At 34.4% G+C, this 72,089-nt stretch overlaps 4 protein-coding genes across 7 annotated transcripts in view; 1 reads left to right on the top strand and 3 right to left on the bottom strand.

Moving 5' to 3' along the window:
* LOC125658771 (buccalin-like) overlaps nt 1-5,910 on the bottom strand; it is a 30,988-nt gene extending 25,078 nt beyond the window's left edge. The window contains exon 1 of the mRNA XM_048890167.1: nt 5,826-5,910. The gene's annotated coding sequence lies outside the window, so the exon portion shown is untranslated. The remainder of the gene's footprint in view (nt 1-5,825) is intronic.
* A 14,663-nt stretch (nt 5,911-20,573) lies between these two features.
* LOC130050556 (high mobility group nucleosome-binding domain-containing protein 5-like) lies at nt 20,574-24,235 on the bottom strand. Its single transcript, XM_056150773.1, has 2 exons — nt 24,210-24,235; nt 20,574-21,309 (listed from the first exon to the last, which is right to left on the bottom strand). The coding sequence occupies exons 1-2, from the start codon at nt 24,233-24,235 to the stop codon at nt 20,574-20,576; spliced, it is 762 nt and encodes a 253-aa protein (XP_056006748.1).
* A 2,467-nt stretch (nt 24,236-26,702) lies between these two features.
* On the bottom strand, nt 26,703-53,635 carry LOC125657862 (major facilitator superfamily domain-containing protein 1-like). 4 transcript variants are annotated; one of them, XM_048888716.2, is made up of 14 exons: nt 53,282-53,635; nt 48,469-48,677; nt 47,769-47,836; nt 47,551-47,659; nt 47,052-47,154; nt 46,711-46,809; nt 46,228-46,339; nt 45,383-45,439; nt 42,357-42,513; nt 36,040-36,137; nt 34,461-34,573; nt 34,246-34,293; nt 32,006-32,075; nt 26,703-27,571 (listed from the first exon to the last, which is right to left on the bottom strand). In XM_048888716.2, exons 1-14 carry the CDS (start codon nt 53,445-53,447, stop codon nt 27,553-27,555), a joined length of 1,428 nt encoding a protein of 475 aa, XP_048744673.1. In that variant the 5' UTR covers nt 53,448-53,635; the 3' UTR covers nt 26,703-27,552. The 4 variants fall into 4 exon arrangements, 3 of the variants coding, with proteins under 3 accessions (XP_048744673.1, XP_056005449.1, XP_056005450.1); XR_008798626.1 differs by lacking the exon at nt 34,461-34,573 and having other exon boundaries at nt 27,540-27,571; XM_056149474.1 differs by lacking the exons at nt 26,703-27,571; nt 34,461-34,573 and having other exon boundaries at nt 32,005-32,075.
* A 153-nt stretch (nt 53,636-53,788) lies between these two features.
* LOC125657863 (chromatin complexes subunit BAP18-like) lies at nt 53,789-63,973 on the top strand. The gene is made up of 6 exons (XM_048888718.2): nt 53,789-53,910; nt 54,131-54,225; nt 57,782-57,883; nt 58,064-58,242; nt 59,258-59,347; nt 63,525-63,973. Exons 1-6 carry the CDS (start codon nt 53,893-53,895, stop codon nt 63,545-63,547), a joined length of 507 nt encoding a protein of 168 aa, XP_048744675.1. The 5' UTR covers nt 53,789-53,892; the 3' UTR covers nt 63,548-63,973.
* The last annotated feature ends 8,116 nt before the right edge of the window (nt 63,974-72,089 follow it).

Genomic DNA, 72,089 nt, shown 5'->3' with positions numbered 1-72,089 from the left:
ACCATTAGTTACAAATATCTACATATACTGTCGCCGACACCATTAGTTACAAATATCTACATATATTGTTGCCGACACCATTAGTAACAAATATCTACATATACTGTCGTCGACACCATTAGTTACAAATATCTACATATATTGTCGCCAACACCATTAGTAACAAATATCTACATATATTGTCGCCGACACCATTAGTTACAAATATCGACATATATTGTCCCCGACACCATTAGTTACAAATATCTACATATACTGTCCCCGACACCATTAGTTACAAATATCGACATATATTGTCGCCGACACAATTAGTTACAAATATCTACATATACTGTCGTCGACACCATTAGTTTCAAATATCTACATATACTGTCGCCGACACCATTAGTAACAAATATCTACATATATTGTCGCCGACACCATTAGTTTCAAATATCTACATATACTGTCCCCGACACCATTAATAACAAATATCTACATATACTGTCCCCGACACCATTACTAACAAATATCAACATATACTGTCCCCGACACCATTACTAACAAATATCTACATATACTGTCCCCGACACCATTAGTAACAAATGTCTACATATATTGTCCCCGACACCATTAGTTACAAATATCTACATATACTGTCCCCGACACCATTAGTTACAAATATCGACATATATTGTCGCCGACACCATTAGTAACACATATCTACATATAGTATCCCCGACACCATTAGTTACAAATATCGACATATACTGTCCCCGACACCATTAGTTACAAATATCTACATATACTGTCCCCGACACCATTAGTTACAAATATCTACATATATTGTCGCCGACACCATTACTAACAAATATCTACATATACTGTCCCCGACACCATTAGTTACAAATATCGACATATACTGTCCCCGACACATTTACTAACAAATATCTACATATACTGTCCCCGACACCATTAGTTACAAATATCTACATATATTGTCCCCGACACCATTAGTTACAAATATCTACATATACTGACGTCGACACCATTAGTTACAAATATCTACATATATTGTCCCCGACACCATTAGTTACAAATATCTACATATACTGTCGTCGACATGCGTAAAACGAATGTCGACGACGACAAGTACAACTGTTGTCTCTCTATATTGTAGTCAACGACAAAATGTGTAACAAATGTCGATAACCTTGCTGCCAACGACAATTGTTTCAAGGGCAAGTGCACTAAGCGGAAAAAGATATCACTTTGCTAGAAAGCGTGTTGGTTTTTTTTTATTTTTTTTTTTTTTTTTTGGTCATCAATGAAAGGCGAGGTATAATGTAAGAAAATGATACATACTTAAATATATGGATTATGATGTAATGAAGGCGAAAAATATATAAAATATTTATCAAAGTAATATTCTCAAAGACACAATGTAATCTTAAAGCCATGAGTTGATAACACTTTTAGAACGACTGTTGTAACATCTAGCAATAAAACTGCTGGAAACAGAAAAAAATCAAAAATAACGGAGACTGCACTGAAACAATAAGTCTCATTATCGCCGTTAGCACCCGTCAATAATTCATCAAATATTAACCAGTTTCCTACACTTATAGAGAATATTTGATATATCATATCTCTGTTTTACTTAAAGACATTTCTATCAACAGTAAAAAGCATGCATATTACAGAAAAGTTCATTCATAAAGATTTTAAAAAAAAATTTTCATAGGCATCAGGTTTTGATTGAAATATCAACTTGAGGAACGTGTTATATTATAATGTTTGAGTTTGAGAAATAACGGAACAAATCAAATGAAATCTCTTAAAAACTACCATGAAATTCAGATATATTTTGGAAATATACATTATTACATAATGTTATATAATAATGAATATTTTCAAAAATGAAAGGTAGCAAGTTGTTTGTAGACTTGTATCAATTTTTGACCATGAATTGATCAAAACTATCTTATCATTTCTCATTAAACCTGAAATACCAAGGAACTTAGACATGTAATAGTTTTCAAATGATACTAAATTAACATAGAAATCATTTAAAATAATCTAAGAATTGTCATAGTTGTATCTTTCGACACTGATATATACTGGAAATCATTTTCGACTTTTTTTAAAGTCAGTAAAACACTTTCACTTTCACTGGTCCTCGCCTATAGACCTCACAATGTATGAATGTTTCCCAGTTCCATTGATATTGTCACAAAGCCTAGTCTTCAATTTATCGTAAGAAATGGTGGTGCAAAGTGTTCAAAATTCGTTCATTTCGTTGCCGTTGATGTTGGAAAAGTCTTGTGGTTTCAAATCTTCCAAATGTTCTTTGGAATGTTTGAGAATCCACATTTGATTTACACTACTTCTCGCAAAGGCTGTCGCGAAATGCCTCTGAAGTTTTCCATTCACAGCAGTATATATATATATAAGGGCCTTCAAGCATAAAAGAGTCTCTGAATGTATGTAGAGACACCTTATTCATATATACAATATCAATATTATACCAGGATACCACTGACTGCAAACACATGCTGTGTTTTTGGTAGAGTGAATACCCCCACCCCATTTAATTTGTGTACTGTATTTATTCGAATAAGAAATAAAATCGTCTGTCGATTAACATCAAACAAAACTTGTCAAGTAACAAAAGATCAGCGAATAGTTTGTAAAATTTTATATTAAAGACTGGGGCTTTATCGTGCTCCGTCCTGACCCTAAATGTTTCGGGAGAGGTTTTCTAAAAGTTGTTAGAACCCATCCCCTTGTATATTTATACAACGAAATATGTTCAAATCAAATGTCGCAATTTGAACAACTTTGTTTCTACATGCAGTTGGTTTAACACATTTTTTGTCAGTTCTACGTACTGTACCTGGTGCATCCGGACTTATAAATGATAAACTGTCGGTTTTCATAAATATCTACATTGGGCCCATTATGTTTTTCAATCTATAGAAGGCAATCATATGAAGAAGAAAAAAATGAATGCATGCCGAGTGACATCACCATGCCAAATTAGCTAATCATTTCCATACAAAGGGCTAGTAGCCATGATCGCAGGTTGTCAGTTGGACTTATTCGACAAAATAATACAATCAATATTATTATACGGATGCGAGATATGGAGTTTCACAAAAAACATATTTATTGAAAAATTGCATTTAAAATTCTGTAAATGTATACTGAGTTTGAGTACTAAGACAACAAATGGAATGATATATGGGGAACTTGGGAGATACCCGCTTCTAGTAATAGTCGGATTTCAAACATTTCGGTTGAGCATCACTGAAGAGACATTATTTGTCGAAATGCGCATCTGGTGCATCAAAATTGGTACCTTAAAAGTTTTACATTATGACCCCTGGGTCGAGGCCTCTGCTGGTAGACTGTTAGTCCCCGAGGGTCTCTACAGCCCAGTAGCTAAGTACTTCGTTACTAGCTTGAAAATACGGATGTATATTTAATTGCTGTTATAAAATTTAGAAATTCATTTCCAAATTAAGGATTATCTCCCTCATGCATAGCTCTTATCCTTGGACGAATTTGGCTCCACTTGTTTGGCACGCTGTTTTTGGCTATATTTAGCTCTAAAACTTCATAGTTATTTCGGATTTCAAACATTTCGGTTGAGCATCACTGAAGAGACATTATTTGTCGAAATGCGCATTTGGTGCATCAAAATTGGTACCGTATAAGTTTTACATCTCACTATTCTGCCTCGAAAATACGCACTAATTTTATGTAAAAGATGTAATAATTTTAAACTACCCATTGAGTATGGAAGATGGAATAATACTCCTAGAAGTCAAAGTTACTGTTATTTATGTAATTAAAAAAAAAGTAGGAGATGAATATCATTACATTTTTGAGTGTACACAGCATAATTAAATAAATGCCAGAAAAGCTTTGTCTGAAAATCTAACAACGAATCCAAATATTATAAAATTCCACAAACTATTTAATCAACAAATCTGGCACTGCTGAAAAGTTTATGTAAATTTCTATTTATTGTAAACGAAAATGTGGACCTTACGTAGCTTTAATAATTTCATTAGAATATAACTTGGTCTCGTGGTAATGTTCATTTGTTGAATCAATGTTTCTCCACTTTATACATAGTAATATAAAAAATATATTTATTCCTGTACATATTGCATATGCAGTATTCTGTATTTTCCAACCTCCTCTCTGTAATATATGACTGTACATTTATGAGAATAAAGCATTGATTGATTGATTGTTGACTGACGAATAGATCAGAATGTGAATACTGTAAATTCCTAGATATATACGAGGAATTTATTCTCGCGGAATTTCGCGAGAGGCATCACTCGTGAAATGAAATGCAATTGTTCATGTTTAAACAATGTAAAATCAAATCATACATTAATAAATTTATTAGCATTTCAAATTACAATTTTAGCCACCTTTCCTGGATCCCTCTCCGGTGATTTTTTGCCAATTAGCTGAAATTTGGCGGGAAAACTACCCAATGTCACCCTAAATTTGAATTTCCAGTTGAATTCCACATGACCCACTCTGAGAACCACTGGGCCACTGAATCGACGAGGAATGATTATATCAACAAAAGCATTGTCCCTTATGTAAACAACGTGCGTGATGAGGTTTTTTTCCCCCGATAACCCAACAAGCATTGGTTATGTTTGACTGTTTTCGTGGTCAAATAACTGACGAATTTTTGAAGAAATATCGAGTGCAGTATGTGACCATTCCACATAAATGTACCGATAAACTATAGCCTATGAATCTTAGTGTGAATAAGTGCGCGAAAATGTTTTTGAAACGCGAGTTTACGAAGTGGTACATATGTATGCTCTCCGGGCAGCGGACGGGTGGCGTGAAGACTCCACCACGTGTGTTTGTTGATCTGTCTCAGGTCGTATGAAGCCACTGGGAGCCAAATGCCTGGTGAAGTTATATGACTATTTGAAAAGCAAACCGGATATTATTGTAAATGGGTTTAGAGAAAGTGGCATTTCTGATGCATGCAGTAACTGAGTGACAGTGAGATAATTACGCAGCTCGAGTTTGGGAAGTTTATATTATATTTTACATGCAATCTTAAATAACGTTCTGTTTTGTTTCTTCTAAATTTATATATATTCTATTTATTTTATGTCATCACATGGAATCGTTAAAAGAAATATCACGCTAATATTACATCACCAGATTTAGAGTAAAATCGCTTTTGATTTTCTGTTGCTAAAATACATGTCAGAACTCTCGATTAACAGACGACACTCACAGTCATATTCACGCGATGTGACGTATACGAATCTGCACCATCCGATATTTTAAAAATGTATATGGTATGAATGCCGTGTCTTGAGTAGACAAATTGCATACAGATCTGTGTGCACTTTTTCTTTGTCATCGCGACATTCATACCAACATGAATTAATGATAATCTTTAATGCACTATTCCAAAAAGGAAGCGGCCCTTCGTTTGAACTTCTTGAAACACTTTACTCAAAGGTACATTTTGAAAAGTTTTATTAAACATGATCCTAATGGTTCTGAAGAAATTGAAACTGTGACAAAGGATGGATAAACCTTGATCACTAATGTGTGTATCAGCGAAAACTAAAATCTTAATTTGTTAGTTATCCATCACAATTGACAGTGTATCCCTTCTCTCATCTTTAATTAAACAGACAACTTGAGGTAATTTTAAGTGAATGACCGTCAATTCCAAATGCATGTACTTTTAGAAACAAAATTTAAAGGAAAAACTTTAAAGTCATTCTGACTTTTAACCAGACAAAAGCTCTTCTAAAACAGTCAAATATACTACGACAAACCTTTTGATGCTGTTCTGTTTCTGAGTCCCTCTAGTGTTGTTCCTGTTAATCAAATGGTAGCAATTACCAACTCCTCGTCTTTATTTAAACTCCTTCGTATCGGCTACTAGTAGATTAATTTTAATCAATGTTGGAGAGGCGCTTAAAATGTTATTATGGATATCGGAAAGATTCAATCGTTATCGATCCAAAGATCTGAGTGTACCATAACACCATAACGTCTTTATCAGAAAATAAAAGAATAAGCTAACGGATACAATGATGATAAATAATGAAGAAATAGCCAGTAGTGTTTATTTTGTTATTCCACTTCTCATTTCTTATTCATTTGTATCGTTTTAAGATCACAGGAATTGATATTAAAAATGGATGAAATGATGGAGTGTTTTCGTCATTCATCATAAGGACATTTCCTGGCATTTTCTGATGCTAGATGATCCCCTTGATTTATGAACCTTCTTACATGATGTCTCCTGCTCAAAACATCACAATTAGATTGTCTTCTTACTCTCATTTTTCTTTTCTATCTTTATGATAAAGCAGCTTTACATACAAACAGTTTTTAAAAAAGAGCACTAAAACATTTTTGTCATTGATGACCTTGCACTGTAGTAAGACACAGGATTAACAGATGTATGCTTGAAATCCACAACTTGATTTTTGGGACGGTAGATATTGAAATTCAAATCTTTCTATTTTTCTTAAATCCTCGTGACAGGCTCTTCTAATTATATCAATTATAAATGGGAATTAATAATTATGACATTTATTTAAGATGAAGCATGATAACATATTACAGGCACGCTGTATTACAGAATATTACTTCATGACACGTAATTGATATTTATAGAAGACCATTTATTTTTCATTTCTTGATGTGTAATGATTTACATGTAGATAGCTGATAAAAAAAAAACTCATAAGGAATGGACAATGTACATGGAGATAGTATGTACCTGTATATAACGTTTATTTTCTATGTACTTCTATAATACTGAGCATCGTATTCATTCACTAATTACAACAGAAATACTAGTAGCACACCTCCATAAAACAATGTTAGGTATACAAGTCCATATGTTTACTGTTAACAGAAATGATATGTTAACCAGAATAGTGTATTCATTATGTACACAACGATAACATGGTAACTATAGATAGATAGATACATATGTAGATATTATAATGATGTGCTCTGTAAATAGTAATATCATTAACTTTAGGACAGACGGGATGATTTCAGCTTCTCCATCGTCAACTGTCCATATTTATGTAGCAATATTCCATTATCACCTGCATGTGATGTTTATATCTCAACTGATTCGATATGCAAGAGCTTGTTTTGCGTATGATCAGTTTTTAAATAGAGGCAGGCTACTGACAAACAAGTTGATGTTACAGGGGTTTCAACAGTATCGTTTAAAGTCAGCTTTTCGCAAATTTTATAGTTTTTTATATAATGATCTAGTTTGCCCACGTAACCACATGTACTTGTTTCATACATGAATCACCCCCTCCTTACTAATACCACCAGGTACCTAACTAGATAGGTCATTTTGGAAAGGTCAAAGTCACTCAGAACATGTACCTTATATATAGAAAATATATTTCAACAGTTATTGATCTTTTGGATCAAGGTCTCTCAAGGTCATTAAAGAAAGGTCAAAGTCACTCTAAACATATACCTTATATGAAAAAAGTGTCTTTTTTCAGTTTTTGAGCAGGTAGTGATTATATATCACATAAATAGGGAATGGCTTTTAGACAAAGGTCACTCAAGGTCATTTTGTAAAGGTCTACGTCACTCAACATACCTTATATATGAAAAAGAAACCTTCACTTCAACAATATTTCAACAGTTATTGTGCGAGTCATTCGTCATGTGAAGTAGTTAATTGGTTAGATGAATTTCGGGGAGCATCCATCAGTTTTACTGATATTCTTGTTTTTAAATGAAATTGAAATTTTCAGATCAGTCTACTGCACCTTGGAAGTGCAGAAACAGAGTCTGACACAACGAGCAAAACAAGACTGGGGAAACTTGCGATGTATCAAAACAGCTTTCTTTTGTAACCACGTCTTTCAGTTAATTCATTCCGAATGTTTTTGATGTTCGTTTTACTCATTAATAAGACACAGCGGGGAAATTAGCATGACAATACTAATTTTAAATCAATTAAAACAGCGCATTAAAGATAATGATACCTGAATTCCAACAGATGTACAGAAAGACGTAACGAGATCGACCAAGCCATCGAATCTTATTTCCTCTTTTTTTAAAAACATATTATCTAGAATGGCTGATGAGGCTTTTTAGATCTCGAGATTCGTGCAGATTGGGTTCTTCTCCCCACACCGTGTAATGAACGATTGCCAATGTGATTGGGAAAATCATGACGAAAACCAACGATGTTTGTTTTAATCAAACCTGCTTTTAAAACTCCATGTAATTATCTTTACGGTTCCGCTTACTACTGGTGAACCGTAGGTACAACCGACCAGCAGGCTTAAACAAATTATTCTCAGTATCTCGGTGTCTCGGGCTTCTCCTGGTCTCTTACTTCTCCATCTACGCTTGGTTCTTTCAACCAAACATAGCGTGTGGCTCTGGAAGCTTTTAGTGGGGGTGGGGGTGGTAAGTTTTCTTCATTATGATGATGTTTGGGTAAAACCATTTTAAAATACTAGAACTGTTAAATTAATTTTAAAATAGTACCAATGCCACAATCCATGAACCTACAACAAGCACGTAGCATAATTTTCAAAGTGGTGTTGGTGGTAGTGATGCGCAGTGGGAGAAGTTAACTTCTCAATTGTCTAAACTACTTGACAAGCCCTAAAACACCAAACCCTTTTTTGCCAATCTTAAAACATTTAAAGGGAGGAAGTGAGAAATGGACGAACGTTTAAACAAAACTAACATTTTCCCCGACCTTCAAAATCTTAAATCATGAGAGTGCATCGTTCTATCATTATCATTATAATCATTGTCTCTCCATATCATTGGGTTCGATTCATCAGTTCAATCTTACATTCTTGCCATTTAATACAATTACAAAAAAAAATTAATGGGGGAGGCAGTAACTCAACTTATTATAGCCTGGTACCCGAGGCCTTCCGATGTTCAAAGAACGAAGGCCAGGCATCGGATACCGAATGGCTGCCCCATAAGAGAATCCAAGATGGCGTCGCCTATGGTAAGCTTGCATTGAAATCATGTTTATTCGTCGAATGCGACCCTATCCCACTGTGTCACCGAGAAGTACTCTCTTGATTTTAGATCTATAATGGAAATATTGTCCCTCCATGCCATTTTATTAACATGAACCAGCTATTTAACAACTGAATTAGCATGCAAGGTGGGCTCAATTATTGCGCAACAATGGTAGATACACGTGTACATGTACTACAAATGATTTCCACCTATATAACAACGTTTCAATGTCAGTTTTTACGAATTGAGTAATAATGACTGCCATCTATCATGCCTGTACTAATATATACACATGTCATTCCGTTGCACAACTGCTATGCAATACGGAGTGACAGTGTTCAGAATTTTCTCTGTTCCTTTCTTTTCAACATATTTAAAAACTAAGTAATTGTTTTGGATCCCCCCACTTTAATTAGTCTCACAGTTTTAAAGCAATAATGTGCTTGCACGTCTTTGCAAATTGTCTTAGTGTAATTGTTTGGCACACCTCATGAGTAACTGCATTGAGGAAGTCCAGGTTCAAATCCTGGGGATAATCTAGGACTTGCAAGTACTCTTCAATATTGTTTTTGCCATATATTAATACAAGTTTTCTTTTACTAAGTAAAACTATTTCATGGTTTCATCTAAGCTTTGAAAAAATGCAAAAATTTGCAATGTATATGTATAAAAACAGTTTCAGAAAATGACTTACGGGCATCGAGTGCATTCTAGAGACAGTCTGACGGATTTTACAGGTTATCAGATGAATCAAAAGAAAATGTAGATTAAGCATTTTTTACCTGATAATATAACGTAAATTGAGAGATTTAAGGAAGTTGGCTCCTGAGCTTTTGAGTACAACTGCGCAGGATGCTACAATTAAGTACTCATTGGTTCCATACTGATCCCATTGGTGCAAATATATTACACATCTATTGCTGAACCCTATCCAGTTGAAAAAGTTTGTGTCAATTCAAATTTTGAAAGGGTTTGGCAGGGACTATATTTTGTGGCGGAAGGATTCACTAATCAAAATGTTCTAATTCTGCATGATATTACAGTTTCTGTTTCATCCAATGTATCGTCTATTTTTATACTCCTATACATGTATTTCAGTTTTCTGATTTATGATACAGGTAGTTGAGACTTGGAACTGGGTCAAATGTTGTAATATATTAATTTGGTTGATATATTTTTCCAAACAGTACACCAATTTTCAAAAAAAGTTTTAATTAATTTCTTCGAAATTTTGTATAAAAATTCAGTATTTTCGCCAATAATTCAAAAAATTGATCTCCAACCCCCACTTTTTAAAGGTGCATTTTAAATTGGAAGACCAGACCTTGAAAATTATGTAAAATTTTAGAAATTGACATTACTCCTAATATGTCCTTTTAAACTCTCAATTTTGATATCATGAACTTTTTTGTATCTCAAGTGCAAAAAGGTCATTACTTATTTCCTTTACTAGTATTAATTTCTTTTTTCACCTGTAATGTTAGAGGACATGAGTATGTATCTATTTTATGTAATGATTGATTTGTGTTGCTTATGTTGTGTTGACACTAACAGAAAAATCAAGTTTAATTGAATAAATTTTAAGTGCAAAAAGGTCATGTTTAGAACACTATAGCTCAATAACAAGCGTTGCGAACCCAGTTTTTCTTTTTGATTTCCCAGTTCTTCTTCAATGTAGAAATCAAAAATACACTTCCCAAAAAATTGACATTACACCAAATGTCAGGTGCGAACCTCTTTAATGGTTGTTTACCCATATACAGAATAATAGTACTTTGAAATTTTGTGACATTTCATGACCTGATTATCAAAACCAGGTGTTGAAACATTATACCCCACGCAACGAGTTGTGAAGGGTACGTACCTGTTCTTGTCAACGCAACTCCTCGATCTGAAACCGCTCAACAGAATTTCATGAAACTTAGTAGTTTAATATGTAATAAGGACTTACCATGTGAATGTGTATATTAGCAGGAATTCTGATTTAATTTCTCTTCTCTGGGAATTATGCCCGTTTTGAACTCAGAAGTTTGGCTTCCGTCAGTCCTGTTCTTGTCAGCGCAACTCCTCTGAAACCACTTTATATAATTTCAAGACACGGACATACTGTGTAGATGTGTATATTTGCAGGAAATACTTCTTCGATTTTTTTCTGGGAGTTACTAGTATATTCCTTTTGAAATTAGTAGTTTGGCCAAAATCAAATGTACATGTACTGCTGAAATAGTTTGTCAGCGCAGCTCCTCTGAAACCGCGGAACAGAATTTCATGTAACTTTGTATCTGATATGGACTTACTGTGTAGATGTGCATATTCACCGAAAATTATTATTATTATTTTTTTCTGGGAGTTATGTGTCAAATCTGGCTCCAGTATTGGGCACAAACACTACTATACTAGTATTCAAAAAGAAAAAAAGATATATGATATTAGTGTAATGCCAGTTCCATATTTTCAACACGCTACCATTCAAATAAACATTTTAAAGATGTAAAGGTAAATTGTTGTATCTTAATGCATTAACACTGGTATATTAATCAATTACTAATATGAATTCTAATTTGCATTCAATACACTTCAATAAAATATTTGCCGAAATATGCGTGTGTAAATAGTAGGTCTGTTAGCACGTGATACAGTTCTTCACTCTAAAATCACTTAAAAACCCATAGAGTCAGTCTTCCTTCATTGCTCTAACTACGGGTTCCTGTTTTACATAACTATATTCATATGAAATTTTTCGCGATGTAAAGCGAACATTACGGTTTCTTTGCGAACGTGCAACACGTTCGTTCGCAAGTTTCGCGTTATAATTCGAGAGAGAAAAATTCATCGAAAATTTAATACAGAACGTCCAGAGAGAGAGAGAAGTGATAATATCTGCAAAAGCTATATTTTGTCAGATTTTAATGTGCATTCATCTTCATCTGGTGTAAAGTAAGAGCTCAGAATTTTCATGTCTTAAGAAAAAGTATTATGTATTTTTTAAGTACTCCCCCCCCCAAATTGCGGGTCAAGTTGGGATTAAGATCAATTATTTCCTTCAGGCCTGTTTGTATCTTTGTTTTACATCCCTTCGAGAAATTTTCTCATACTTAAACATCACCAATAGGTCAAGTTCCTGAGATCGAGACATACATGTTCAGTGCCCTAGCAGGGAGATTCTTTTTCGTGTCAATGTCTGTTGCGATACGAGGCCTCCATTTTTTAGGTCTCGTCCGAAAGACCTGCGACTCGGGGCTTCTAAATACCGAGAGTCTGGCGAAGGAACAGTCGCTAGTATTCGATACCTATTTTCATATCCTTGGTTTGACGCGGCCAAAGTACGAGCGGTACTTTCACTCACGACCTTCCGGTCACGACGCAAACGGTTTAACCACTGAGCTATCGCAGCTGGTCAAAGATAATGTGCAAGTTGTCAAAACTGATACATTTTCAAGCCTATATCGGGTTTTTTAAAATCATGATTCGAAGGCATATATAGAATACTATATGATCAGATGTGAATTTTTTTTTCCTAATCTCTGTAGTTCATTAGTAATATCGAGTAAAATGCGTATGAAATAGATTCATATTCACAGCACCCACCCCATTTTTGCAGTTTATTTTAAAAATGTTTTAAAATTCACATAAAAAATCAGTGAAATTTCCAATAGCATGTTTTGCCCCCCCCCCCCTTTTGAATTTGCTTCCTTCGGACTTACAAATACGACCGTCGTTGGAGAAATATCCCGAACGTTCATTGGCACAGCTTACTGTAGACTATTTACGTCGTCCTATCAGGAACATATTTTTCTCCTTATGAGATATTAAGTAATAAATCCCAACCGTAGCTTGCAAAATTAATCAAAATTCATCAATCAAAAAAGTCAATTTTTTTCATAGTAATAGCCAAAAATGTTAGTACTTGTTTAATAAATACTTTGTAATTATTAACATAAAGGCATAAAAGAAGCAAAAATAACTACATCCAACAAACGATATAACATTGCACGGCGCCTGTAGTTTGATAGTCTTACACAGTTACCGGTGTGTGCACCGAATAAAGAATCGACAATATGATTTATGGTAAATAATGGATTTCTGGTACGCAATTAGTAATATATTACATAGCATATAATAACAAAGCGAAGATGTAATTAACACTGTTTTCGTTTGGTACCTTTTACATGTAAGAGAACATACAATCATTCCAAAGTTCACGTACATGGCTTCGCAACCGAGAGGTCATGGCTTCCAGTCCACCTCGTATCTTGGCCATTTTAAATCTAATGTATTAATGGTACGTATTGTAGTATCTTTACTTAATATCCCGTTTCAGACAAATTTGTAGGTAATTGATTGGATAAAAGCTAATCACATGACTCCCTGAAATTTTTTTGTATTAGGTCTCCGTCTGGATGGTATATTACAATCGGATTACGTGTTCGTCCTTTTCCGTAACCGTTTATTTGGGGTTCCGATTGGTTCAGAGAGTTTGGCAATTGTCACGTCACTTACGAATCAATGACGACTCAAAATTTCAATACAGCGTATTGAAATTTCAAGGGTGGTCTGAAAGCTACCGTAGCTTTCAATGTATGTCTGCATTCAGTTTCAACATACATGATTTGTTTATTCAATGTTAGTGTTCATATTTTCAATTGTGATGCTTTGATTATATGATTTTCGATGTGACACATGTATATGGAATTCAATTTAATGATTGAATGATAATTATCAAAGATGTCATTGAAATCTGAACAAATTTTCTAAAGGTCTTCAGCGGGATAAATTTGTTACACAGTCAGTTTGGGACGATATACGGAGTCAACCAGGGTGTGAAATGGAAATCCGTATTGGGACTCGGTTTCGCCTCGTATAAAAATACCGTGGCAAATGGCGATAACGATAGCGAATTTGGCGTTTTAACGAGAATTTTAAGTAATAGGAAAAACGTTCTTAGGAAAATGCGGCGTTATAACGAAAATGGCGATGAATTGAGTGGCGATAATTCGATAATTAACTGTATGTATATATTTGTATTGTAGCGGATTTTTTAAACTTTTGAAATTAAAATTTTGTCATTTTAACAAGTTTTTGTGTGGGTTTTTTTTTTTTTATCATGCTGTTTGATGAAAATGTGCTATTTTCTGATGTTGACTTATACTTCTATATATGTATGTGTTGCGTCTTTAAAAGTGTGGCAACAAATATTTTTGGGGGGGTTATTGATTAAATTAACCTATTTTAAGTGGAAATCGATGCATTTTTCTACTTTGAACCATTAATTTTGATAAATTTACACGAGGGTGGGTCTACCGTAAACTGTCACTGCACCTCTTTGCGACAACGTCCATACACGGACAAGTTCCCGAGTAAATATCAGCCAAGTTCAATAAAATGAAGATAACAAGTTCGTCGTCCTCTTTCATTGCTTTATACGTGGAAAATAGGTCTAAAAGTTGTTTAAAATACTATTCCAATGTTATTTTCATTATCAATATAACGCTTGTGATGTGCTATGTGCATGTTAGTTGTTTTCCAGATGATGTTTTTTTCGCTTTCTGTTCGACATCGTCCCCACACCTGTCTTTAATATCAGAATCCTCGATGTTTATAGGCACGTGATGTGTTAATGTGTGTCTGCTATTTTCCCGCAAACTACCATCTCACGTTCAGTGGTTATGACGAATAATGACCGCGTGGAATAATGACCAGAGATATTTAAAGGAAAACAAATGTTGTAACTAACAGAACCACGTCAAAAGTGGTGGAAATAAAACGGGGGTTTATCTAAGGTAGAATATTTTGGGACCACTACTTTTTGCTTACTTATATGTATACTAATATGGTATTAGATATCGAGTGTATTCACCTGTTTCCTGGCAATACTTCACTTTGTTATCGTCGGAAATCCATGTAGCTCAGCACCACAAATTAATTGTGATTTTAAATAATTATTCAATGAGAGGCCTAATACGGTTAGTATTTTTATACTCAAAAATGACAGAATGTTTGACAATACCCAGGGAAATAAAGAAACCTTTTCACCCGTCCTATATCTATAATGAGTGTCATTTTCTTAATGGGGCGATAGCGATATAAATACAACAGAAAGTAGCGAGGATGTAATCGGCAATGACGAGCAAATGATTTGCCATCCACTAATTTGGTATTTCAAGATAAACATTTATATTATGTATGTAACATTTAAGTAGCCGTTAAACTGAACACAATTTAACGTTGATCACTTTTCAACGACCGTTTTTGATCAAAAGTTAACGTCAAAATTTGATTGGGGTCAACTTTTAACATTAAGAAATGACCCCTGAGGTCTTTTTCAATGGGGACACTATTCAATGTTACACCAGCATGACAGCCATATTGCTCGTTTACGTGTATGTAGGAGCACGTACGACAGTCCTATCACTCGTTAAGTTACGATCAACATTGGTCGTAAATCGCAAGTCTTAACTTTTAGTAAGACGGTCGTACGTGTAGCACGTTTACGAGTGAAACATATGAAATTATATTTATTTGTATAAGCCCGATCTAAATCTTTCCGGGCCATCGGTGCTACTTTTCGATCTAACTACGGCTAAAGTTTTTTAAACAAGTGACTTGTCCGCTTCTTGGTCAGGGCAGACGTCTTCATCGACTCGCTTAAAAATGCAATCAGTGCGGCCATTTTGTATAACTTGGCAACAGTCTTAGAAAATTAAGACAGCGCAAGGGTAGTCTTAAAGGACCTCCCCACTTTAACTGTAGCTTGTGGTCCCTCTTTACAATCTCTCTTTTCAAAGAGAAATCGATTTATCTATTACACTTTTTAGTAAATATTAAACACTGATGTATCTCCAGTGTACAGTCCTTTTCCCCTGGGATATTGGAAGGTAAGGGTAGAAAACTAAGTTCAAAATTTCCCCCACCTTGTAAAAACGTTACGTCATCGCACGTATGTATTTATGAGACATATTATACATTGTTATACCCCCCGTAACAAGTTGTGGGGGGTATACTGGAATCGGGTTGTCCGTCTGTCTGTCCGTCCGTCTGTAGACGCAATGGTTTCCGGGCTCTAAAGCATTATCCTTTCCACCTACCGTCACCATATCATATATATGGACTACCCATGGGATGAAGATGTTCCCTATCGATTTTAGGGTTAAAAGGTCAAAGGTCAAGCGCACTGAACATCGAAGTAGCAATATGGTTTCCGGGCTCTAAAGCGTTATCCTTTCCATCTACAGTCACCATATCATACATATGGACTACCCATGGGATGAAGATGTTCCCTATCGATTTTGGGGTCAAAGGTCAAGCGCACTGGACATTTAAGTAGCAATATGGTTTCCGGGCTCTAAAGCGTTATCCTTTCCACCTACAGTCACCATATCATACATATGGACTACCCATGGGATGAAGATGTTCCCTATCGATTTTGGGGTCAAAAGGTCAAAGGTCAAGCGCTCTGGACATCGAAGTAGCACTATGGTTTCCATTTAAATTCTTTAACGGCTTTTTTCATCGCATGGAACACCCTTTGGGAGATTGGGGTAAGCGGGGGGTATTCTTAGTGAACATTGCTCACAGTACCTCTTGTTTCACCTGTTTTAATCAGAAATATTTTATTGTAAATCGGTGTCTATACAAACAACAATCACTCGTCCATGCACGAAATAAGTGAGTCCCGTGTCCATTTTGGACTTCCAAAGGTACTCGATAAACTGTGTAAAGCTTTTGTTACAACGGTACCGTGCCATAAAGTTAAGAAAAATGAAATTATTAATTACCTCTTAGTAATTTGTTGCATATTTTTTTCGCTCTTTCAGCCTTAATTGAAATTAGACATGTGTGTCTGAGTTTTTTTGTTTTTTTTTATGATTTCATCATTTATTAGAAAGTATACATATTATTTGGGATAAAATATCCTCGGATACTCCCGCATAATTCTCACCAAAGGTGCCAGGGGCCCATTGGATTGAATATATTTTATTATGATTATTATTTTATATAAGGCATATATATAATTTATATGAAAATACATAATATCACTATATGTATAATAACAAATATTTTTCGAAGTCATAGAAATGTCATATACAACGTTGATGTAGATATATCAACAGTAGAATAACATAGAAATTACTCAAGAAATAATATATGCGTGTCTGGGTTATATACATCATGTTGGATTTTCCCCTGAGGCGCATGGGGCTATTCATAGATGCCAAATCTATATATATTTACTCTTAAGTGTTTTCTTTTATTACGGAAAGTTAATAACTTTAATACATGAACTTCGGATCATACAGCTTTAAACGGATAAAAGAGACTAAATGTCTGACATTGAGAGAGAGAGAGAGAGAGAGAGAGAGAGAGAGAGAGAGAGAGAGAGAGAGAGAGAGAGAGAGTAGAAATGTGTATTCTCCAAATAACATAGGGACGTAACAACAGGAAGAGGGAGGGGCTGCCCCCACCCACTCCCCATTTGGCATGTATTCATGTAGTCGACAATACCGTGCGGCCTGACGAGTATATCGAGTATTAACGTGACGCAGATTATCACGTGACTGGTTTGATATTCAGCAGGTTAAGATGAGGTCGATACAGGTAAATGAGGTAGAAACAGAACGTGTAGTTTTTGCAGATTTTTATGAATTTCATCACCGACACAAGATTGTCCAGTCTTGAATTTTAGATATAGTTTTCTTTATTACATGAAAGAATTATAATAGAAAAGAGAAATCTGGACAACCTTGTGCTCGATATAAACAAAGGCTTTAAAAACCTGTCATTCGATGAATATCAGTAGAAATAAACAAAAACAGACAAACCCGGTTTCAAAAGACGATATAGCTCTTAATGTTAACGAACTTTTCAGTGACATAAAAGACCAAACCTGACAGTTAAGGTATCAATGAACATGCTGGGGCATTGCAAATTGTATACATGTAATTAAAACTTTAATGTTTTCCTAAATCATCGGGGGTCATGTGTCACAGCTAAAGTGGGAAGATCCAAATTTAAGACAAAATACCATTCTTACTTTTACAATTTTTTTTTGGTGACCCACTTCCTAAAATCCAGTCTTAAAATTTCTAAGTGCAACAATCTTTTACTTTAAGACAACTTCATAATCCCGGGGCCAGGTGATAGTTTTTCTCAACTTCTGTTCGACATCGCCCCCACACTTGTTTTTGATATTTATGCATGTACGCACGTGGTGTGTTAATGTGTGTCTACTATTTTCCCGCAAACTACTGTCTCACGTTCAGCTGTTATGACGAATAATGACCGCGTGGAATAATGACCTGAGATATTTGTACTACACAGAAAAGGAAAACAAATATTGTAACTAATGGAACTGCGTGAAAAGTGGTTGAAACTTCAGAGTACTTGTTCGTACATGTAGTATCAGAGTAGTGTTTAATAACGTAATTTTTGAATGACTGATCACTAGATATGAATATTTCCTTTTTTTCATTTTTATTGAAGAAGCAACTGTCTATGATGTCAAAAAGTATAATCTTTAATTTATCGTGAGGAATGGACGTGTAAAATGTTGAAAAGTCAGACATTTTGATGGTGTTGATTTGAGAAAAGTTTTGTAATATCAAATTTACTAAATGTTCTTTATAAATTTCTAGAATCCACATTTGATTCACACAACTTCTGGCATATGTTGTGGCACAATACGTTTGAAGTTTCTCTTTCACAGCAGTTAATATTTTCGTGAGAAACAAAGATAGGGGCTTGGTAGAACATTTACTGGATCCAGCAATGTATCTATGTAGATCTTTTCCTAAAGAATGTATAACCCTGAAAAAGATACTACATGTATGTTAAAGTGATATTTATTTCTATTTTAAGGTTAAAGGGATGTCTTTAACAATGGAAAAGGTTGTCTTTACTGAATAATAAATGTATCTTTCTTTAAAATAAATATCTATCATTACTAAAGAGATATTTCTTATATAGAGAAATATGATACAATGACGATCCTGTTTTCTTTTTTCACAAAAAGAAATGGAAATATGTTTAGAAAAGAGGGAGACTCCGTAATTTTCTTTTCAAAATTGGTATCTCTCTCGGGCAAAAGAGATAAAAATATCTTTACAGTATAGAAAATGATATTTCTTTATAGTAGAATATGCACGGTAAGTGATATATCTCAATAGTAGAAAATTATATTTCTTTACTGTTGTAAATGGTATTTCTTTTTCTCAAGAAGAATCTTTGAAATCAGTGGGTTTTGTGGAGGGGGGCTCAATTTTCCTGAATGAAAGGTGAGGATAACGAACAGTGATCAATCTCATAACTCCTATAAGCAATACAAAATAGATAGTTGGGCAAACACGGGCTCCAGGACACACCAGAGGTGGGATATGTGCCTAGGAGGAGTAAGCATCCCCTGTCGACTGGTCACACCCGCCGTGAGTCCCATATCTTGATCAGGTAAATGGAGCTATCCGTAGTCAAAATCATCGAGCCAAGAACGGTCTAATAATCGGTATCAAATACGTCAGACAGTTTTCACGCAATGATAGGTTGTATTGGCAAACTAGAGCGTTATAAGAACCATAGCATTTGCGAAATGCTGACTTTAAACGAGACTGTTGAAATATATATGGTAACTATGTCCCACAAATTTTCAGCCATAACGAAATACCTATTCATAAGTTTCAATGTACAGAAACCATATCTCTGCGAAACTTATAAAATCCCGACATTCCACGAAAATTGGCCCCGCGAATTAAACGATTCCCCAGTATCTCACATGATTTACTATAGAGATACTGCTTTTAAAGAATAGAAATTCTCTTGAAGATGATACTTCTCCGTTTACAAGATACTAGTATGCCTCTTAATTCAGGATATACTCGTATTTTTTGGTTTTTACTTCGACAGCAAAACAATTTACTGTATTGATGAGCGACTGACCACCGGCTCTGTGAAACAGTCTTTGTGTCGATAATGTTCTTTATTGTAAATAAGGTGGTCTTCACAAGAACAAAGATTCCCCTCAAACAAACAATCTCTACCGTCGACATCAAACAAAACATCTTCTACCCTCGCCATCAAACAAACCACCTCTACCCCTGCCATCAAACAAATCATCTCTACCCCCGCCATCAAACAAATCATCTCTACCCACGCCCTCAAACAAATTTCCTCTAACCTTGCCATCAAACAAATCACATCTACCCCTGACCTCAATCAAATCACATTTACCCCCGCCCTCAATCAAATTATCTCTATCCCGCCCTCAAACAAATCAACTCTACCCTTGCCATCAAACAAATCACATCTACCCCGCCCTCAATCAAATCACATCTACACCGCCCTCAAACAAATTATCTCTACCCCCGCCCTCAAACAAATTATCTCTACCCCCGCCCACAATCAAATCACATCTACCCCCGCCCTCAAACAAATCACATCTACCCCCGCCCTCAAACAAATCACCTCTACCCCCGCCCTCAAACAAATCATCTCTATCCCTGCCATCAAACAAACCACCTCTACCCCTGCCATCAAACAAATCATCTCTAACCCCTGCAGTCAAACAAATCATCTCTACCCCCGCCCTCAAACAAACCACCTCTACCCCCGAACTCAAACAAATCATCTCTACCCCCGAACTCAAACAAACCACCTCTACCCCTGCCATCAAACAAATCATCTCTACCCCCGCCCTCAAAGAAATCATCTCTACCCTCGCCCTCAAACAAATCATCTCTACCCCCGCCCTCAAACAAACCACCTCTACCCCCGAACTCAAACAAATCATCTCTACCCTCGCCCTCAAACAAATCATCTCTACCCCCGCCCTCAAACAAATCATTTCTACCCTCGCCCTCAAACAAATCATCTCTACCCCCGCCCTCAAACAAATCATCTCTACCCCCGCCCTCAAACAAACCACCTCTACCCCCGAACTCAAACAAATCATCTCTACCCTCGCCCTCAAACAAATCATCTCTACCCCCGCCCTCAAACAAACCACCTCTACCCCCGAACTCAAACAAATCATCTCTACTCTCGCCCTCAAACAAATTATCTCTACCCCCGAACTCAAACAAATCATCTCTACCCCCGCACTCAAACAAATTATCTCTACCCCCGAACTCAAACAAATCATCTCTACCCCCGAACTTAAACAAATCATCTCTACCCCCGAACTCAAACAAATCATCTCTACCCCCGAACTCAAACAAACCACCTCTACCCCCGCCCTCAAACAAATCACCTCTACCCCCGCCGTCAAACAAATTATCTCTACCCCTGAACTCAAACAAATCATCTCTTCCCCCACACTCAAACAAATTACCTCTACCCCCGAACTCAAACAAATCATCTCTACCCCCGCACTCAAACAAATCATCTCTTCCCCCGCACTCAAACAAATTACCTCTACCCCCGAACTCAAACAAATCACTCCCTCCTCCGCCGTCACGCTACGCCTCTGTACTTAAAGGCCCTAAAGGAAACAGTTTAGTGACTCCTTAATTGTTATTCATCACATGAAACTCCTCTATCACACATTTCTGTTACGATATGTACAACAAGGTCTAGATACTTTGTCCAAACACGAAAAGACATTTCAATGCTCTGCCCACAAAAAAATTAAGTGGTAAGGAAATCGATTACTAATACATATACTAGTTGTTGATTTTATGTCTTTCGTAGATTGAAACTGTGTGGTAATCTGGGCGACATCATCATAAATGAATTATATATTTATTATTATACTTTCGTCAATTGTTGCGTAGATGAGTTCATGTGTTGTATTTATAATGTTTAACTGAACAATTGATCATCACGACTACGAGAAATTAAAGTTGAAGAATAGTCTTTACTGTTGCATTCAGACAGTCACCAGAGATTTGCTTGATAGTGTATTGGCATATCGGCGTTGAATAATCCATTTCATCGTGTAATTAGAAGGGTTATAATGTGAAACGGACAAGAACATATACAAGAACAAATTACAATGAAACCTGATAATTTTACACTGGAGGGCAATGAAAACGTTAAGTAATATCGTAATTTTAAGGTATGAAAGTAGAATTGACGTAGTTTTTCCTCACGAATATCACTGAATATACTCTACCTCTCTTTCCTGTTTCTCTCTCCTACATTTTCTTTGTAGTTCAGTATTCATTTTGTGTACTTCTACTTTTAGTAATGTTAGTTACCCTCGCTGTTGTGCTTGAAAAGCGGGAATTTTAAAGATTGATATAAGAAATAAATTTCATTTTTGAAAATGCATGCTGATATGTTGACTGGTTACAGACTGTTTAAAGTCCTGCTCGAGAATTTTTCACTCATATCGAGACGTTACCATTGCCGGTGATTTAGGTCTATAGACTACTATGCACGGCTTTTACAGTCTTTGAGCAGGGAGGGATCTTTATCGTGCCACACCTGCTGCGACACGGGACATCGGTTTTTGTTGTCTCATCCGAAGAACCGCCCCATTTAGTCGCCTCTTACGACAAGCAAGGAATACTGAGGACCTATTCTAACCTGCCATGTGGGTATGAACTGTGACGCTCTATGCAGGAATACTTCATGCGGTGCAGTGCATACGCTCATGTATTTCAAAAACGAAGTTTACATTTTACTTTTCTTTCTGTCAGCATTCCTATCCGTTAAAGTAAATGTACTATATTTATCTGTATTATGACATATTTACAACATGAGGAAATGGCTATCATTACAACTGCAGGGATATCAAAAGCAAAGACATTGGAGAAAATCACAACATAATCACAATGAATAATGAATGATATCGGAGAATCAGTTCGAAATTAAAAGACAATTAATTAAGACTGTGTTAATGATCAATGCCCCGTGGTGAACGTGGGATTACAATAGTTAATGGTCGTCAATTTTGCAACCTAAGCAGAAACACGACTGAATATTTGAGCAAATGAATTCATATATGATTATTATATATAATCTATAGGTAATTGATACACTGCACATTGAAATTTAATGCCTCGAACTCCTTCATTTCTTATTCAACTGTAGCGGATGTGCAAAAATGCTTAACTCTGACAAGGCATACATCAACCCATTTTCCAGTTTTGTCTGCATTTTAAAATACTCTTTCACATGCATGGGATGGGCCTTTGGGAAATCTAAGAATGCACTAATATACTGACAGACAAAATTGACTACCTCAACAATTTAGTGCTTGAAATTAGAAACAAAAAGCTATTTCCGATTTTCATTTTATACGTTACAGACTAAGCATTATCATGCAATATATATATATTCATTATCTGCAGCAATCTTGAGAGGTAGAATGGGGACTGGTATATATATATATTTACAATTGTGGGATACTAATTTTCTGGTACAACGATTTTGAGAGGATGGGTCATACCCGAAAATATTCTGATAAGCAAAACCATCTATTCGAATTATCTTCTTTACACAACACATTTAAGCATGAAAATTAAAAGCAGTAAAAACGAAAACTGTAAATTTTTACCAGTCTATTTGAAGGCGTCTAAAGAAAGTTCTTTACCTCCTAACACATTTTTCTGTACTAAATGAGAATACAAATTATTATGATATAAACTTTTGGAACTCTTCAGTGTTGAGAAGGTATAAAATTTAATAGTGGCCATTTGCAACGGCTTTGAAAATAACCAACTTGATTTACCATGGGATTTACGCTATGTAAAGGTAAGAAATGCAAGTTTCATAGTGATAGGGATTATGATGCCTGAGGCGAAAAATTGAAGCGGGTGTGAAATTCAGTTTAATCCATTTCAAGCAGCCGAAGTTCAGGCAAGTTTTCCCGAACCACTTTGTGTGACACTGGTCTGAGATTCGGAAGAGGTATCAGTTCAAATATCCAGCCTCGATGAATCTCGCTGAAATTAACTTTCAGTAGTATTATTTCTTAATAATTTCCTCGTGGAAGGCGACATTACTTGCCATTTGAAATCTAAAAGAGAAATAGAGAGATCCACCGTGGACCATCGTGACCATGGTGAAAAGATTCAGTAACGCACGGGTTCCAGATAGTTGAAGCGATCGGTCTATTTATTTTTTTCAAACACAACATAAATGGGAGTTTTCTTTGTCTAAAACATATCTTACGGAAGGCACAGACGTATTAAGAAACAGAATATGCCCCATACTTTGAATGAAAGTAGTTATTTTACCCTGCGTTATTTTCATTTTCAAGCATTTCGTCAAAATAAAGACAACTATGAACCCCAATTTAGTAAGAAATTGAATGTCTTTTTATATTCTTCTGACACATTATCATGGTTCTTTCTCAAATTATTTCAAACCTTAAATTCAGTTCATGAAGCAGACATCTGTGCGAATTTTCTTAGGTACTCGATATTAAACACGAGTGTTTGAGAAAAGTAACTACTTTCATTCAAAGTATGGTTTCTTAATACGTCTGTATCTTCCATGCAATATGTTTTAGACAAAGAAAACTCTCATTTATGTTGTTTTTGAAAAAAATAAATAGACCGATCGCTTCAACTATCTGGAACCCGTGCGTTACTGAATCTTTTCACCATGGTCACGATGGTCCACGGCGAATCTCTTTATCTCTCTTTTAGATTTCAAATGGCAGGTATTGGCAGTATATGCATAAACTTATACAGATAACCCGTGAATTTTGGTCATATAAAGGTGACATAAAACAAAGCGTTGTCCTGATATTTGATCATAGACACGCGGTAGTGCTAAACTTGCCCCGATCGTCGGAATTGTGTTGAGGTGTTTGATAAAACTAGAAAGTGTACACTGGATATATTAGTTTCCATATATTCCTGAATTAATGCTTACTTCCGTAGCCATATTCTTTCTTACGAAATATATCCATAAATTGAGATGTGCAAAAACGCACCTCGGCCATCCCTACTGCTGCTTCGGTAGCCTACACCCCGGTCACAACATAGCCTACACCCCGGTCACAACATAGCCTACACCCCGGTACAACATAGCCTACACCCCTTATGTTGGGGTATGTACACGGTGCAGTGAAGAAATGATACGCTTGTGGAGTATGAAAGCCCTAGCACTAACTAAAAAGTTATGGCAAAGGTTTTTCAAAAGTAAATTTTTTTAGATTAAGGTCACTAGGTATGAAAAGAAAGGTCTTGTCACAATGAAATGTGAAAGTCCTATCACTATGTATTCAAAAGTAATTGTATGACCTGAATCTCTGATTACGGGAGGGGGGATAAAAAGTTTTTCTGGCATTGTATGTATATTCATAGCTTCTATGCACCTATTTTCTCACAACATTTGGGTTTTTTTTTATATGATATTAAATTGTTATTTTGTAAGCATAATTCTTACTTTTTATTTTAACCCATATATTTTATGGTTGAATATATAGATATATATATATGATGTGGATGGTAATATATATATATATTTTATGGTTGTTAATATTTATAGGTTATAGACTTTGTATGGGAAAATATGACGACCGAGTTTTTTGGCGCGTAGACGGACCGAGCTTGCGAGGTCCGTCCGCGACAAAAAACGAGGTCGTCATATTTCCCATACAAAGTCTATAACCTTTTTATTATATACTTTCAATTTCAATTAGAAACTAACAATAATTTTATTTTTAACAATAACTTTATCGGTTTAACTGAGTAAAAGATGAAAAACACGAAAAATTTGAAAATTAACGGCGTAGAAATTTGATTGTGACGTAATGTTTGCGGGCCGGAATGTTTCCGGGCATATATCGTGTGATATATGCCCGCAAACGTTTATAGAAAAAAGAAGAGGCGAAATTGAAAGTATATAATAAATATATTTTATGGTTGTTAATATATGTATTTTATGGTTGGTAATATATATATTTTATGGTTGGTAATATATATATTTTATGGTTGTTAATATATAAATGTAGCGGTCAGCCGGGTTCGATCGCCGGTGGCCAGTTAGCTTAGTTGGTAGAGCACCTGACTAGATAATTCAGGGGGCCCGGGTTCGAATCCCGGTCTGGTCCGTTGCATTTTCTCCCTTCCTGTTACATTTGGTGCCGTGATATGGTTGGTAATATATATATATATATCATGGTTGGTAATATACATATATTGTGGATGGCAATATATATACATTTTATGGATGGTAATATATATAGTTAATGGTTGGTAATATATATATATTGTATGGATGGTAATATATATATTTTATGGTTGGTAATATATATATATATATATATATATATATATCATGGTTGGTAATATACATATATTGTGGATGGCAATATATATACATTTTATGGATGGTAATATATGTATTTAATGGTTGGTAATATATATATTGTATGGATGGTAATATATATATATATATATATAATGGTTGATATATTTTATGGATGATAATATATATTATGGTTGGTAATATATATATATATATTATTGATGGTAATATATATATTTTATTATACAGTATGGTTGATAATATATTTTATGGATGCTAATATATATATATTATGGTTGGTAATATAAATATACATATATATATATATACATATATATATATATTGATGGTAATATATATATTTTATGGTTGGTAATATACATTTATTATGAACGGTAATATATTTTATGGATGGTAATATATATATTTTATGAATGGTAATATATATATTTTCAAAAACAACAAATCAGAACACTTTAAACTTTATTCATAACAGTTCTAATATAAAAAAATATATATATATATAAATATCACTTGCACTGGGCACAAAATGAATTCCAGAGATGTATAAAATCAAGTTGACAAGTCTAATTTATTCCAGTACAATAAGTCTTTACCTATCCAGTATTTCACATGAATGAAGAGTATTATTGTATACTAGGCAAATAGAGTGTGGGATAGAGAAATTCTGTGAAATTTCTAAATATAAGTCTATTGATACTATAGAAATGTATAGAAAATGTGTCTAGTTAAAACAACCTAAAGAGAAGCAATGTACACTCCTGTGACAACGTGTTTTTGTGTACATAGGAGTAAACCAAACATTTTGAAAGTGACAAGTTAATTTCACAAACACTGGTCATTATATCACACATTTATTGGTGAATAAAACAAGTGGCTGCCCATTCAAAAACACAAGATGGAAAATAATTGAACAAAGCAGAACTCAAATGTCAGATCCATGATATTTTAGTCCCTTGATTCACCGAGTTTTTTTTTTATCATGTGTTTGTCACGTACATATTCATATTATGATATTAGAATACCCATGTTAGGATTTAAAATCCTTCTGAATTGATGATAAATCTCAACTCTACCCAGTCGTATCTTATCATTGCACTTTTATGACATTGAAATGCACAAAGAATCGCAAAAAAATGCAATTGTAAAATTTCAGTTAAATCACAGTTTCTTTAGGTTAAATTTTGTATTTTATGAGGTCACTGATGAAAACATCCTGTTTTTCCAATCCCATCCTGCAGTCACCAATCTCAGAGTTAACCCACTGGTATTCTACAACACTTCCACACTGCATCATATTCAATCCAGAAGTTTTTTCCTTAAAAATTAAGAAAATATATTTTTAATCTCTGAACTTTGATTTGACATTATGGAAATTACAGTATCTGAAATACAGATATTCCTCCCTATATATGCATTTTATTCATTTTCCTGTAATTCTGGTGGCTAAAGAGGTTGTGAAATTTTAGTGTTTACTAAATTTTCTTTCCCCTAGCTTTATTAGTAGAATGTCAGTTCTAACACAATGTCACTTCATGCTAATATATTGTCAACACCTCACAAATATAAAGTCCACAATACGGATTTCACAAAAGAGCACATGACACCTACATGTACCTCAAACATAAAGTCCATGATATCAACCTCAGACATAGAGTCCATGATACTAACCTCAGACATAGAGTCCATGATATCAACCTCACAAAATCAACAATACCAACACACAAAATAAAGTCCACAATACCAATCTCACAAACACAAAAAGTCCACAACACCAATCTCACAAACACAAAGTCCACAACACCAATCTCAAAAAATAAAGTCCACAAAACCAATTTCACAAAATAAAAGTCCACAATACCAATTTCACAAAATAAAGTCCACAATACCAATCTCATAAACACAAAGTCCACAACACCAATCTCACAAACACAAAGTCCACAACACCAATCTCACAAACACAAAAAGTCCACAACACCAATCTCACAAAATAAACAATACCAATCTCACAAAATAAAGTCCACAATACCAATCTCACAAAATAAACAATACCAATCTCACAAAATAAAGTCCACATCACCAATCTCAAATATAAAGTCCACAAAATTGATCTCACAAAAATAAAGTCCACAATACCAATCTCACAAACACAAAAAGTCCACAACACCAATCTCACAAACACAAAGTCCACAACACCAATCTCAAAAAATAAAGTCCACAATACCAATTTCACAAAATAAAGTCCACAATACCAATCTCATAAACACAAAGTCCACAATACCAATCTCACAAAATAAACAATACCAATTTCACAAAATAAAGTCCACAATACCAATCTCATAAACACAAAGTCCACAATACCAATCTCACAAAATAAACAATACCAATCTCACAAAATAAAGTCCACAATACCAACTCGCAAAATAAAGTCCACAATACCAATCTCACAAAATAAACAATACCAATCTCACAAAATAAAGTCCACATCACCAATCTCAAATATAAAGTCCACAAAATTGATCTCACAAAAATAAAGTCCACAATACCAATCTCAAAAACACAAAAAGTCTACAACACCAATCTCAAATATAAAGTCCACAATACCAATCTCACAAAAATAAAGTCCACAATACCAATCTCTCAAACACAAAAAGTCCACAACACCAATCTCACAAAATAAAGTCCACAATACCAATCTCACAAACACACAAGTCCACAATACCAATCTCACAAATACAAAGTCCACAATACCAATTTCACAAACACACAAGTCCACAATACCAATCTCACAAACACAAAGTCCACAATACCAATCTCACAAAATAAACAATACCAATCTCACAAAATAAACAATACCAATCTCACAAACACAAAGTCCACAACACCAATCTCAAATATAAAGTCCACAAAATTGATCTCACAAAAGTAAAGTCCACAACACCAATCTCAACAACACAAAAAGTCCACAGCACCAATCTCAAATATAAAGTCCACAATACCAATCTCACAAAAATAAAGTCCACAATACCAATCTCACAAACACAAAAAGTCCACAACACCAATCTCACAAACACAAAGTCCACAATGCCAATCTCACAAAATAAAGTCCACAATACCAACTCACAAAATAAAGTCCACACCACAACATCAATCTCACAAACACAAAGTCCACAATACCAATCTCACAAACACAAAAAGTCCACAACACCAATCTCAAATATAAAGTCCACAATACCAATCTCACAAAAATAAAGTCCACAATACCAATCTCACAAAATAAAGTCCACAACACCAATCTCACAAACACAAAAAGTCCACAACACCAATCTCACAAACACAAAGTCCACAACGCCAATCTCACAAAATAAAGTCCACAATACCAACTCACAAAATAAAGTCCACACCACAACATCAATCTCACAAACACAAAGTCCACAATACCAATCTCACAAACACAAAAAGTCCACAACACCAATCTCAAATATAAAGTCCACAAAATTGACCTCACAAATATAAAGTCCACAATACCAATCTCACAAAAATGAAGTCCACAATACCAATCTCACAAACACAAAAAGTCCACTACACCAATCTCAAATATAAAGTCCACAAAATTGATATCACAAATATAAAATCTACAACATTGACCTTGTTTACAAAATCCAATGTGACACTGATCTCAAAATATAAAGTCCAAACACCAATCTCACAAACATAAAGTCCATGACATAAAACTCAAATTCATAAAGTCCACAACTCTAATCTCAAACATAAAGTCAACAACCACAGAGTCCACAACACCAAACTCATAAATATAAAGTTTTGTGAACAATTCTTGATCTATAAAATTTCCACTTAGGTAGTGTCTTGGACTAAGGAATTTTGGCTTGGAATTTGAATAAACAAGATTATCTGGTGGAGTGAAGCTTGGGAATATTACAGAGGATTGTGGTAGCAGTAAATTCTGAGGCCTGAACTAAAGATTTCTGGTGACATTGAAGCCTGAGACTTGAAATGAGAAATACTGCTGCATGAGAGGCATGTGGTCTTACTAAATTAATCATTTCTGACAATGAGGCCTAGGGCTGAACTGAAAATTTTGGTAAATGTAAGGCCTTTGATTTGACTTAACCACGATTATCAGGTGGTTGTAAAGTCTATGAATTGAACTAGAAAATTCTGGTGGTCATGAGACAAGACTTGAAAGAATTTCAACAACTTAAGGTAATTCCACCCTTCTAGAATTATAGGTTCAATCTTATATTTGATTGTTGATTTTTCAAATAATACATCTTAGAAACAAATAAAAATGATAAAATAAGTATGCTGCAGTATTAATAAAACTTTTATCAATTATGACATATACACCTAGGCCTGTTATCAATGTCAGAAAATTGCTATTTTCCTTACACAGCATTATCAAAATGCATAAAAACTGGTTTAAAATGATATAGTAGTATTCATAACAATTTCATGAAACTGTTTCTTTGAAAAAAAAAATACAAAATGTTTTTGAAAAATTAAGGAAATCTATCACATAATGGACATATAAAAGATTCTACGAAAACAGAGTTATTGCCCTTGGATTCAATATTTTCAAACATATAAATGATTATTCATATATAACTTAGACTTTTGAAATGTTTTATGGTTAACAAGATTTTTTACAATAACTATTGAAAAAGACTCCAACAAAATTTATGTTTGTGTCATGCATAAATCTTAATAAATCATTGACTTTGCTAAATCTTATGACGTCACAGGAGGGTGGAACTACATTAAAAGCACTTCTTGAATTTCTTGAATGTATCTAGGGTTGAAGAATATTATCATAATAATCATTTATAGTTTTTATATATAATCACATTCTATTGCTATTTATAGCTTTTATACCTTAAATATAATCACACTCTATCGCTATTTATAGCTTTTATACCTTAAAGGGACTGACTGGTTCACGATTTTTGATAAAATTATTTTTCATTTTTAATGTTAAACATTAGAAATATAACTCATTTAATGTTAACAGCCAAAAATTTTGACCTTCTGAATGCAAGAATGAAAGCAATATTTCAGCCTTAAATATGTGTTATGTAAACAAAGACTCGAGTCTTTTTATGTAAACAAACAAGTGAAATATTGATTTTGTAATATAATGCATCTTAATTTTGCATAGTCACAAATTTTAACTTTTAGATGACACAGTTCACCCCAAAAATGCTTGAAATATGAAAAATATAATAATACTTAGATCGATATCCATTTCTTTTGAAAATTTCGTAAACAATAGCATACCGCAATCTTTGTTTACAAAACAAAGATTAAACTCTCTAAAATGAGCCTCTGTGATGATGTATAACCTTAATTTTCATGTGAAATCTTTCAAACACATTAGACAGTAGATTTTGATCATTAAAAGTGAAAAACAAAATTTTGGGTAAAATCGTGAATCAGTCCCTTTAAATATAATCACATTCTATCACTACTTACAGCTTTTATACCTTAAATATAATCACATTCTATCGCTATTTATAGTTTTTATACCTTATATATAATAACATTCTATCGCTACTTATAGCTTTTATACCTTAAATATAATCACATTCTATCGCTATTTATAGCTTTTATACATTAAATATAATCACATTCTATCGCTATTCATAATTTTCAAACCTTAAATATAATAACATTCTATCGCTATTTATAGCTTTTATACTTTAGATATAATCACACTCTCTCGCACCAAACTTACTCTTCATCTTTCTCAGCCTTCAGTGCAGCCAATCTCTTTCTTTCTTTTGCAGACATATTCAGCATTCCACCTGTAAATGGAAATACATGTATTATTTTCAGTCTTACTGCAAAAAAGCTTTATGTTTGTATGTTTTCATCCTTTTGAGAATTCACAAATTTAGATGTATGCTTAGCAATCAAAGCTGTAGCAGAGAGGGTTCTTTAATATGCAAATGCCTGCTGTGACACAGACATGTAGGAACTCCATTTTTAAGGTCATCTCTGAAAGACCTGTGATTCTCACTTCTAATTGCTGAGTGTTTGATGAAGGAGCAATCACTACCTATGTTTATGTCTTGGGTTTCATACAGTCATAACATGAGCGGAGCTTAAACTCATGACCTTCCAAACACTCTACCACCGAGCTACCATGACCACCTGCTAAAAAAGTAAACACTTATGAAGGAAAACTTCTTTCCCAACAAAAGCTCTATAAAACAGGTAATGTCTTTTAATTTTACTATTAAAAATGAAGAGGAACTCGTATATTTTGTCATATTTTATACAGTCAAACCTGTATTATACAGTCACCCCTGGAATTCAGTAAAAGTGACCTTTATAGAGAGGTGACCACTTAATAGAGGTCCACTTTATCAAATGAAATTTGGACGTCCTGTGATCCTTTGATTACAATTCGACATCAAATGAAACTTACACTTTCTATGATTTACAATTCAACATCAAATGAAACTTACACTTTCTATGATTTACAATTCTACATCAAATGAAACTTACACTTTCTATGATTTACAATACTACATCAAATGAAACTTGCACTTTCTATGATTAACAATACTACATCAAATGAAAGTTAGATGTTCTCTGTTTTCCAATACTTACATGCACATAAATGCATATAGAATGCTACATAATAAACAACCATCAAGTCAAATCATTTATATCCTTGTTTCCCATTTTGTGCCATTTATGTCTTTGGTTAGCAAGTGCATTGTTTTCTACATCACACTCTTTCAGATTTAGTGCTTTCCTTTTGTCCTTTTCTGCCATTTTATTTGAAATGAACATCCTTGGTTTTACCGTGTAAAAACAACTCATTATAATATGCTATGTTCAGTACTTTATCTGTTCATGCAGCCATTTGAAATTTAACTAATTTGACCTATTATATTCCAAAGATCTCACCACCCTCAATCATTTGTTTACGTTAGTAACAGCACATTCGGAAACCATCTGGCTGTAATTGGAAGATAAACCTCGCAAGTAAGTCATGTGACAATTCGAAATGGCTGCTATGCACAGGGAAAATGGTGGGTTGGTATGAAATTTTATGACTATTGACAGTGTTACATAGATGACTAATTAATCGGGAGGGAATAAAATGACTGCATGAGACAAAATGACCAGTTAATAGTGGTGACCATGATGACCTTGATGACAGATTTGACTGTAAGCATTCCATCAATACTATCTCTGTAAAGAGTGTGATATGCTCTCTTTATATGGTATCCATAAAATATTGTTTTACTGAATTACTGTGCTGTTATAATGACCTTGATCTAGAGACTTTTATCTATAAATAGACATGTATCCTCCTCTCTCCACCTGTAATCTCTGATAGTAGTAGTTATTAGCATATAAATGAAATTAGAAATAGTACTGCATGATGCTGTTTGTTGCATTACTTAATTCATAGGATTACTGCTCATAACCTAGGGCTATGACCTTTTGACCTGAATGAATTCTATACACTGTCTCTGTCTTAGACAAGTATGAGAAAGAAATCTGAAATAGTGGTCTTTATATGATGTCCACAATATATTTCAAGATGCAGGAATGTACACATGGGTAAGTGCTACACCTCCTTCAACTTCAATGTGACATTTTCAAATGATTTTTATTTGATATTGAATCCATATTTCCAAACAAGATATGTTTCTGGAACACTATACCCCTGAGTGTGTTCACATTCAAATCTGTCCAATTCTACATTAAATGACCTTGACCTTTATCAGCCACAGCTTTGATCTTGACCTTTAATTCACAAAGTATGAGGTCGTCTCTATCTTGTAAAGTTCAAAAGGTATGACCAAGATTAAAGTTGTGGACCTACATTGAGACCGACCTAAACCAATACACACACACACGCATACACACAAGCATTCTTCTATATTGTGCTAAATTCCCTTATGCACATTGCCTGGGGACATACACTAGCCACACAAACATGAATTATTTTACCTCTAGATGCATCCACTAGATATAATACCACAGCAGCTATAAGGGCCACTGAAAAAGGTAACAATAAACAACTGAATAATGCATGTCATCTTTCTCTCATTTATATAATTATTCAGTGGCTAATGCTTCATTCTTTATCATTTTTATCTGTTTTAATGCAAGTTAACAAATGAAAAAAAAGCTAGAGAACTGTTAGACATATTACTATAACATACCACAAAGACATGCTAAGAAGAAGACTTCCAGGATGAGGTAGCCACTGGAGTCTACAATGGCACCAGCCACAACAGCAACCACACCCAGACCCAAGTTCTGTATAGCCTGCATGCTACAAAACAAATAGTCAGATAGACCAGGTTCTGATAGCCTGCATGCTACAAAACAAATAGTCAGATAGACCAAGTTCTGATAGCCTGCATGCTACAAAACAGTCAGATAGACCAAGTTCTGATAGCCTGCATGCTACAAAACAAATAGTCAGATAGACCAAGTTCTGATAGCCTGCATGCTACAAAACAAAACACCCACACAGGGTGCTCACAAAGAAGTATCTGATGTCTGATGATGGAATTTTCTGCAGTTAACTCACATTTGAGCTAAATTCAAAATGGGACGGACGCAAGATGGAAGACATGGCCATAAAATGAATATTAGTAACACTATTGTGTCCTGATTTCCATGGCCATTTACATGATGGAGTATTAAAAACATGGACATGCTCTCACCAAAATGCATCTGTAAATGAAGTTTGATTAAGAAATCTTTGATAGGATAGTCAGAAACAAAAGTCCAAAAATGTGAGATCGAGGTTATATTTGAAAGCAGGGTAAGTGTTGGACAGAAGATAGACATGACAAATACTACATGCCTCTGCCATTTGCATGGTGGGGCATAGGGATATCCTTTAAGTTGTTGGTGACATGGTGGGGCATAGGGACATCCTAGAAGTTGTTGGTGAGAGTGTCTTGTATAATTGACAATGGTTTTATAAATATGCAATGCATTTCACACTGAAGTTGATTCTTTTAGGGGTGCATTTCCTTTTTCTTATAGTCAGATTTATTGGTACAGAAAAACCTAGAAACATATATATATATATATATATATATATAATTCAATAAAAAAAAGCAGGAAAATATACAGTTCCAAAATATATTTTGGAACTGTATATTTCCCTGCTTTTTTTATTGAATTATTTTGACTGTGTGATATCAACTCTTTCTATTTGGATTATATATATATATATATATATATATATATATATATATATATAATGCATGTTGATATCACAGTACTAAACCAATTGTAACTACTCGGCTATTTCCATAACCGCAAATGAAACTCGTATGTGGATCGATGCCATCAGAGTCTGTTGCCATGTGCACACTAATGCAACTATGACGTCACAGTCATATGTTACAATATGAAACACAAACTTTCAAATGCATTTAAGATATCATACATATCTAAGGTATTCTACCACTATCATTTTCCACTTATATGTTTATGTATTAGATTGAATAAGACGTTAATGATACCAAAACTGAATCTGTGGCAAAAATATAAATAACACATTATACAGGGATTCGGTTCTGGCCTTTTACCTTATCCACAGGCGCGCTTCCGGCGAAGAAATGCATCGATTTGATGCAATTCTTGCACCGATCCACGACCGAGTCTTCTTACCGGTTACGGAAAAGGACGAGTGTGTGATCCGATCGAGTACTAAACATTTGACTTCAGGCTACAAATGAGATTCTGAGCTCTGTTCCAGCATTGCACCGATTTACTTACATGCCATAAGCAGTTCCCAACTGGCTGTTTAGTACCATATGTGAAGCTAATGGCCACAATGCACTGGCAAGAATAGAATAGGCTAGGCCCATACACGACTGAAAATGACAACAGCCATTATTAAATGCTAAAACAAAAAATGCAATAATTTGTCAAGATGTAACAAATCATATAAATACTCTATATTATGTTCAACATGGCATTAATATTGAAGGCAACATTGTGTTTTATTAAGTGATATTTGACTGATCAGATTGGAAAAATATACATTAAAAAGGAAAGCATACTATATAAAACAGAGGCCCATGGGCCAATCAATCACTTACCTCAACAGACACATTTCCCATTATAAAACATGTTAAATCCCTTTCTAATGCAACCGCTTTGTGATGAGCATTTTGATTAGCTAATGCACTGAGGTTTGAGGACATTAAATGAGCATTGATGAGACACAAAGCTTTCAATTGTAAATTCATAGAGAAAAGAAGCAAAAACACAAAGTCAAAGTTCAAGGTAAAGATTCTGCGACATTATTCATTGAAAAAAAAAGAAATGAGATATACACATCAATCAAAATGCAACGAGTTGCATTAGAATGGGAATAACCATCTTCTCATTTGCTCTTTACAGCTGTAAATGCTGATCTCAAGGTCACAAACTTCTGTTTTACAAGCTCCACAACTTCTTCGCCGATAAAAGTCAGTTTGCAACCATTAAATCAGCATAAACAGGCAGCAAATAACAAATAAATAGATAATTATATTCATATATTATGGCCCTTCTCTGACCAAGGAGGCCATGGTGTGAACAAGCTGAAAGTATACTACACATTAAAGGATGCTTGCATCTGAAATGTAACAATTGCATTTTTATGGTTCTAAAGAAGAAAATTTCAAAGAATTTTTCTATATGTAAAACAATAAGTTTTTCTTATGGTCTAGCCTAAAACCAATTCTATAATTAAATGCACAACAAACTTGAATCTAAATTTTAAGTGTTTGATTCCATATTTATTTGACATATTGTACTGTTGGGTTTTTTGAAAAGATATTTTTAAAAAAAAGTTTCCTATGTGTTTCCCTATTATGTAAACTTTGAATCCCTCATGGGACCTCATCAAGATTCCAGAAGTCTGAACCCCTCATGGGACCTCATCAAGATCCCAGAAGTCATGGTGTGAATACAGTTGAATCCACACAACAAGAAGACTTTTGAAGAATTGCCTACATATTCCTATATGTAAACTTTCAATTGTTCTTGATTTGTTTGTTGTTTTACATTCCCTTTAAGAATTTTGCACTCATGTAAAGAGGCCCCAGATTTAGGTTAAGTGCTATATATTTTGACATATATATGCTTGGCGCTTACAACCATAGCAATGACAGTTCTTTAAATTGACGATGACTGCCGTAACACAGGACCTCCATTTACTAAGCTACATATTGTATATCCAAAAGCCCGGTGACTTTCACTCCTAATGCCCAGCGCTTTGTAAGGGAACAGTCACTACCTATGTTTTACATCTTCAGTTTGACATGATGCAGGGACCGAGAATCAAACCCAAATCCTACAGACCAAATTTAACATCTGAAGATAGAATGGCTGAGTAAATCCCTAACTGTAACTTCCATACAAGTTTGATCCTAGGCACCTGATCCCATCTCTGGTATATCCAGGGTTCAGTGTTTGCCCAACTCTCTATTTTGTATTGCTGATAGGAGTTATGAGATTGATCGCTGTTTGTTATATTTACCTTTATAGAAGTTGTAAATTGATCGCTGTTCGTTATCTTCACCTTTCATCCGGTTAGGACCTACAGCAGCTTGGGAGTTAAACTGAGTCTAAACACTTTAAACAAGACTCCAAAGTTGGATGCCTAACATAAGTTCTCTCTGATTTCATAGAGGTAAAGCAAAATAAATACCTCATTCTAATTTCACTATTCCACAATCATCTCCCTTTGAAAGAAGGCATAAACAATCTAGATTTCCCTTTACCAAAGGATGTTTTGTGGCAAGTTTGGTTAAAACTGGTGGTGAGGTTCTTTTGGAAAAAAGTGAAAAGTAACCAGACAGATTAAGAATGCTCACTAGAGCTCTCTCCTCAGGGGGACTAACTAGAGTGTCACAAGGAACACATGTATTGCCCACAAAAGCATCATTCATCATGGTCTATACTAAAGGACTTTCACACACGGAATGCACATTAAATATTAGTTTTTCCTCTCAAAGTTACAAACTTCTTGTGTGACTAACGACAATATAATCCTCATGCATCACTATGCTTTGCAAGCAACACAAAAAACATTACCATATGCACTTCGGGTAAATCATGAACACATAGTATATGGAGATGAGTTTATCCGTTACTCTGAATCAACAATCTCTTCCTAGTGTGACTAAAACTACAGGCATCAAACAAACTTTGGAAAAACCCTCAAAAGTGTATACAGAGATCCTAATATATATATTTATGGGGGGGAGGGGGGGGGGGGGGTTGATCTTGTATCAGTTTGGTGCATGTAGCTGATGTTAAACTGCAATTTGACCATTCATAAGAAATATAGACCACTCAATACAGCAAAGATTAGCAATGACCTCAAACTAAATGTAATTGCAAAACAATTTGAAAAAACACACACAAAACAAAGGGGGATAATCATGCTCTTGTTCCTGGAGTATATAAAATATGTTTTAAATGATCATCCTCTTATAATTACATGTTGGCAAGTTCACTAGTATGAAAAGGGAAATAACTCTTTAAATCCATTCTAAACTTTAAGAAAAGTTTCACATGAATTGTTAGACAAAAATTTTAAAAGCAGTGTGTTACTATTGCAATAACACATTGCTCATTATTTTACTTTGTCCTGTGACACATTTTATTGGACATGCCTTGGGGAAATATGAAAATTTCAAACTAGAAAATGTGTGCCACCCATTATACTTTAAAATCATTTATTTTTTAGGTGACCCAATTTTCTATGTTTTTGTTGTATGGACCTACCCATGAATTTAGATCCTCTGCGAACAAAATAAACTGAACATAATAAAGATTCTGAATTAAAAAAAAACAAAAAAACTATTGAACCATGAAACGAAGTCCCTTGAAAATGTGATTATCTACATCAAGATTGAAACAACAGAAATTTTATCCCACAAATATAATTACATTATATGTTCACTCTCCTAATTTGATTTGCATACACATGTTCAACAGAAGTGTGACTGGAAGTGAATGCATCTCTCACATTAAAAGTGATGTAACTTTTGTCATCAAAGTTTGAGCACTAAACAAGGGCCTGCCAATTTGTTATATAACTTTCTGATACTAGTACCTGCCTGAGAAATTCTAAAGAAAGTTGAAGCTAGGTAAAATAGAAAAATATTCATTGACAAAACTTTGTATATTTGTTTGACTTGTGATAAACTAGTCAGCAAAATTCAAAGACACAAAGCTAAAGTGTCTGTATTAAACAACTTTATATCAATACTACAAAAAGTTTTGGGACATAAAAATAAAAAGATACAAATCACCCCCCCCCCCCCCCCCCCAAAATCAAAAATTAGTTTTACTAAATTGCTTCAATTTTGAATAGTGAACGATATAGCCAATAGGTTTTTAACTTTTATGTACATGTACCAAGAGAATGTTTGAATGAAGCTGTGATATGATTTTTCCCATCAAATTCTTTTTGCTTTTGATCATATATGAAATATGTAAGAAATAAATTTCATAATAGTACTTTACGAAGTATGCTGGCAGGAAATGTCACAGTTCATAGCCTTATGTATTTCAAATTAAAATCCAAGTTTTACATTTACATGTACATTCTAATTTCATTTCTCTTGGAATTCCCAGATCTATGTTAAAATATTAGTACATTCTTGAGGAAATGACTGTCATTACAATTTATAAAGATATCAGAGGCAAAAACATTAGAAATATAAATAAATAAATGTGGTTATCAGAAATTCAGCCTACAATTATGCCCCTTGAAAGTTGTAAAATCCTGTATGATATTCAAACATCACAAGTCACATTTTTCTTTGTCTGATTTTTAATGGTAGATTTTCCCCTATGTACTCTGTAGATCTAGACCTAATTAAAGTAATTCCACCCTCGTGTGACATGAAAGGTTTTTTGCAAAATCTTTATTTCATTAAAATTTTGCATGATAGAAATATAACTTCAGGAGGAATTTTATTCATTGGGTATTATAAAACATCTTGTAAACAATTTGATATTGAAAAAGTATATATTTCCTCTATGAATAATCAATTACAGTGGAGCCTCGGTAATCCGGACACCATTTATCCGAACGCTTCACCTTCCGGATGATTTTTCTAGGGAATGCAATTAAAATACGTTATTTTGCATCATTAATCCGGAAATTCGCGTTCCGGACAGTCATTTTTTTTACTACAAAACGTTAAAATGCATTGAAAATTGTACCGTTAATCCGGACGGTCATTTTTTTGAGGGAAGGTCTGTGTCGGACAATTTTAGCAAGGCGTAAATTATAAAGAAAACAAGTCAAACTGTCTAATTGAAGCAATTACCTGTACCCCATCAACACATCCCTTTAATTAGGTGGTGTGTGATGATATGTCGGTTAGATAGCAAGTGCCGATCGAGACATTGTATTGCAAATTTTTGCACATAAGATCTGTATTGCGTGTAGTGTTGAATCTTGTAAATAAATCTGTAGCATATTATTTTATAGTCTTGATCAATACCCTAATAGTATTTTAAAATAAATTAAACATCATGCAGTAATGATATTTTTTGTTGTTGAACTGCTACACATATCAGTTGTACAGATTTGTAAATTGATATCGGCTTATTCAAATTTAAAGAGTGTAGATTATGCTTCTAGATTCTGGATTTTATACTGCTGATTGGCGTGAAATATACATGCATGTTCATGCACATGTATATGTAGTTAGTTTTTAGTGTTTAGAATGTCACGCATGTAGAATGTACCTGTGTACAATTGTTTATTGTTATGATGTTGTAGAGTTTTATTGCTTTCAATTTTTTAAACTCTCGGTAGAAGTGAGAAAATTACCATTTTAAGGAAATTGACAATTAAATTTTGTATGTACCCATACTGTTGGTTTCACCCGAGTTTTGTTCAATTATTATCGCATCATGAAAATAATAGGTGCGCATGGCTAGATCAAAGCAGTAGTAGGTCTTAATATTACGAGCTTAAATGATTTTGTTCTCCCAATATTGGCTTGGGTAATTATAGAATAAGAAATATAAACTCTGGCAGATGGAATTTTGGTTGAAGAATGTTGTCAACCGACATGACAAACACGAAATTCTTAAATCAACTGTGGACGATGAATATTGTTTAGACAGACTGCCGAACCCGTGAATCGTGACAGATGGAAATGGCCGGCCTCTTTAAGAAATAAAAGTGTGATGAAATGTTTGAAGTGTAAATGATTATGTTAGTTACTAATGATTTATTTATTTATAGTTACAAATAGTGCTTCATTATTTGTTTTAGTGCATACGGTACACAGTTTTGTATATTCATTTGTAGTGCTAATATAAATGTACATGTACAATGTAAACATAGGCAAATACACCGCACATGTATATTTCAATTTTAGCGCATTGAAATGCATGTACATGTAAATGTTAACATTATCATGATTTATTTACTAATGCAAATGGTTTAATCCAATGATAGAATGTGTTTAATTCACTACGCATCAATAAAGTAAGCATTTTGGTTAGTTATGTAAAGATAAAAAATATGTGATTCAGTTATCTGGACGCTTCATTTATCCGGACGATTTTGCTGGGAACCAAAGTGTCAGGATTAACGAGGATCCACTGTATCTATATTACAAAAATGCTGTCAAGGGCAATAACTCCTATGCCGGTATTTCTCTATTGTATGTTTATTATTCAAGGATTTCCTTGATGTCCACAATCAATTTATATATATTTATAAAGCAGTAGTTTTTTGAAACTGTTGAAATTAAAATTTTGTCATTCTAACCAGTTTTTATGTATTTTTATCATGCTATTTAATAAAAATGAGCGATTTTTCTGATGTTGGTATTGTTTTTGTAAATCTGACATCTTTAGAAATTTGGCAACATATATATTTTCTTTGGTTATTGATTAAATTAACCTACTGTATATAAGTGGAAATCAATACAAATTTTCTACTTTGAACCATTAATTTTGATAAGTTCCATGAGGGTGAAGTTACCTTAAAATATATTTTCTGCTACAATTAGTGTAAAATTTAACTGTAAATCGACTGGAATAAACCTAGTTCACCTCCTTACCATGGCAACATATGGATTGAGAAATGTGAAGGCCAGTAGAGCATGACATCCTATAGTGCCGATAGTCCCCAGTATAATCCAGAAAATATTCCTCCCCGACCGATCAATCAAGAAACCAAACACAGGGGAGGCAACTGCTGATATAATATACACCAAACTGAAACACAGACAATAAAGTATTTAATGCATGTGGTTAACAAATAAACTGTTTTAAAGAATAGCTATCAGATTACACAAACTAGCTGTCCTGTACAATCAGATTACACAAACTAGCTGTCCTGTATAATCAGATTACACAAACTAGCTGTCCTGTATAATCAGATTACACAAACTAGCTGTCCTGTACAGTCAGATTACACAATGAAGTTGTCCTGTACAGTCAGATTACACAAACTAGCTGTCCTGTACAATCAGATTACACAAACTAGCTGTCCTGTATAATCAGATTACACAAACTAGCTGTCCTGTATAATCAGATTACACAATGAAGCTGTCCTGTACAATCAGATTACACAAACTAGCTGTCCTGTACAGTCAGATTACACAAACTAGCTGTCCTGTACAGTCAGATTACACAAACTAGCTGTCCTGTATAATCAGATTACACAAACTAGCTGTCCTGTACAATCAGATTACACAATGAAGCTGTCCTGTACAATCAGATTACACAATGAAGCTGTCCTGTACAATCAGATTACACAAACTAGCTGTCCTGTAGAGTCAGATTACACAAACTAGCTGTCCTGTACAATCAGATTACACAAACTAGCTGTCCTGTACAGTCAGATTACACAAACTAGCTGTCCTGTACAATCAGATTACACAAACTAGCTGTCCTGTACAATCAGATTACACAAACTAGCTGTCCTGTATAATCAGATTAGGACTATTCCAGAAATAAATACATGGGGGGGTCGGGAGGCACCTTTTGTATATACCAAGCACCCATAAAAAAAAATAAAAAATTACCCCATGACCCATCAAATTAATAAACTCATTTTACAATGACCCATCTAATAATAAAAAAAACTAACCAGACCCACCACAAAAATATTTTTAAAAATGAAAACGGTACAAATTTCGCGAGGTTTTCGGGACAAACATTCTAGTCAATGACACGGTAATGCCTGTGCGACATTGTATCACAGTAGTTCTGAAGACACGATGTCACATCAACAATCAAAGGCATCTATGGCGGGAATGTTGGAAAGATTGGGAGTCCAAACGATGCTATTATCATTAAATGGGTATGGATATGTTTTTCCACGAATCGTTCGTCTTCTAATGGAGCCCGCGCCTGGAGGCCTCTATATCACCATCACACCAACTTATAAATATAACGCATCGGTACCCTCGTATAAATCAACTAAGGTTTGCCTATTTTTATTAGAAAACGGAGTACCTATTGGTTTCAAAATATTCCCAAAATCGATGCACTGTAAACTAATAATCTACAGAACAGAGTTCGCCGCCATCACGTCCAAAGGGACCCTACTAAACGCGCCTCTAATTTGAAGAGTGCCGTAATGGGAAGTTATGCGCTGCAAAGAGCGACAACTCGAATAGTTCTATGTTACTTCCGATTTCCGATTTCGAAAGCAGCATTTCGAAAGCATGTTTTCAATTTTCCCTCCGACGTTTTGTAACCAACACGACAAGAGCGACAATAAAAATATTCTGAAAACTCAACACCCACGTGGCACAAAATAAAACAATAGAAACTACCCACTACCCAAAATAAATATTTTTTTAACAGTCCAACCACGGACCAATTAAAATATGAAAAAATACGACCACCCACACAAAAAAATATCGTTTGCTGCCCGACCCCCCCATTTGATCATTTCTGGAACAGCCCTTACACAAACTAGCTGTCCTGTACAATCAGATTACACAATGAAGCTGTCCTGTACAATCAGATTACACAAACTAGCTGTCCTGTACAGTCAGATTACACAATGAAGCTGTCCTGTACAGTCAGATTACACAAACTAGCTGTCCTGTACAATCAGATTACACAAACTAGCTGTCCTGTACAGTCAGATTACACAAACTAGCTGTCCTGTACAATCAGATTACACAAACTAGCTGTCCTGTACAATCAGATTACACAATGAAGCTGTCCTGTACAATCAGATTACACAATGAAGCTGTCCTGTACAGTCAGATTACACAAACTAGCTGTCCTGTACAGTCAGGTTACACAAACTAGCTGTCCTGTACAATCAGATTACACAAACTAGCTGTCCTGTACAATCAGATTACACAAACTAGCTGTCATGTACAGTCAGATTACACAAACTACATGTAGCTGTCCTGTACAATCAGATTACACAAACTAGCTGTCCTGTACAATCAGATTACACAAACTAGCTGTCCTGTACAATCAGATTACACAATGAAGCTGTCCTGTACAGTCACAGAATGACTGCATTCAGAAAAGTTTTAAATTTATACAAAATAGAAGGTGCGTATAATTTCATCGCGTGTATAATCACCGCACACATTATGAATACAATTGTATTAAAACTGTTGTAGTAACAGATTATTAGGTTCCAAAAGTATTGTGGATGAAAGGACAGACAGATGGAGTCATGCTGCTCCTGTAAAACCTTCACCCACTGTCAGGAATAATCCCCCACTACATAACAGTTCCAAAGACAAAGATCATTATTGCCTAATCTACTATATAAATTCATATTACGTATTTTCATCTGTTTTCCAACTTCCAGCAGAGAAAGGTACACAAAATGAGCAGGAGTATTTCCTGGTCATGCGACAAATTATTGCCTGATTAGCAGATTAGGCAACAAAACAATTATTTTATGCCTACTAGGGAAATAGTCAAAATTATTGCCCCTCGGTAGTGATGAAGACTCACGGAAACTGTTGTCCTGCCTACCACCTCTGACAACAGTTTTCTGGGTCATCACCACTTCCCCAGGACAATAGTTTTGACTGTTTCCCTCGAGTAGGCATGAAATAATTGTATACTGAAGTAATTATAAATCTTTCCTTCCAAATACCTGTTCACATTGTTTGCTATACTTGGCTCCATGCCCCATTTCATCTCAAAGAAGACCCTGGAAAGAAAATTCAAAATTTCAAAACACAGGAAACATCCCCAATTAATCGAGAATTTCTTCAGATCCATTGTTCCAATGGTCATTCACGTTACCGATAAGTGTGCTGGAGAATATATCATTAAAATAAAGTCAATTGTAATATGTGAACAGCATACATTATAAAGATGTCTCCCAAGGAAATACTAACAACTATGCAATGAAAACCACTTTTTGATTCAAACTTTAGATGGTATGTGTTGAAACCTAAACTTTGTTGATATGGTCTTGATTGTAGAGACAGACTTGCTTCTCAGGACAAGAACCTAGTACATTATCAAGCATTATGTATACTCTTCACCGGCTTGAGACTGAGTACATTGATTTTTAAACCTAAAACTTCCATATTACAGAGTACATCATCTCCAACTGAAAATAATCTTGAGGTATAACCTTTAGCAGTTATTATTTTGTGGTTTTAGCTGATGAAGACATTAAACTGTGCTGTAAGATTACAAACTGTTCATATTAATGCAAATGCATTTGCTAACAGAACTTGCATATTAAAATCTCTGTTTCTACTTACATTTCTATTTTCTGCCACATATAAAGTGTTAAACATAAGCTTTTTAAAATATAATCTACTCAAAATTTAGAGATCCTTCAATCTTCTCGCATAGTTTACTATGACACTAAATCGTGGATTTTCTATAGATTGTGAACTAAGTGAACAGATCAAGTGATCTAATACTAAGTAGATTGAATTTGACTATCATACTGAAATGAAACTAGTGTTATATAGTACTTACAATCCTAGACCAATGAATGGAAAGACTGCTACATAATACCCAACACAAATAATACACAGGAGCCAAAACGACAAGGGAAAGTGCTTCACATCTGTAATCCTGATGACCTCATCTAATAAAGATCAAAGGTCAAGGTTTAAGCATTAATATTCTGTTGGAAGAATTTTCACCATTTCGATACTCATTCTTTTGAGTGTTTAAACTTAACATTATCCTTATAAAAACTCATCTAACTCTAGTTACTGTAAGTCACTTAACATTTTATAAAACTAATTTATTTCTGTCATCTTGCCTTGTTGAATTTATGGGTAAGATAAAAAAGAAAGATCGTGAAATTAATGTCCATTTAATCAATATAAATAAAATCATTCCTCAAGAACCTTATTTCTGCATCAAGATAAATTTATGAATTTACACAAAAAATTAAATTTTCTCGAATTGCCAAATTAATAGGTACTAATTCTGCCAAATACTGGTAGCTACCTGAGGCAACGCTGGATCTCTTCAGAATTCTGTCAGCTCGTTTATCAAAGAAGCTTAGGGCTAAGGCACATAGCAAGGAAAAGACACACATAATAGCCCCTGAAAAAAAGAAAGAGGACCTTGGGCAACAATGCTCACCTGAGTCACTTGTTCTTACAGATATTTCTCATGATCTCTATTGGAATCCTACTTGTGGTCCACAACAATATCCCTGACTAACACTGAGAATATAATTTGAAATTATATCTTTTCTCTTAAAATTATCAAACTGAATTTACATATATGTTTTCCATCTCACTAATATCAATGACAACCGACTCTTTAACACAAGACTCTCTTACCAATCATTAACACCACTCCTAAATCAGTGTAGTCTTCTTTGAAACCAAAACCAGTGATCCATTGGTAAATGGGCTGCATTATGTTCATATTTACAGTACTCCCCTAGAATTTTCAAAAATCATGAAAATTTTCTTACATATCCAACGCCATTATAGCAAATTTGAGTTATAACTTTTTAAAATAATTCCACTTTTTGACATACAGGCAAAATAAAATGGTCCACCCTAACACCTTTTGCTATATTTTTTCTACACTAGTCTCAAAGACCTCTAAACACTTATATAACAAATAAATACATTCACGGAAAAACAAAGTATGGTAATTCATGTTGCACCAATAAAAAGTACATGTACATTTGTATATTATTACTATTATCAATAAATGTAATAAAACACAACAAATAGCTTGTGACTTCATAAAGCCCTGACTGAACTACCTTCTTAAATCCAACTAGAAACCCCCTGCAGAGTAAATAAACCCTTTTTTCTGGCAACTCACCACTCTAGAGAAGCTGAGCTGCAAACCAAACACCATGTTTAGTTCCTTCCCTTGGAACCACTTCACAGCATAGGTATTTTGGGCAACACACAAAGACTCTCCTCCAATGCTACAACATCAAGCACACAAGACTTAACTATGATAAAAAAAAAAAATAGAAATTCGTAATTCATTTTCGTACCGAATTTCGGTGACTCTACACACAAATGTCGACTTACCCAAAAACAAATCTGCCTAGGTTCATCAACCATACATGATTAACGAGAGAACCAGCAGCAAATATCAACTGTCAATAAAATGATATGTCAATTAAACTAATCAATTTTATTTGCTCACTTAAAATATACTGTATTTTCATGTGAATTTTCACAAAATTAACACATAGGTTCTTATATTAACGGATATCCCATCGCTGTGGGAATTTTAAAACTGCCTTTCAGAAACATAAATTAAAGATCTATATCAGAATTTTCCTGCCATTGAGCCTTCATTTTGACCTTCAACCCCTAAAATCTACAAGAACGTTGTGCAATATAGGATCCTGGGCAAGTGTCATTGAATTTGGATATAAAATACACTCAAAATCTTGCACTACAGGATAATTAGAATCAGAAAAGAGTTTTTGAAAATTATTGGTCTGAAGGTTTTTATCCACTAAAAATTCCTTTGAAATGGTAGTGAAATACATTTCAATGTTCAGACTGGTAAATATATTTAGATGTCCAACAGGCAAAGATCAGATTTCAAAAATCTGTGTCTGAGGATGATAAGAGACCACGTTACCATTCTGCATTTCTGATAAACTGATTAACTTTTCTGCTGATACTAGACTAAGTAATCAATCAAATTATCATTTTTACTTAAAAATTAAAACAAAGACTTAAAACATTTGAGACTTCTGCTTGTATGCATCCCTACCTGTCCAGCAGTGACAAACAAAGAGAAGATGATAGCTCCCATTCTGACCCCAAACACTCGGTCAATGAGGAAGCCGCCAAAGAAACAGAGGATCACATTTGGCCAGGAGTACCATGAATAGAATCCCATAAAAGTGCTTTCTGATATGTCCAGGGCTTTTATCATTGTGTCTTGGAGGGCAGCAGGATTGTCATAGCAGAAGTAGCTGCCTATAATTAACATAAAAATAAAATTCAACAACATAATTAACTTAATGAAGCAGAGCATAGCACATTTGGTTAGTTTGATTTTAATGCAAGAAATCTTACAAATGAACTTTCTCAATAATGATGCATGCCCCACAGTTGAGATTGGTCAACCAAATAAAGTTACTCATAATGTGGAACTGTTGGAGATCAGCTGTTTATTTCTCCAGGTTTCTATGAACTTTAGATCCAAACCTTATTCAATACCACTTGTGAGACTCTTCCTTAATTTTAACCTTAAGGTGTTGGTCTCCAGTTCTGACTTTGTTTCACAATAAGGATCACATAGATCAGAGTGGAATCATATAATGTGTCATAAAATAAAGATTTTATGAAGTCATAATGAGAATCATCCAATGCAATTAGACATGACATGGATTTTGAAGTTATAGTTACAGAGAAATAGGCCTGCTGTAAAAGTGACAACATAGTCACACATCTCGAAAATATAGGTCAGATACAGCATCTGGAACTATGATTGGATGTGATTGATTAAATATTGTTTAACGTTCCTCTCGAGAATATTTCACTCATATGGAAACCTCACCACTGCTGGTGAAGGACTGCAAAATTTAGGCCTATGCTCGGCGCTTATATATGGCCATTGAGCATTAATCTTGCCACACCTGCTGTGACACGGGACCTTGGTTTTTGCCGTCTCATCCAAAGGACCGCCCCATTTAGTTGCCTCTTACGACAAGCAAGGGGTACTGAAGACCTATTCTAACCCGGATCCCCACAGGTATGGATGTGAATCAGTAGACAAGTCGTCCATAATAATCTAAATCACACAGAACCAGGTGCAGTTACTGCATTAATGGATCTGCTGTAAACACCCCCCCCCCCCAAATAAAAAACATAACTATATTATAATCACTTATTCAGGAAAAAAGTCATATGCAGCATCAGAATTATGAGTGCCAGAGTGGTTGTGTGCAACATATATGTAGATGCATCACCCATGCTAGTTTGAACCATTGAGGTATTACAGTAGTAAACTAGTGCCTGATGTAACATTTTGAATCAAAGCTTCTGTTGGCAGTAAGATTTCGAATGTTTTGAAGTGTGTGTTGTATGTCTGAACTGGTCAGAGAACTACACTGACTTGTGAAAACAGTTTATTGTGTAAACTATAAGTTCACATTTATGGACTGTGTGAAAAATGCAGGATTACAATGAAATGTGATTGCATAATATAAGCATAGTACATATTATATCTCTTCATATGAAATATGACCATTCACACATTGTACGAAGGTACATGTAACTTTAACTGCAACTTTATCAAAAATAGTTACTGCAGGTGTATATTAGAAATATTCACCTCCGTTTTATTTTCTCTTTTTACCCTTCCAATTGGGCAAATTTAAGACTGGGCTAAACTTTTTTTTCATTTATTTCTCTTTTAACCCAACTGTGTCGGGACAAATCAAAAAATGGAGCAAAACCATCTGAAAGTGTAGAAAGGCAGAAATGACGGGGCGAAAATAACCCTGTATAGAGTATATGAAATTTCACCCCACAAATATAAGTGACTCTACAGTATTTAAATGTATTTGTTGTGTATCTCCGGTCTGTTATAAGCTATTCTGTTTCTTAAAAAGGACATTATTGTGGCACACACATTTTTTTCATTAGGCAAAGAGTCTCCTTGGTAGAGTTGATCATGATGAACTGATCAATGTTTTTGATATAGCAACTCAAAATAAGAGTAACTGACAGAAGTTCTGGTGACTAAAAGTCATTTGAGCTTTAATATTGTAAATGACATGTACACTATACATATGAGGTTGTAGGAGATTACTCATTAGACAATGAAATTCCTCTCAAAAGATGGTGGATCCTGTGTACAATTCAGGTGAATACAGATTACTCTCTTTATTGCTTAAGACATACATCTTATCACATCAGTTACAATATGCATACATAAATACATATAAATGGCGGTGTACAAATTCAAACTACAGAGACTAACTTTTAAACTAGGTTTTTTCGCAACTTAATCACAAGACATAAATATTTCCCTAAATTACAAAATTCATGTACATTTATATTAACACTTAATAATTGTACAATTGTTTGGCAAATTCACCATACATGTAATGTAATGGACAATACGGCACATTCTCCTCATACCAAAGAATGCTTAGTACATAAGTATAACAAAGTACTGACACAGTCATATTTTAATACTTAGTTTAGTTTAATAGATATTTCATCTAATACATACTAAAAGTAACAAGTGCTAATAGTAAAGGAACTGTCACATCATGTTTCCCAAACACCTCCATCTACTTAGTGGTACCTTTTCGTACAAGTTTTTCCAATTGAATCGTTCAACAGACACTTTCATCACATAAAACAGTACAAAGTTCATTTTATTTCCTTCTTTTAAAAGCAAGCTACGGAAGTTAAAGTTTTATAAAATCAAAAGTAATCAAAAATGCATGTTGGCCTTGCTATATGTACATGTGCATGTATTCTACTGTTACAATATACTTTTCAAACCAACTCATTGAAAAATAAGAGTGTAACTGTGTTGTAGACATATAAGTATTATCTAATCAAAACTAAGCATGCTGAGTGCATTTGCATACTGGTAAGTAATTTTGACCATGCTAATCAGTTATGAGTCTTGAACTATATAGATCTAAGACATAACTTTCAAACCATCTCATTAAATAACAAAACAGTTAGATTGTTTCTAATTTGCCAGGTAAAACTTGAAATGCATGCGATGACCATGCATGCATGTTCATGCAAAGTGACATTTGTTTCTCACATCTCCAATAACAGTGTGTCACTTCGTTTGATTGAGCGTGTAAATTTCATTCACTGATCAGTCGTATGGTTTCAATGAAAGTGAGTTTGGATGACCACACTATGCCATTCTTTCAATGTGATTGGTCACTGAGAATAAATTAAGCAAAACTTTTTTCATCGAAATCTATGAGAAGTCTATCACAAAATTGTGCATGCTCAATCAAGCAAAGCGACACACTGTTATTGGAGTCATAACAGTATAGAATATCATCCTAAAAAAAGGTTTCATTTTTATCCTCTGTGTAGTTTGAACTGTTTCTAAGAAAACTTGAGGACAAAAAAGTATGGCGAATATTATAATAATATTAAGAAGAAACTAATGAAAACCAATATCTTTCTGAACAGTTTTGGGGAACATAATTATAAAGTCAGGAATCAATTGCTATGCAGGAAATACCAATATTTGATTTTCAAAAGTTAAACATTTCGGTGAGGGCATCTTTAAAAGTTACAGAACTTATTAATCCATATTGCTCATTTAAGCAGGTAACAAGTGTACATTTATAGGTTCCCTGATGCAAGTCCAATTAGTCCATAGAGTCAGAATCATGAATACACTAATTTAATTCCTATTTCCTTGTGAATGCAATGTTCAAGTTAGCACGCAGAAAGTAGTAGCAGTGTTTATGTTGTACCAATATTAATCAGCAAATTTTTAAAACAGCGAGAGTTCAAAATTAAAAATGTGTACTTGTACATAACTTATGGTATTTTGTCTTGCTCATAGTGTATCCTACTCATTATGAAGAGTAATGCTACTAAAATATTTAACTATAAAAAAAAGAATGCTGCATCCTTGTATGAAGCACTTATAATCTGAATGTTAATATTTCATTCTACAGCAGTGCTTTCAGCGACAGCTGACTCAGAGCCTCAGGATTAACCCACTAAAGTGATGCATCAGTGCCCTATGATGATTTTTTGGGGATGTTTTTGATATTCAAACAAATGGATATTTACAATTGCACAGTCTTTTGTGTAATATTCCATTTCATACATTAATTATTGAATTTATTGATATCTTTTTTATGTATATGAATACAATATGCTCAAAACAATTAGTGAAGGAAATTGTGGCATTGACCCTTTAAACCCATTCAGAAAGTTTAGAATCTGATAATCATTTGCCAATTATGAAGCTGGCCCCTACCTGTCTCCAATACAAACCAAATTGCTCATGTATACATGATTGATTGTATATTGCTTAACGTCCCTCTCGAGAATATTTCACTCAATGACATATGGAGACGTCATCATTGCCGGTGAAGGGCTGCAAAATTTAAGCATATGCTCAGTGCTTACGAGGCCTCTGAGCAGGGAGGCGGGATATTAAATCATGCCACACCTGCTGTAACCCGGGGCCTCAGTTGTTTGCAGTCTCATCCAAATGGCCACCTCATTTAGTTGCCTCCAACAACAAGCCAGGGGTACTGAGGACCTATTCTAACCCAGATCCCCACAGAACTCATGTATACGATATACATTTGGTATATAGCATACAAGATTCAGGGTTCGAATCTAGTATGTTGCACATTTTTGCATTCCCCGCTACATATTGTGAAAGTTCCAAGAAATGAATGAGAAATCACGTTCCATCTCATTGTCAGTATTACATGTACATATGTTAAAAGAAGGTGTCTAAGGAGCCCACTCTTTACAGTTGGAATGCATGACGAAGTCAAATTAAGCCAATAAAAAGGAAAATATAATACGAATTTTCATAAATGATCATTATTATTTCTTACCAAAGCTGAGGAAACACATAACAATCAGGATCAGATATCGATGCAGTGGTCTGTAGGGATTACAAGCCATGGTTCCACCGCACCCTTCTAAAACCTCTTCTTCTTCGTCATCTCCTTCGTTCACTGCTCCCAAAAGGGGCTCCTTTTCTTTCTCTGATTCCGTCATAGTACTGGACTCGATACAGTTAAATATTCAAACAAAGGTCTCTAATCAAAATTTTTATTAATTACTATTGCACTCTGCATCTCCTAATCCTCCTCTCTGCTGCTCTCCTCAAAGTGCTCAAAGTGCTTTATGTGCGTGTGATCATAAACACACGACGCTGAGATCACGAGACCTCTCAAAATAGTAAAAATATAATCTCTAAACAATCAAAACATTTAAAGGTTTAAAGTATCTGTGGCAATAAATTTAAAAATAATATTATTGGAAAAGATAAGAAAACTTAATGTGTTTGGCTGCAGATATTTTTATTGTAAATTGTTGCAAAATGAATGAGTTTAATTTGTTTAAAGATTATTTTATAGGTTCCTTCGTAAACTTCCGGTTTGCTTCTCATGCGAAGAAAAGATAATTTGCGGTTGTTTTGTGCGCAAAACTGCACAGCAGAATGAGTTCTGCAAGCAAGGTACTGTTGAACTACTCTAATTTTACTTATTTTTACTCTAATTGGTCATGTTAATCACAAGGAAAAGCAAATTTTAAGGAGGGGGGATGTGTACAATCACGTTGTATTATTTCACTGACTTACTTTTCAATGAATTCACCCACATAATTATAAACCAACCGAGAGAATGAAACCATTTGTATAGAATTTCAGAAATGATATCACTTTTTTTGTTGATCAGGTTGGCGAAATATTCACTGCAGCAGGTGCTGCTTTTACTAAATTAGGGGACCTCACTCTGCAGCTTCATCCCACAGCGGAACAAAGTCCCTCAAGGTAAAACTTGTTATTTTTAAATGTTGCTTTTTTATGATGATGATGCTTAATTTTGTATATTGACTTGTAATATTATAAGAAAGAAGAAAATTCTGGGCTGGGAATCGAACCCGGAACCCCTGCATTACCAGATTGGTGCTTTTTTTAGCTCACCTGAGCTGAAAACTCAAGTGAGCTGGTTGTCTGTCCGTCTGTAAAATTTTCACATTTTCGACTTCATCTCCAGAACCACTGGGCCAATTCCAACCAAACTTAGTCAAAAGCATCCTTGAGTGAAGGGCTTTCACTTTTCTTCAAAGGAAGGACCATGTACCCTTCAAAGGGGAGATAATCACAAAAATGCAAAAATAGGGTGGAGTCATTTAAAAATCTTCTTCTCCAGAACCACTGGGCCAGAAGAGCTGAGATTTAAATGAAAGCTTCCTGATATAGTGCAGATTCAAGTTTGTTCAAATCATGGCCCCCGGGGATAGGATGGGGCTACAATAGAGGATCAAAGTTTTACTTGCAAATATTTAGGTAAAATCTTTGAAAATCTTCTTCTCACGAACCACTGGGTTAGGAAAATACAAATTTACATGAAAGCTTCCTGACATAGTGCAGATTCAAGTTTGTTAAAATCATGACCTCAGGAATAGGATGGGGCCACAGTAGGGGATTAAAGTTTTGCATACAAATATACATGTATACTATAGGGGAAAATCTTTTAAAATGTTCTCAAGAACCACTTGGCCAAGAGAGTACAAATTTACATGAACGTTTTCTGACATAGTAAAGATTCAAATATAAAATCATGATCCCCCGGGGGTAGGATGGACCCTCAATAGGGGATCAAAGTTTTACATACAAATGTATAGAGAAAATCTTTTTTTAATCTTCTCAAGAATCACTGGACCAGAAACGTTTACATTTACATGAAGTCTTTCTGACATAGTGCAGATTCAAGTTTGTTAAAATCATGGCCCCCGGGGGTAGGATGAGGCCCACAATAGGGAATGAAAGTTTTACATACAAATATATAGAGAAAATCTTTTAAAATCCTCTCAAGAACCATTAGGCCAAAGAAGTTTACATTTACATGAAAGCTTCCTAACATAGTGCAGATTCAAGTTTGTGAAAAGCATGACCCCTGGTGGTAGGTTGGGGTCACACTAGGGATCAAAGTTTTATATGCAAATATATAGGGTAAAATCTTTGAATATTAGCCAAGGTGACTCAGGTGAGTGATGTGGCCCATGGGCCTCTTGGTTTTTTTTTTTTTAATCTTTTCGATAGTCAGGTGCTTTAACTAGTGAGCTATTCAGGCTGATATCCACAGTCCATATAGTCCAAACTGATACATTTTTCTCCCTCCTTAAATCGTCTTTCCCATCAAGGACAAACAACCCAGATTCTTTTTGCCCCTGGCAGGACTTTCACCTGAAGTCCAGGGATGGTCAGTGGCACCAAATGTAACATAGGAAAGGAGACTATTTATGGCTGGACTGGAAATAAAACCTGGGATCCCTGCATTACTAGTTAGGTGCTCTAACTGCTGGGCTATCCAGGCCGTTATCTACGGTCCATATAGCCTTAACTACTACATACTACATTTTCCTCCTTCCTTGTTTGTCTTCACATTTGAAGACACACAACCCAGATTCTTTCTTCCCCTGATAGGACTTTCACCAGCAAGTCCTAGGGTGATTGACAGCACCCAATGTAACAGGAAAGGAGAAATGCAACATTCCAGACTGGGATTTGAACCAAGGACCCCTGAAATTCCAGTCAGGTGCTCTACCAACTGAACTATCTGGCCACGGGTGATCAAACCTACCACCACAATTCCTCCCTCCTTAAATTTGTCTTCACACTTGAAGACATTAACCCAGGAACCTTATTCCTTGGCAGACATTTTCACTTGTCAGTTCCAGGGGCTGTTCTATGGCACCAAATGTAATATTCGTTTATAGAAAACGAGCTTAGATACTGCAGATTCAAGTACTTTCAAATCATAATCGAGGGGGTGGAGGAATGTCGAATAGGAAATCAAAGTTCTACATTTATAACAGCAAAAATCTTTAAAACTCTTATTCTCAAGAACAGCAGGACCAGAATTTGTCATGTTTTAAAATGCAAGCATTTTCATTAGTACAGATTCAAGAATGATCAAATGAATGCCCCAGGGAGAGGTTTGGGCTACAATAATATAGATTAAAAGTTTTGTGTGGGAATGTATATAGGGAAATTTTAAAATCTTCTCAAGAACAACAGGGTGATAAGTAGTATGCAATTGTTTTCAGATAGTGCAGATTCAAGTTTGTTTGAATCATGGTCCCAAGAGGGATCAGAATTTTACATGGGAAGATATTTTAAAAAGTTTTAGAAAATCTTCTCATGAACCCCTGGCCATGATGATCAGTATTCTATCAATATTCAATAATTCCAAAATGGTGCAGCATGTTTCATATTTGCTCAAATCATGGTCCTTGAGGCTAGGATGGGGCTAAAATATGGGTTTCAAGTTTTGCATGAGAATATGTAATATAGGAATATCAAAACGTCTTTAAGAAGAAAGAAAAAAATGAAAACCCCTGCTTGACTCATACCCAAGGTCTACAGATCAGCAGCCAACAAGTTTATCAGCTGAGCTACTCAGTTAGGCAATTACTTTTAAAAGGAATATATACAAGTATTGCTGATATTTATAATTTCATTCATGTTTCATTCGTGTTTCAAAAGGAAGTCAGCCATTATGTGTTAACTGTTATTCCTCCTTAATATGCAAAATCCCTAAGTTGTGTTGACTCAAGTTTTTTGGTTTTGGTTTTCTTTGTTTCAAATTATGGACCCTGGGTTTAAGATTGGGCTAGAATCAGGAATAAAATTTATTACATTGCATATATAGACATAGACCAAAAAAAATTCCAGAACACAAACAGCAAGACCATGTTAGTAATATTGTTATAGATTCATCCCTATTTTGTGTGGATTCAAATGTGGTTAATGCATGACTCTGTAGGGCTAGGGTGGGGTCATGATATGGGGTAAACATTTTTCATGAGAATAAAAGGAGTAAAAAAATTTCTGATGAAGAAAGGCATGCAGGGTCAATGTGACTTAGGTGAACTTTGTGACCCATCCATGGGCCTCTTGTTTTGATAATACAAATACAATACAACAACTTTATTGGAACCCGAAAGGAGCAGGAAATGTAATACATATATAACAATTCCACAAGAAGAAATGAAGAATAAATTGGGATGAAAAATGAAGATGTACAAAGAAATATATTATTTTGTATAGCGATGACTTTGATTCTAAAAATATAACAGGCATATAATGTTACAGTACTACACATACTGAAATCGGGTCTTTCCCATTTTTGTTATGACTTGCATACATGTTCATATATTTAAAAGAGAAATGTTTACTTAAAAAAATGGTTCAAAATGTGAAGTTACAGATATTCAAGATTTGGTTTGACATTCACTGTGAGAGAATGGTTATTGATTGCTTCCATTAATTAGCAAAACACATATGAAGTGCATGTACAATGACTGTTTTCATTTTGTAGTGGAAAATGGACACCACATGAAGTAGACATGTTGAAAAATGCTGTCAAACGTTTTGGAGATGATCTAGACAACATTAGTGAAATCATCAAAACAAGGACGATGTTAGTGACATTGTTATTGATTATAGAGGATTAAAAAGTAAATCACTGACACATTGAGGTGGCACCTTGATTAATGCATGTAGATGTATTAATTTCAAACCATAAACAAAGACCACAACAGATAGGGACGTAAGATACAGAAACATGGCTATAAGCATTAAGGGGTGTTTAAAATTTCAGTTCTCAGATTAAAACACAGATGAAGAGGAAGGCATATGAAGATGCTGGGCTTCCTCAACCCACAGAGCCTTCACCCAAAAAACTGGCAGTGAGGGCTGAAAAAACTCCACAGGTTACCGTGAAGACAGTGACCTCCAGTGCTTCCGTAGAATCTCAACCTAAAAAACAGCCACAGAATGGTAAATCATCCCCAGTCAAAGGGAACCAAAATCTCACTAACTCTCCTATTACAGAATGGTAAATCATCCCCAGTCAGAGGGAACCGAAATCTCGTTAACTCTCCTATTACAGAATGGTAAATCATCCCCAGTCAAAGGGAACCGAAATCTCGCTAACTCTCCTATTACAGAATGGTAAATCATCCCCAGTCAAAGGGAACCGAAATCTCACTAACTCTCCTATTACAGAATGGTAAATCATCCCCAGTCAAAGGGAACCGAAATCTCGCTAACTCTCCTATTACAGAATGGTAAATCATCCCCAGTCAAAGGGAAATGAAATCTAGCTAACTCTCCTATTACAGAATGGTAAATCATCCCCAGTCAAAGGGAACTGAAATCTCACTAACTCTCCTATTACAGAATGGTAAATCATCCCCAGTCAAAGGGAACCGAAATCTCGCTAACTCTCCTATTACAGAATGGTAAATCATCCCCAGTCAAAGGGAACTGAAATCTCGCTAACTCTCCTATTGATATATACCTCTTTCAACCATTTTATTTTTATGTCAGTACATATTCAAGACCTTGATATAGCTAATTTCTGATATTTTGATTATTGCAATTCAATTCAAGAAAAACTTGCCAATGGGTGTGCAACACCATGTTTGCATGTGTATCGCTTTCAGAATGCAGACAATTGGTTTATACTGAATGATAAATGTTCTTCAGTCATTTATGAATTTGTTTTACAACATATATTGATTGATTTTTATGATTATAAAATTAAATTATCAGTCATCAACTTTATTGTTGCATTAGCAAAACTATAAGTGCAAGCGAGATGTGTATTAATTTTCTCAAAATCAGTTAATCCATATGAAAGTATATTGTAGAATAATGACCTTCGATCTTTGCAATAACCACGGTGGTAGAATGCAAAATCAAGACCCATGTATTATTTTCCCCTAAAACTGTGATTTCAAAGTGTAAATATCAACTCGTTTGAACCTGTGTCTGTTGATCTTATTTGCAGATGTGACATTGAGTGCCCTGAACGCACCCGAGAGTGATGTAGACATTGAAGGTGATTCTTCTTCATCAAAACGTTTGGATTTTGATTCAGGTGAAAGGAATTTTAGAATTATCCATGCAAAGATGTACTTTTATGCAGAACTGATCTGTATCCATGATTGTGTATGAAAAACAATTTTGGAAATATATCCCATTCAAATTTTATATTACATCTATAAATTTAAATACACAGGTACTTAATGTTTGTATCACTTTTCATCCTATACCAAAAATGTTCTCATACCTAACAGCTTTGTAAAGAGTGAATATAAGAATGTTTTAAAATATCAGGTGCTTACTAGTATGTACAGTAAAATTGTCAATTTTTGTGAATGTGTTTTTCATGAGTTATAAACTTTCAGAAAGAAATTGAAGTAAAGAAAGTAAACTTTTTGAAATAAAAATATTAAGTCCCCATGTAAATTTTTCAAAATCAGGAAATTCAGCCTACAAAAATGCTTTATTCTGCTGAATAATTTGCATCACACTCAAGACAGACAGGTTCTTAGACCCTGACTGGTTGAGAAATCAACAATATGAAAGTATGTGATTAAGATACAATCAGTATCGAAACTATTTCTGATCTATTTAATCAAAAATTAGTTAACTGTATTAAGACTGGAGATAGCAGCACTTCATGGGTTTGAAAGGAAAAAAATTATCCATTTTGAAGGACTTGTCGTTCTCAGGCATTGTTTCCACCTTTAGGCAGTTTAGTTCTCAACTCTTGTATCTCACTTTAGATGATATGATAAACATCAAAAAGATTATGTGACTTTATTGAAATCTGCATCATGAAATATGTATAACCATTGCTTTGATAAATTTTTTTTTTATTTAATTCTCTCCTTTCCTTAACCAGGGAAAATAAGAATAAAGATGGAGATATGAGGTCATATATTGATTTACTGCAATTAAATACTAACATGTTTTCTTCATTGTAAACTAATTCATTGTTTTTTGCTCATCTGAGCCAAAAGCTCTAGCGAGCTTCTCTGATCAAAATTTGTCTGTCATCCAAATGTCATTTGTTGTGCATCATCTGTAAATACATGTATTTCACATTTTCAACTTCTTCTCAAGAACCACTGGCCAATTTTTCAAACAAGCTTGCCACAAAGCATCTCTTGGTGAAAGGGATTCAAGTTTGTTCCAATAAAGGGTCACACCCTCTTCAAAGGTGAGAGAATTGATTATGAAAAATTGGATGTTACCAAGGTACATTATGGCCAATCTTAACTAAACATGGGACAAAACTTCTGTTAGGTAAAGGGATTTCAAGTTTGTTCAAATAAAGTGCCATGCCCTTTTCCAAGGGGTAATGAAAATGAGGTGGATTTACGTAATAGTCTCCTTTTCATGAACTACTAGTTGTAGAATTACAAAGCTTAGGCAGAAGCATCAGCAGTATATAGTGGAGATGCAAGTTAGGTTTTTTTTAATGACAGTCTAGAATGAGGCTACAAGGGACAGAGCTGAAATTTTCCTAGGAATATACAGAGAAACCTATTTCAAAGTTTTCTCTGAAACAGTAAGACTTCAGTATGTTGAGTAAAATTGAAATCATCCTCATATGGATTTAGTTTAATTCAACTAATTTCCTAGTGCTTATATTGATAGATTGTGTATGTTAGTCTGACTTGGATTTTTCAAAATAATCTCAAACTTTAAGTTTGAGTTTTCTTTTATTTGAACAATCAAAATTTGAGTAAAATTTCAGACTTGAGTCCAAGTTTTGACTTAAGATTGTTTCAAGAAATCCAGTTCTGAACTTTGCTATGGTTTATAGTTGTGGCCCATGGGCCTCTTGTTATTTTAGCCTTTATTATGTTATGTCAATTTTAAAATCCCTTGTTAACACAATTTCCTGACGTAAAGTTTTGTACAAGTGAAATTTTTACAATTCTGATTAAGATGGGTTGTATTATGGTATGACGCTGTGCTTCTGTCTGTCTGTCATCATCTTGATGGTCAGATAAGAATAGTACTTTTATAAGCTTGGAATCATCAAAATTGGTACACATGTTCCTAATGTCTAAGGGCAAATTTACTTGGTGAATTCTGTAGGCACAAAACAAGGTAGAAACAGTACTAAGGCGAGGATAAGCAAGAGACTATTATTTTTCAATTTCAAAACTTAATTATTATTCAAACATCACAGATGTACATCTGTCTGTCCTTTGCAGATCGACCTGTCAACTCCTAGTGAGTCAGATAAAAGCAGTACTTATAAGTCTAGAATCATCAAATTTTGTACAATGTTCCAAATGATTAGAGGAAGAAGCCAATTGTTTTTCAAGGTCAAAGGTCAAACTTACATGGGTAATTTTAGGGACACAAAACAAAATAGAAACAGTGCTAATAAGGCGGGGATAATCAAACTTGATATACATATTCAACTATCACAGATAGGTTGTACTGTGGTTTGATGCAGCATTTTGTCTTTATCTGTTCATTCATTAGCACCTTGTGGGAAAGATAAAAGGAATACTAATAAGGCTAGGATATTTAACCATTTCTCTTGGTGAGGAAGATGTTTATCATTTCTGAAGGTCAAAGCATAGGTCTTTCAAACATCTGATTACCATTGATATGTATAATTGAGAAAGGCTTGTAAGTCTTACTATAGGATATCCAAAGGCAATTAAAAAATAATTTAATGAAAGCATAATATATATAGGATCTCCCATGGTTTGTGGTTTGATATGATTCATATTTAATGAGTTGTGTGTTTTCTATCCCTGAGCCTTGGCGAGGGATAGTAAACACAGAACAAGTTGGATATAAATCATGGGAGATTCTTTTTATCACATGTTAACACCCCCCCCCCCCTTTATTCACTTACATTACTTCTTTATTGTGAATTTTGCTTCCTGACATTTTGTAAACAAACTACATTTGTACATTAAATTGTCGTTGCTCTGTGACGTCACAAACACCGTAGGAAAATTACTATATAGGTAGAATTTTTAACAGCGATTTAATTTTGGCATTATTAGCGACAGCGTTGAGATTGGTAAAATTGAATATTTATTCCATTTCAGAGGTAATAGCTATCATTTTTGGAATCCTAAAGTCGCTAGAATTAGCTCTCACTAAATATATATGCCCATAATTTATGGACAAATTGCTGAATTTGTGTCTCACTAAAAATACCACTTATACAGTAGTGTAATCATTAAAATTTACGTAATCGGTGATATCCACCGGATAAAGGAGTAAACATGTGATAAACTGTGTTCTATAGTTTCCAGCTGATCTACAACTTGTTTAGATTATCACCAAATTTTGTCCTTCTTGAGATATTCAAGAATCAATTAAGAAATTGGACAGATTAATTTAGTAGATAACCTGGGTCTTCTGAGTTCTCCATTATTTCACATGTACACAGATAGTATTCACAATACAATTAACAAAAGCATAAACTTCATTCATAATAATGTTTTGAAGTTGATGAACTCACATCAGTTTAAAGATACATGTGTCATTGATAGTTCAAATGCAAAATAAATCATCCCTTTTATCGGCTGTACTTCACAACCAGCAGTCATTTTAAAACATCTGTATGATCCAATCATACGCCTCCTTTACAGATGATTGAAAAGGCCTGTGGGTCAAAGGTCAGAGTCATACTTTCATGAACTGATAAGGGTAGGATTATCAAACTTTTTGTACATGCTCTTCATGCTGTTGGTGCCATGTATATTTTGAAGAGTTAGGACTTTGCATCTCAAGTTATACTTCATTAGAGTGAAATCCCTCTTCATTTTGATATTTTTAAAAAGCCATTATTTTGACCAAAGATTTACTATATTTGGATGTTAATCCTTTCCTTGATTATTACTGCATTACTGAAAATATTGCATGTATGTATACTGCAGCATTGCTATTGTTAATCAATTACATTGTATGCCTGTGGTCTCACACATGATTAGATGTTCAATAACTTGGATTTCGCAGCTGCAGAAGTAGCTTTCTGGTATAGATCAGGGTTTTCCAGGAGAGCTACAGTCCTGCAGCAAGGATATCTCTATTCACAATAGGAATTTTAAAGTTTTTCATAGAATTTCAAATGAAATGTATTACAAATATTGAGGTGAGCAGTGTGGCCCATGGGCCTCTTTTTAATTTTACTTTGAAAACAAACTGAGTACTGGGGTATTTGCTATTTCTTAATGATCAACTTAACTTCAAAATGAACTTATTGAACTGAATTATTCTATTGGTAGATGTGGACTCTAGTATGCTGTGAATCAAGGGAGAGTACTCCGGACCATGGCAGCATTTTAGAAATTATTTGTCATTTTAACGTTTAATGTTCTGTATTGTGCAATTCATTGATGAAATTTCAAACAAATAGTGAATTTTTAACTAGAAGTGTATAGTCTGGATAGCATATTGTGAAAGATGCTGAAAATGAAAAGTATGCATTAAAAACTTGTCTGATTGGATTTTGCCAATTTCATTGAGTTCCAAGTATTTTTCCACCCCTCATACTAGCTTGCTAAATGACCACATTAGAAAGTAAACATATGGTAGACATTTATGTGAAAGTTTTAGTATTTTTATCATTTTCTTGTGTCATGTAAACCATATTTCATCTGCCAAATGTTTTACAATTTGGTACATACGTATTTTTACATGTAGTTGCAATTGTGTTATTAAATGCTGAATGTGTGACTCGTGTCGTTGTTACTATGCATTTCATGTAAATGAAATTACTTTCTTTTTTATCTTTCTAGTTTCACCATTTCTGATCTAATTTAATTTGGTGAAATGAATTACATTTATAAAAGTTCACTTCAGCATATTTTGTGTAATTTTTAAAAGTTGAAATATCATGAATTAGAATGTTTTCTTGAATTTTGACAACAATTTATCATAATCATATAAAGTCAAACCTCGCTATCTTGAACTTGATGCGACTGATAAAAAACTTCAAGATATCCAAGGATTCGAGATATTGAGAGTAAAAATACTTAAAGAATATTATGAAGTGGTTGGGATTTCCGAATCACTTTGACCTATTCTTGGTAATCGAGATATCGGTGTTTGAGATAGGTTGAGTGGTAGTGTGTAACACAACATACTCGGTGTTTGCATGAAGGGAAAATTACAATTCTTCATAATATCAACACAGCAGTACTTGAACTCAACTGTTCACAAGGTCACAGGGTGTGGTTTTTCCTCTTTTCAGAGGAAATCCTCTGATTGGCTTAATTTTCAAAATAAATGAAACACTCTGGGTTTGATCTAAAGTGACAAAAATTATATTTTTCCAGGTAGGGTGAGGTGTTTTCCTTCTTTTTTGACCGCGCAATTTTCCTCCGATTTCTGAGGAATTTAGTCACAGCCCTGCTAGGAGCTTCTGAAAAGTAGACTGACAATGTTGTGGTAAATGGAGGTCTCAAAATATAAAATCCTTGAGTATCCACTGACAACTTGTAGAAGGCACTCAGGTAACAGAAGGTCAGCATTCTACACATCATAAATGGCGATTCAAGATTTTGAACAATGATATCAAAGAGGACATTTTGAATAACTGATACTGGATTCAATGTTGAGATAAATTTTAAATTTGTGCATGGATTGAAATTTGCCTAACACTTGTGTTTAATAAGAGAATTATCGATAAGATAATTAAAAAGGTGATATTAATATTATAAAATCTTTTTCTACAGAAATGCACACATCCTCAAAAAATGCTGATTCAAATTTGTTCAATTTTGGTCTCAGGGGTTGGGGTGAGACTAAAATAGGGGATCAAAGTTTTACCTACCGTGGTGGGAACATATAGTAAAAAGTAAAATTTTCTTCTTATGAACAAATCATGTTTATAGGAAAGCATCCTCGAGTAGTGCAGGGCAGGTTCAAAGTTGTTGAAACCGTGGGGGTAGGGTGGAGTCAGAATTTGAGATTGAGGTTTTACATAGGTATATATGGGAAAAATCTTTTCAAGAACATCAGGGTTTATATGGTTATTCATATTAATATGAAATCCTACGGTAGTGTAGGTTCCAGTTCATTCAAATTATATAGTTACAACTATTTGAAGCAAGTCAAAATTTTGCTTATTGCATCTATCTTTAGCTTATTTTCTAATATATGCTGTTTTTCCTTAAAAGCGTCGTTTGGTCACTTTATCTATATCTATGATGAATAAAATTTACAAAAAACATAAAGGTATCCTTTTTTCAGATTGCTTTGAATTTAATTTTTTCTCCACAGATTATTTATTTAGATTTAGATTTCATCAAAATCCTTCAAGCGGTTCTGAAAAAGGTGTAGGGTGATTCCTTGGCTGTCTATGAGAATTATCTTCATTTTTTTTAAAAAAAAAAACATTCATGAGGAAATTGAATTATCTCCCTCTATCGCAACCCTAAACTTCAGGAAGTACACCACATAATGACTAACTTCCTTTTAAAACATGGATGAAAATATAAACGTTTGCAATGTATAGCTGGGTACATGTTGCTCAGTCTGTTAACGTGTTGAATGCTGATCTGTAGATTGATTGGTTGGAGTGCAGCAAGGTTTTACTTTCTGCTAAAACTGCAGTTTTTGACTAAAGTTTTCAGTTTCAAAATATTATTGTAGGGAGGGGGGGGTGTCCGGGAGAGCTTCCCCCTGGAAAATTTTAAAAAGATTGATTCAAAATGGTGCATTTTAATGCATTTTCGACTGAAATTCTGGTTCCTTCTTGCTTTGATGCATGAGTTATCAATATTATTTTTAAAAGGGGGGGGGGGGGTTCCAAACCCCCCTAAATCCACCACTGTTTTCATCCATATCAAGTTTCCCCGGTGTGTTATTCCTCCTTTAATGATGAAGGGAATCAAAAGTTTTTCATGAGAGTATATATACATTGTATAGGAAAATTGAAGAGAAAAGACATTTCCGCTAACAGCAGGGCTTCTCTAACTCATCCATTTATCAGTATGGAATTCAGAAGAGAAAATGAATTGTAGACCCTGGTATGGCACGCCAAATTCACAAAAATGAGCTAAACATAGTTCCACAGTTGATAAACTAGGTTTATCGACTGTAAACTATAGTTTACGAAATGTTAACTATAGTTAACGATTCGTTAACTATAGTTTTCATCCGTAAAACTATATTTAACAATAGATTTTGCTGATAAATACAGATTCACATTTGTAAACTATAATTTACATTCGTTAACCCTAGTTTCACAAATTGTGATACTATATTTATCAGACTTGTAAACCGTAGTTTACAATCGTGAAACCGTATTTATCAGATAAACTATGTTTCGCAATCGCTAATGATTGTTTTCATTGTTAATTATAGTTTACGCTTGTGAAACATAGATTATCTGTTTACTATGGTTTACAGATGTGAAATATAGATTAACGTCGTTAACTATAGTTTACAGTCCGTAAACTGTAGTTTACAGTCGATAAACCTAGTTTATCAACTGTGAAACTATGTTTAGCTCATTTTTGTGAATTTGGCGTGCCATACCCTGGGGTTAAGATGATATTTTCATATTTACCTAGTAAATTACCAATCTCTACCCAGAGTTGTCGTTCCTTGCTCACACTTGTACCTCTGTTAAGGTCTCAAAATAAGCAATGTTATTCCACATGTAAATCCACTTCTTTTTTTACGGCTAATAAAACTAAGAACTATTTTATAAAATATCGGGAAAATGTAGGACAAGCAACTATTTGTAGATTTTTTTCCATTACTATATATTTTTCATGTACCTATGTATAGGCCTGGTGCAATAGAACAACCTTCCACGTTTCAACCCAATCAATGCTTCTTATGTCACAAAAAGACTTGATATCTGCTCAGTATTTATTTATCTACGTATATTTTTGTAACTGAAGTCAAAACCTTACTTTATTTGAGCATACGTGCTACTTTACAAAAATGTTGTAAAGCCCTTGAGACGTTGACAGAGGTGTAAGTGAGTGTAAGGAACGATAACTCTGGGTAGAGATTGGTTAACGAGGTAAAATTTAGTTGGATTTTTTCCCTCAGAAATATAGAAGATCATTTAAACTTTATTGACGTATCAAAATCTCTTTGGTGGTAGATTTTAGTACTCGGGTAGTAAATACCGAAATGAAATTCAGAAATTAGAACATATGACACCTTGAAAAGTTCGGTTAATAATATTCTTTGAAAAAATATATAATAATTCTCGAACTTTTATTTACCGACCAAGACTTCGTTGGAGGTAGATTTTAAGATAAACACGAATTTCGTATACATGTGACGCCTTGAAAATTTCGGTTGCTCTTTTCAAAAATATACAAGATCTTTCAAATCAATTTTATGTACATTGTATCAAAATCTGTTTAAAAGGGTAAATTTTAGGACTCGGGGTGGTAGATGACGTTCGACATAAAATTCAAAAATTAGAACATGACACCTTTAAAAGGTGTAAATGCATAACTACATTATTTACCGATCGATAATCATATATTGGGTTCGTTCAGAAATCTGCCATCGGTATGTTGGGGTTACTGTTGGTATTGTAAATTACCATTGGTTTCAATAAAATTTGCCGATGGTAACCATTCTTGCGGACATTTTCCACCAGGGTGTGGGACCTCTCATAGTAATTTTGGATTCTTGCAGTTGAATCTGCTAAACTTTGCCACAGTTTGCTTTGATAGCAAATGCCTGGAAGGGCGCAAGTGGTGTATACCCCGGACCAGTATACTGTGTCAAGTTGTTGGTGCATGATTAATGCAGTAATACTATGCTGTGTATGTTGTCAAAACTTTAATAAATTTATTGCCGGGCATATTAACATTGTTGCATCCTGTAGGGATATGGGTTAGAATAGGTCCTCAGTACCCCTTTTTTGTCGTAAGAAGCGACTAAATGGGGCGGTCCTTCGGATGAGACCGCAAAAACCGAGGTCCCGTGTCACAGCAGGTGTGACACGATGAATATCCGTCCCTGCTCAAAGGTCATAAGCGCAGAGCATAGGCCTAAATTTTGCAGCCCTTCACACAGGGGCTCGTCACAAAATTTTTGTCTTATTAAAATTTGAGATCGTCTATTTTATATTTATATTTGTAAATATAGAATAGAGGGGGCCAATTCGTGACGAGCCCCTGTGCCTTTACCGACAACGATGACGACTCCATAAGAGTGAAAACTTCACGATCAGGACGTTAAACAATATACAACCAGTGAACCACCAACCAGTGCAATGTTACATTTAAAATAAATGCCATTGATATGTCGAAATCCGTTCAGGGTTTATTGGAAACCAATGGTACCACAGTTAAGGAAGGTTACCATTTGGTAAATTCTATGGTGGTATCACTGACTGAACTCTGAACGATATACAAGATCTTTCAAACGTTTATTTACCTCGTTTGAGGTAGATTTTAATATTCCCGTGGTAAATTCAGAAATGAAATTCAAGAATTAGTATTCGATCTTTCAAGCTTTCATATACCGATCAAGGGCTAGTATTCGAGAACTAGTAGTATAAATAACTAAAATGAAATTCAAAAACTAGAACATGACACCTTGAGTATTTTAGATTACACTTTTGCTTACTAGTTTTCAAGAACACAAATGAAATACCTAGAATTGAATTTTACAGATCTTCAATTGTAACATTTTTCAATATGTAGGTATAAATTGTACACCATATTAGAAAGAAAACTGTAAACGTGCGTCTGGATTAAGAGATCCTTTCCAGAAAACAAATATCCACCAGCGAACGTGACAGTCTGCGGAAGCTAGGTCCTTAAAATTGATTTTCGGTCATCAAACTGCTGAGGTCTATTACTCATTATTAATTAGTTCCCTACCGACGAAATCGAAGGGGACTTTAGGTTTGCAGTCCGTCAGTCCGGCAAATCAGTTTTCCGCACCTTTTTGCTCTGTTCTTGCAGATAGGTACATAATTGCTATGCCATAACAAGTTACAAATCAAGTTTGAATTTCGTCTCGATCCGTTCATTTTTCACTATGTCATGACCCTTGGACTTAAAACAAAAAATAGCATGTATTATGGTTTTTTTCCCGAACTTTTTGGTGCTTACATATATTCATTTGATAATTGGTGCATTTTTAGTTCGCCTCAACAAAGTTGATAAAAACTAGTGGATTCATATTCATACCAGCTTAAAGTTTACATCCAAGTTTCTTATTTCTGTAGATATATGTAAGAGTACTACACTCATTATTAAAACTTCTAACATAGTAATACAGCAATGTACCTTTACCATAACCTACATAATGAACTTCGAATATCGGTCCAATATGTTTTGGGACCATTGGGGGACTATGTATTGCTATGTATTACCATGCAATACTCTCCGAATGCTTGTTATATAATTATACCGCACGATGATAACAGGAACTTGTAAGTATTCTGAACTGTAATTGTTGATCTGCTGACATATTTCATGTCGCGCATTATTGTATGGAAGCAGTAGTAGCGCTAAACTGACGACGATAGGAGAAGGGGGGCTGGTTTTAATCAGAATGCAAATATTCTTTCCCGTCATAGTAGTGAAGGTTCTTTTAATGTGTCAACGCCTACCGTATATAAAGTCATATACATGTACATATATCAAAGAAAGTGAAATCTAAAAAATAAAATGGTTCTCCAGTAATTTATGTAGACAACATATGAATTTGATTAGTTATGGTAAAATATTGTCCAAGTATCATGCAGTTCCACAAGTAAGAAGTCACTACTATAGATTATATAGAGAGTACACAAAAGCAAGGGGAAAAAGTACGAAAAGAGTATCAGATATCAATTCTATCTCAGTTAGAAAACTTGCATGAAGAAAATGCAAAAATGTACTGGAAACTCATCAATGCCCTAAAACAGGAGACTCCTCTGGGGAAGACAGATCAGAAAAATGTATTGATTTGAGTACCTGGCTAAATCACTTCCAAAATTTAAGTATAGCAAGGGAAATTTATTCAGAAAGATTAAATGTTCTCCAGAAAAATCTTGAGGAATTGGAATCTATAAAAATATTCAATCCATAAGATTTTTCTATAAAACAATTTGAAACATCTCAAACAATTGCTAAACTTAAACATGATAAGTCCCCTGGTTTAGATAACATCTCCAACAGCATGTTAAAATGTGGACAACGTGTATTACTAAATAGTCTTGTTAAATTATTCAATATGGTTTTGTCTAGCGGAAAATATCCAAAAGCATGGTCATGTTGATATATATCCACAATTCATAAAGGTGGAGACAAGAATGACCCCCAACAACTATAGAGGGACTACTGTAACGGGAGTAACTGGGGAAAAATTAATAGTGTTCTGAACAGACTAGACAAATGTCTTGTAGAAAACAAAATTATTGATTTTTTTTTTCAAATTCAACAAGGTGTCGAGCAAGGGGATAATTTAAGTTCAAACCTATTTAAGATATTTCTTAATGATCTGCCTAAGTGCATGGATGACCCTAGAGATTCTGTTACTCTTAATGATCACATAATTCACAGTTTGATGTATGTTGATGATCTAATCTTGCTATCAAGCACTTCAAATGGTTTGCAAAATAAAACTAGATATTTTAGACAAATATTGCAATGACTGGTGCCTTCATTTTAATTTATCCAAGAGAAAAATAATGATCTTTAGCAAACCTGGAAAAAAAAATGTAATAAAAATTTTCTCTTCAAAACAAGTGGATTGAATATGTACTTCTGTAACTCAGGATCCTTTGCTCAAAATGAATTGTATAAATACAGAGGGGAGTCACATCAATATTAACATTAATTTATTTGATCATACCATTGCTCCTATTCTTCGGTATACATCAAACTGTGAATTATGTGATCATTAAGAGTAACAGAATCTCTTTGGCTTCCAAATTTAAAAATAAACATATAAATATGGACAAATTGTCTAACAATGTGAAACACTGCATATCAAATACTGCAAGACTATTCTTGGTGTACAGAGAAAGTCGACTAATTTTGCAGTTCTATCTGAACTTGGAAGATTTCCATTGTATTATCGAATTATTAAAGCCATGATGAATTACCGGTTTCGACTCGAAACATTACAGAATCCACCTTCTATCTTATTGAAGGAAGCATATTTAGTGTCAAAAAACCTTCAAAATAAACCATCATGGCTTGCATCCATCCAATCAATGTTGGATCAGTTATCTGAACTTAAAAATATAGATCTATCACAACAAAGAATTCGATTAAAAAGAAGTTGTCAGATACCATAAGACACCTATAGGTGAAAGAAGAGGAGCAACAAAACAATAGCAAACTAAGAACTTATGCTACATTCATGAACAACTTTGGAAGAGAACACTACCTCTCTATTGTTAATAACTTCGATCAGAGGAAGAGTATAACCAAACTCCGCATTTTTGCACATCAATTAAATATTGAAAGGGGAAGATATATAGGAATCCCCTTAAGAGTATGCTTTCAATGTGATATGCAGGAGGTTGAAGACGTAAACCATTTCTTGTTTGTTCGCTCAAAATATAAAAATGGGAGGTTACAATTAATGGAAACCATCTCAAGAATCAACTTAAATTTTTCTGTTTTGATACCTACTGAGGAACTAATATGAATTTTGAATAATGAAAGCAAAGAAGTCTTATTATTGCTTGGAAAATTTATTTTTGAAAACAGTAAAAGAACCAATGTATAATCATATGTATTTTCATGTGCGTGCAGGTTTTGGGAAGTTTATCTTATATATATATATATAATGTATAATAATATTTCATCATCAACACTAGAGACAATGATGTCTGGTTATGATTACGTAATAAGTAACATTGT

This window comes from Ostrea edulis, chromosome 9 (genome assembly GCF_947568905.1).
Source record: "Ostrea edulis chromosome 9, xbOstEdul1.1, whole genome shotgun sequence".
In the NCBI taxonomy this organism is placed as follows: Eukaryota; Metazoa; Mollusca; class Bivalvia; order Ostreida; family Ostreidae; genus Ostrea; species Ostrea edulis.
The sequence above is the reverse complement of the archived record's forward strand: the minus strand, read 5'-3'. Positions and strand labels throughout refer to the sequence as shown.

Coding starts and splice junctions, on each gene's coding strand:
- LOC130050556 (XM_056150773.1), bottom strand. CDS start 24,235: ATGCTTGAAAATGAAAATAACGCAGG. Junction 21,310..24,209: donor GAAAATGAAAATAACGCAGG/GTAAAATAACTA, acceptor GTTTGAGTTCAG/GGGTAGAGATAATTTGTTTG.
- LOC125657863 (XM_048888718.2), top strand. Junction 57,884..58,063: donor ATCATCAAAACAAGGACGAT/GTTAGTGACATT, acceptor TTAAAATTTCAG/TTCTCAGATTAAAACACAGA. Junction 59,348..63,524: donor ACGTTTGGATTTTGATTCAG/GTGAAAGGAATT, acceptor TTCTATTGGTAG/ATGTGGACTCTAGTATGCTG.
- LOC125657862 (XM_048888716.2), bottom strand. CDS start 53,447: ATGACGGAATCAGAGAAAGAAAAGGAGCCCCTTTTGGGAGCAGTGAAC. Junction 48,678..53,281: donor TATGTGTTTCCTCAGCTTTG/GTAAGAAATAAT, acceptor TGTTAATTATAG/GCAGCTACTTCTGCTATGAC. Junction 42,514..45,382: donor ATAGCAAACAATGTGAACAG/GTATTTGGAAGG, acceptor TCTGTGTTTCAG/TTTGGTGTATATTATATCAG.